Source organism: Pinus tabuliformis, chromosome Q (assembly GCF_031772625.1).
Source record: "Pinus tabuliformis cultivar Carrire ecotype Pingquan chromosome Q, CPIR1, whole genome shotgun sequence".
Classification (NCBI taxonomy): domain Eukaryota; kingdom Viridiplantae; phylum Streptophyta; class Pinopsida; order Pinales; family Pinaceae; genus Pinus; species Pinus tabuliformis.
Window position 1 is genome coordinate 1058555867 of NC_142296.1, and position 72089 is coordinate 1058627955.

Below are 72089 nucleotides of genomic sequence, written 5' to 3' on the forward strand. Positions count from 1 at the left end.
AAGTTTAGGAACCAAAAACTGCCAAGAATAGAAAATTGTTGAAACAGAACTGTGGTGAAAATTAGGAAATTGAGTAAAAAAAATGTAGGGGGTCCAACTTGAATAGGTGGGTGGCAACCAATATCGACCTAGATCAATCCTCTGCCCTTAGAAGGTAATGGTCCATATTGTATTGAGTGCTTCCATGAGGTAAGGAAACTTATGCTGAACTTGGTCCCTAGTGAGCCACTTACCTTGGTGCAGGAGATGGCCAACGCTGACAACCTCATACATTTGAATCCTTTATTGGTGAGTGTTTTTAATTTGTGTTTCCATGATCTGATCATTTTTTTCTTGTTGAATGCAATCTGGGTTGAGATTTGTTGGTGTCAGCTGCTCAACAATGTTTGATTTGTCCAACAATGGTGGAAAGTATGGCTGAAGGTGGTCCACATTGAATATTGGGTGTAGCCCAGGCAGTGCGGGAATACTTAACTCAAAATCAATGTCACCCATATCCTTGGTGATGGTGTAAGGCTCGTATCAGAGTGATCAAAGATTCCAATGGGCTTCGGCAAGGCGTTCCTTCTACAAATGCAACCAAACCTTGTCACCCACTTGAAACTTATATGGGACCCGATGGTGATCATGACATTGCTTGTATTTAGTATTAGACTTATCTAGGGTATCATGAACCTCTTGGAAGATGTGTTGAATGCATTCAAAAAACTTGATGGCCTTATCATCTTCAGATCGAACATGTGAAAATTTTGTTTATGTATTTGCAAGAGGCATTGGGACATAATGGTTGAAATATCATGCCCACCTGAAAAGGGTTGTGGCATGTTAAGCTATGGAGAGCTCTACTGTAGTTGTTTTGTGCATGAGGGATACTCTCATCCCATGTTCGTGGATTCTTAGAGTTATAGATGCATAATATGTGCACTATCATCTTATTGACAACCTCTATCTGGACATTATTTTGAGGGTGGAATGTAGTTGACTCAGTGAGCTTGGTGTCCAACAATGACAAGAGGCTTGACCAAAATACACATAGGAAATTTCTATCTTAATATGATATAATGGTCTGCGAGATCCCAAAATGTACCTATACTCATTTGAAGAGCTTGGCAATGGCTTCTGTTGTGATACTCTTCTTGCATGCAGCCAATATGGCCATCTTAGAAAATCTATCAATGACCACAAACACATAGTCATTACCATGCTTGGTAGAGGGAAGGTCAGACATATAGTCCATGGAGATGGGTTCCCAAGGCTGGCTAGGAGTAGGCAGAGGAGTGTGTATGCCTTTCTTCTTAATGGTTGGCTTGGCAATGGCACAGATAGTGCAAGATATGATATATTTTCTAACATCTTTTCAGTGTTTTGGCCAATAAAAATATTTTTGCAGTGCTTCCATTATCTTCTCCACACCAAAGTCTCCTATGACCCAGCTGTAATGTGCTTCCCAAATCAGCTTGGCACACTCTCTTAACGGAACACAAATATTACCTAGATAGCACAATAATCCATCCTAAAGGTGGAAGTCTTTTATTGGCTTTCCTGCCATCAAAATCATGTAGGTGGTAGTGAATCCCAAGTCATTTTCATATAGTTGTGTCCATCCAGAAGTCTTGTGCCCAAAAGTGTTGAGAATTGTGCTCAATGCCACAATCGGTGGCTGAATGGGTATTCTGCGATGTAATTGGTGCTACCTTTCTTGTATTTAATGTTAAATGGAATTGTTACAGGTATGTGGATCATTTCTGAAGGAAATCATTCTACAACTTCCATTGTGTCTGCATAAATTGAAGAGGTTGGTGGTCCATTTGGGTAATCATCGCCTTCCCCAAAATATAATGTTTACATTGTCGATAGGCCTGCATGATAGAACACATTTCCTTATTATAGGTGAGGTATCTTCAAATAGTATCATAGAGCATATCACTATGATAGTCCAATGGATGCCTTTGTTAAGTAAGGACTGCACCAATAACATACTCAGAGGCATCTGTCTCAATCTCAAATGGTTGTTGTGTGTTTGGAAAGGTGAGGACTGGTGCAGAGAAAGGGTAGTGTTTTAGTTCAATGAATTCCTTTTGTTGTGACTTGGACAAATTTTTTTTCTTTTGCTCCATCCTTGGTAACTTGAATCAAGGGCCAACTGATATGAGAGAATCGCACCACAAATCTATGATAGAAATTAGCAAGCCCCAAGAAGCTGTGAAGCTCTGTTAAAGTCGTGGGGGTTGGGCAATCCTAAATGACTTGGATCTTATTTAGATCCACATGCACACCTTGCTTATCAATTATTTAGCCAATATTTTGGATATGGTCCATTCCAAATGAACATTTCTCTAGGTCGGCACATAGCTTTTGTTGTCACAGGGTTTGAAGGACCCACCGAATATGTTCCAAGTGCTCTGCCCAACTCTTGATAAAGATGAGGATATCATCTTAATATACAACCATGAACAATTTGTTGAAAGGTCACAAGATGTGATCCATTAGCATCATAAACATTGCAGGGGAATTTTTCAACCCGAAGGGCATGACCAACCACTAAAAGAGACCCTCCTTGGACTTGAAGGTAGTCTTCCATACATCTTTGGTTTCTATTGGAACTTGGTGATAATTGGACTTCAAATTGATCTTGTTGAAGTAATTAGCACACTAGAGCTAGTCAAGAAGTTCATCAATCTATGGGATCATTTATTTGTTCATGATTGTGATTTTGTTCAATGCCCAATAATCAATGCAGAGTCTCTAGGTCCCATCTTTGTTCTGCACGAGTAAAATTGGGATCCCACAAGGTGATGAACTTGGTCAGATGTTTCGTTTTGTATCAAATCCTAGATATATCTCATGATTTCTTCATTCTCTAGAAGAGATCAGTGGTAGATTGGCCCATTGGGTAGAGGTGCACCTAGGGTCACATCGATCTAATGCTTGACCTGACATTGAAAAGGTACCCCCATGGGTAAGGAGAATATGTCCATGTACTCTTCCACAAACTTATCCACTTGCTTATGCTATGTGGCAGAGTTGTTTATGGAGGCCATGGATGTGGCCATGATCTTCCCCTTACTTTGAGAGTGAATCATGAAGAAAAGAAATTTCCTAGTTTGGGAGATGATCTTGTGGCATTTCATAGTAGAGATCAAAGAAATGTAGGTAGGTGGGGCTACCTCTAGAATCCTATATGGTTGGCCTAATAAAACATCAAAAAATTCAAGGGGAGAAACATCACACAATACCTTATCCATGAAAATCTTGATGTTGTAAGGTAGGAGACACTACTGGGTGATGCAGCGATCTCACTCTTAGTGGAGCCATTCGATGGTGTATGGATGTAGGTGTGGTGTTGTCAGCAAGCCTAACCGATTAATGACATTTCTTAATATGTTTTTCTTTTGACTCCCACTATTGACAATGAACTATAATGGAGCACCCTTCACCCACATTTGTGAGTGGAAGAGATGCTCACCCTCATTCGGATCTTCGGGCTCACTTTTCTTAACCTTGGTGGTGGAAATAGTGGAATTGGGTTTAGATCAATGATTTTTTCCCATTTTAGGTTTATGGATCATAATCAAAACATGCATCTAACTCTGAAGCTTTCATCTCAACCACTAGTGACTTCTTTGCATGACATTCACTTATGTTGTGAGTGGGGTTCTTGTGGAATTCATACCACTTTCCCGTGTCTTTCTTTGTTTACCCATTGTTATTCTTTGCTTGTAGCTTTGATCTTTCCTTTGTTCTATGGTTTAGGGGTTCCCTTGCCCTGCTTTCTGTTCATAGATGCAAAGTCCCACTTCTTCTATTTAAATTTTAGCTCGATCTTGATAGTATATTGGTATGCTACACCAAGCAAGAAGATGTCCAAGAACTCCATTTCTACCTGGATGCATTTGTGCAAATACCCATGGTACTTGATCACTAATAGTCACTCAGAGTCCTTGATACCCAACTTTGTGTGTAGGGTATGAAATATATTTATGAACTCTCACACTTCTTGGTCCCTTTCATATCATAGTGTGGTCCATTTTATGTACTTGTCTTCATGGTTTCTAGCAAGGTAATACTATTCCTTAATAACATCTCAGAAATAGTCCCAAGATGGTGCAGCTAAAAATAATGAGGATTCCTCCTCAACCCTTTTCTCACAGTAAGTTACCCACTAGTTCTTGACATGGGGGGAAACCTTAAGGAGTGCAAAAGTAATATTTTCTCTATTGGAAAAATTATGAACTGAAAGATATCCTTTCAGCAGATTTAGCCATTTATCTAGAGCATATGCATCTATCTGGCCTTCAAATATGGGAATGTAAAAATTAAATTGTACCCTAAAGCGGGTGATGCCTCTGAAGTGATTGATGGATGAAGTTTCTTTGTCCATTGGTATTCTCCGAAGGATCTGGGAAAAATATCCATCATCTTGTTCCTCTATTGGTTGAGGGCTTCTTTGAGGAACAATTTGAAAGAATATCCTACTCCCTCATTTTTTTTTTCTTCCACCATGGGAGGCCATCAAGGTCGACGAGGATGGTCTTACATGGGTTCAAGCAGTTTAAGTCCAAACTCCTTATACCCTGACCTTACTGGGGACATGCACAAAAAAATAGAGAAAGAGAAAATCGCTCTGATACCACTGACCCAAATTTATGAAGGAATGAAATGAAATACAAATTTAAAATAGAAACATAGAGATATAGTAAAAATAAACTTCAATTAATAAATAGTGAATGCTAAATATTGTTTACACGAAGAATGAAAACAAACTAGCTACAACAATGGTAACTTATCACTAAGAAGATATGTGATGGCTACATGCCTTCTGAACTATGTTATAATGAGGCTCTAAGGCCCTTTTATCACTAAGAAACAATGAGAAACCCTAAACATCCAAAAACCTAACCCTAGGAGATGAAGTGCCAAAAAGTATGGGCCCTGATGGGGTTATTTTGTCACTGAATTTTAAATAAAAAATCATTCGCTAATGTTGTAAAGAGAGAAGGTAATTATTTTTTTTGTGAGTTTTTTATTTTATTGATATGAATATTGACATCATGGATGATGATGAGGATAAATTGCATCAAAATACAAATCTTCATGAAGGTAATAAAATGTTTCTAAAACATTTAATTTAGACACTAATATTAATTATAAATATATAATAAATACAAATAAAAGTTTGTTCGAACAATTAAAAGTAATATCAACAAATTAATTAAACTTCAAAATAGTTCACAAAATCAATTCATTAAGCTAAAATATATGTTTATAAGCGATAGGTGATTTTTTTTTAGAATCATGTCCTTCCTTTTTCTATAAAAACGTAAAAAGGAATGAATATGATTTTTAGACAATTAAAAATATTGACATTATGAATGGATAATAAAATATACAGAACTTAGATTTGTCATTCACATAATATGGTGTTACAAAAAGTGTCTATTTTTTAATTTGACACTAATTACAAATAGATATAAATGCTAATAGAAGCTTATCTCAACTACTATAAGTTGAAAAGAAGTTGTCATTATACAAACAATGGAAAATCTATTGAAATCTTCGAGTATTGCAATTTTCACAAACTAAAATGTAGAAGATCCATGGGCATTTGATGCAAGCATATCATTCCATGTTTCATTTGCATTGCTAAGCAAATTGAACATGCTTTGTCTCATCCTCCTAGAAGTGAATGCATTTCCCCCCAAATCATTTTTGAGGCTTTCCAATACCATTACCACATCTCTCATAGTTGGTCATTCATTAGGTGAATCTTTTGAACAAATCAAACCAACTTGTAGCAAAGAAAGTAGGAATTTGTATGCGCTATTTTTCTCAAATTCATCTCCATCCACCTCGTTTAAAAGTTGGTGATCAATTACCTCCTTCACACTGTTTGGAAAGGCTAGGTTCACCCACTTCTGAATGTTAAGGTCTCCAGAAAACATGTCATTGGTTGGTCGTTTCCTTGTAAGTATTTCTAATAACAAAATGCCATAGCTGTAAATATCTCCTTTGGTAGACATTGACTCACCTAATCCACACTCTGCATTAAAGATAACCTTCATCAAATTTTACTCAACCAATCCATATAAAATTGTTGATGATACAAATTCACCATTTTTATCATCTTTATTAGGATACAAATGCTCCTCCAAGCTTCCATTAGACATAAATTCGAACACCAATGCTTTGAAATCAGGGTTGGAACACGAGGTTATGATCCTCACCAGATTTCGATGTCAAACCTTTTGCAAGACACTACATTCTACTGTAAAACCATTTTCAACCATGTCATTTTGCAAATGGAAAACTTTCACAGCAACAACGGTGCCATCTCTCAGAGTCCCTTTATAGACTGAACCAAAATTCCCTGCTCCCAACAAGTTTTCCTCGGCAAATCCATTAGTTTCTATTTGAAGCTCTTGATATGCGATCATTTCATTCTCTAGCTTTTGCAAAATGAAATTTGAGGAATAAAAGTTTTGCATAGACATATTCCCTTTCCGAAGGAATCTCAAAAGTAGACAACATAGCTAAAAGCAATTGCTCCACTCACTGGCAATAATATTATTTTGACAAATGCAAAATAACCTCTTGGAGTTTTACATGCAAGTAAGTGAAATGATTGTGGTCCACAAAGGCTAGGATTTCCGATTAAAGACACAACAATCTTTCTATTTGCAAAAATCCCTCTTTCTCGAACTTCCCCTATGAGATAGTTAAAAGACAAATTCAAACTTTGAAACATTTTTAAGTTTTGGACATCACCAATCATCCGTCATGGAAAATTATTATTATTTCATTAGATGGGATGAATCCAACGAGTTTCCACGAAGTGTTTTTTTTAATGATAAAAGTTACGTCACCATCTCAGAAGTTATTTTTACTACTGAATCCGTTATGAACCATTAATTATTTGAAATTAGTTTAAGTAAATGAGCTTAAGGTTTTTAAAATTTATGTATTCGATGATTTTTGATAATTTAATCATTTCCGATCATTTCAATCATTCCATCGATTGTTTGTCCTTTTTCACAAGCGAAAATGTTCAGCAAATTCAAAACCTCAATATTTCTTATAAAAAAATCTCAAAATCTCAATATTTCTTACAAAAATATCAATATCCCACCTAAATATTTCTTACAAAAATCCTCATAAGCTAAGAAAAAAATATCAATATCTCACATAAATATTTCTTACAAAAATCCTCATAAACTGAGAAAAAAATGAAAAAATTATATATATTTTAATTAATTATAAATGTTAGACCAACCTAGATCCATCTTAACTCCGAATCTATCAAGCGCCGAGAGGGATCAAATCTCTTGAGGTGCAAACTAGCCTAGATCCATCTTAACTCCGGATCTATCAAGCGTCGAGAGGGATCAAATCTCTCGAGGTGAAAACCTTGTTATTGAGTGAAAAACTTGAGGAAATGTTTTCACCTCGAGAGATTTGATCCCTCTTGGCACTTGATAGATTTGAAGTTAAGATGGATCTAAGCTGGTTTCAGTCGTGTGCGGCCAAAGAAAATCTAACGAACATATGATTAATTTTATCAATAATATGTAAATTCATTTAATATTAATATAATCATTTTAAATATGTTAAATATGCCTCAGATTAATCTTGTCATTTTAATTTTAAATTTTCTTAGTTGCCTTAGTTTATTGAGATGACAAATATTGTTAATAGCTTTAATGGTAAATATTGTTAATAAATTTAATGATGAAAAATGATAAAATAAAATTTTGAATGTAAAGTGATAATGTAATAGTGTTGAATGATAGAAAATGTGAATAATAAGAATATATAGTCTTCATTGTGATTAATCTGAAACTATTTTCTTCTACTATTCATATTGTAACCCTTGTTACTTTTGTCATCTTTTCATATCGATTATATTGAAAGGATAAGTTAAATCGTAAACCATTTAAATATTTAGCTCGAGCTATTGCCGTAAACATCATATCTTGTCTCTCTTTCTCTCCAATATTAATAGGGTGAATTACTATAACACAAAAATCAATGTACATTGTCAATAATTTTTGTGCTTACATTGAAATCAATGCACAATATTAATCCAATCACTTTAAAATTAATGTACCATCATACATCCAATTACATCAAATCAGAAATCAACATCTAAACCGAAATCAATGCATATAATCCAAGCAATCAAATAAGATTAGAAAACAACATTTACAGTGAAAACAATGCATCTAATGTAAGAAATCAAACAAGATTAGAAATCAACATTTACACTCAAATCAATGCATCTAGTGCAAGTAAGAAAATAGGATTATAAAAAGATAAATCCTATACTGAAATCAATGCATCTAGTGCAAGTAAGAAAATAGGATTATAAACCAAAATCTACACTGAAATCAATGCATCTAGTGCAAGCAATCAAATATCATTATAAATCGACATCTACACTAAAATCGATGCATCTAGTATAAGCAATCAAATAGGATTAGAAATCACCATCTACATTGAATCAATGCATCTAGTGCAAGAAATATTCTTCCCTCTCTCCCCCCTTCATCTATATCTATATCTCCCTCCATCTCTCCTTCTTTGTCTCTCTATCTCAAACCCCTAAACACACACACTCTCTCACTCCATATCTATCAATCTCTCTATCCCTCCCTCCCACTCTCCATCTCTCTCTTCTTCCCTCTCTTCACTTTCCATCTATATCTCTATCTCCCTTTGTCTCTCTATATCACCCCAGAAACATACACTCTCTTTCTCCAATCCGTCTATCTATCCCTCCCTCCTCCTCTTCTCTCTCTCTCTCTCTCTCTCTCTCTCTCTCTCTCTCTCTCTCTCGATCTTCCCCTTCTCTCCCTCTCCCTTGCCTCTATCTCTCTTCCCTCCTAATGTATTCTCTCCCTCTCTCTCCATCTTCCTTATCACTCCCTCTCTCTCTCCACCTTTCTCTCTCTATTTCTTTCTTCTTACCTCCCTCTCTATCCCCCTCCAAATCCATTTCCCATTCCCTCCATCTCTCCACTCTCTCACATCCTCTCTCTCTTCCTTCCACTCTCTCCCTCTCTCTCTCTCTCTCTCTCTCTCTCTCTCTCTCTCTCTCTCCAAATCTGTTACTATATCCCTGAATCTCTCCTCTCTCCTTGTCTCCCCATTCTCTCCATCTCTCTCTCTTTGTCTCTTTATCTCACCCCAAAGATACACACTCTCCTTCCATCTCTCCCTTGTCACTCCCTCTCTCTCTCCACTTCTCACTCTCTACTACTCAAAGTAAAAATTATATATATTTTTAATTAATTATAAATGTTAGAGTATTCAAAACCAATTACTCAAATGTCCTGTCAAATTTGAGAAGAACAAATTACATAAATTTTACAATTTAATCAATTATTTACCCTTAACAATTGATGGAGTGTCCACACAAAAACCACCTATCCAATGTATTTCTAGAAGGTCTTTTGACAATACACTCTTTAATTCAATAATAATAAATTTTCACTTCAAAAGTGAATTAAAAGAAAAAATTAAAAATGAGCTAATTTATTTTATTGCACAAAGTTATATTTAATTTGCACAAAGTAAGTAATGGTAAAAGTTAAGTCACCATCCGAGAAGTTATTGAATCCGTTAAATGATAAAAGTTACGTCACCATCTCATAAGTTATTTTTTCTGAATCAGTTATGAACCATGAACCATTACATATTGGAAATTACTTCAAGTAAATGAGCTTAAGGTTTTTAAAATTTACGTATTCTATGATTTTCGATAATTTAATCATTTCTGATCATTTCGATCATTCCATCGATTGTTTGTCCTTTTTCACAAGTGAAAATGTTCAGCAAATTCAAAACCTCAATATTTCTTATAAAAAAATCTCAAAAACTCAACATTTCTTATAAAATCCTCATAAGCTGAGAAAAAAAATATCAATATCTGACATAAATATTTCTTGCAAAACTCCTCATAAACTGAGAAAAAAAAGAAAAAATTATATATATTTTAATTAATTATAAATGTTAGACCAGCCTAGATCGATCTTAACTCTAGATCTATCAAGCGCCGAGAGGGATCAAATCTCTTGAGGTGCAAACTAGCCTAGATCCATCTTAACTCCGGATCTATCAAGCATTGAGAGGGATCAAATCGCTCAATGTGCAAACCTTGTTATTGAGTGCAAAAATTGAGGAGAGGTTTTCACGTCGAGAGATTTGATCCCTCTTGGCGCTTGATAGATTTGAAGTTAAGATGGATCTAAGCTGGTTTTAGTCGTGTGCGGCCAAAGAAAATCTAATGAACATATGATTAATTTTATCAATAATATGTAAATTCATTTAATATTAATATAATCATTTTAAATATGTTAAATATGCCTCAGATTAATCTTGTCATTTTAATTTTAAATTTTCTTAGTTGCCTTAGTTTATTGAGATGATAAATATTGTTAATAAATTTAATGATGAAAAATGATAAAATAAAATTTTGAATGTAAAGTGATAATGTAATAGTGTTGAATGATAGAAAATGTGAATAATAAGAATATAGTCAATTACAAATAGTCTTCATTGTGATTAATCTGAAACTATTTTCTTCTACTATTCATATTGTCACCCTTGTTACTTTTGTCATCTTTTCATATCGATTATATGAAAATGATAGGTTAAATCGTAAACCATTTAAATATTTAGCTCAAGCTATTGCCATAAACATCATATCTTGTCTCTCTTTCTCTCCAATATTAATAGGGTGAATTACTATAACACAAAAATCAATGTACATTGTCAATAATTTTTGTGCTTACATTGAAATCAATGCACAATATTAATCCAATCACTTTAAAATTAATGTACCATCATACATCCAATTACATCAAATCAGAAATCAACATATACACTGAAATCAATGCATCTAATGCAAGAAATCAAATAATATTAGAAAACAACATTTACACTAAAAACAATGCATCTAATGTAAGAAATCAAACAAGATTAGAAATCAACATTTACACTCAAATCAATGCATCTAGTGCAAGTAAGAAAATAGGATTATAAAAAGAAATCCTATACTGAAATCAATGCATCTAGTGCAAGTAAGAAAATAGGATTATAAACCAAAATCTACACTGAAATCAATGCATCTAGTGCAAGTAAGAAAATAGGATTATAAACCAAAATCTACACTGAAATCAATGCATCTAGTGCAAGAAATCACCATCTACATTGAAATCAATGCATCTAGTGTAAGCAATCAAATAGGATTAGAAATCAATGCATTTAGTGCAAGCAATTAAATAGAATTAGAAATCATCTACATTGAAATCAATGCATCTAGTGCAAACAATCAAATATCATTATAAATCGACATCTACACTAAAATCAATGCATCTAGTACAAGCAATCAAATAGGATTAGAAATCACCATCTACATTGAATCAATGCATCTAGTGCAAAAAATATTCTTCCCTCTCCCCCTTCATCTATATCTATATCTCCCTCCATCTCTCCTTCTTTGTCTCTCTATCTCAAACCCCTAAACACACACACTCTCTCACTCCATATCTATCAATCTCTCTATCCCTCCCTCCCACTCTCCATCTCTCTCTTCTTCCCTCTCTTCACTTTCCATCTATATCTCTATCTCCCTTTGTCTCTCTATATCACCCCCAAAACATACACTCTTTTTCTCCAATCTATCTATCTATCCCTCCCTCCTCCTCTCCCTCTCTCTCTCTCTGTCTCTCTCTCTTCCCCTTCTCTCCCTCTCCCTTGCCTCTATCTCTCTTCCCTCCTAATGTCCTCTCTCCCTCTCTCTATATCTTCCTTATCACTCCCTCTCTCTCTCTCCACCTTTCTCTCTCTATTTCTTTCTTCTTACCTCCCTCTCTCTCCCCCTCCAAATCCATCTCTCATTCCCTCCGTCTCTCGACTCTCTCACATCCTCTCTCTCTTCCTTCCTCTCTCTCCCTTTCTCTCTGCCTCTCTCTCTCTCTCTCTTCACCCTCCAACTCTGTTACTATATCCCTGCCTCTCTCCTCTCTCCTTGTCTCCCCCATTCTCTCCATCTCTCTCTCTTTGTCTCTTTATCTCACCCCCAAAGATACACACTCTCTCTCCATCTCTCCCTTGTCACTCCCTCTCTCTCTCCACTTCTCACTCTCTACTACTCAAAAGCCAACTACTCAAAGTAAAAATTATATATATTTTTAATTAATTATAAATGTTAGAGTATTCAAAACCAACTACTCAAATGTCCTGTCAAATTTGAGAAGAACAAATTACATAAATTTTACAATTTAATCAATTATTTACCCTTAACAATTGATGGAGTGTCCACACAAAACCCACCTATCCAATGTATTTCTAGAAGGTCTTTTGACAATACACTCTTTAATTCAATAATAATAAATTTTCATTTCAAAAGTGAATTAAAAGCAAAAATTAAAAATGAACTATTTTATTTTATTTTATTGCACAAAGTAAGTTATATTTAATTTTCCTATTTGTTTTAAAATTTTGAATATTTATTATTTTTTTCAAACGAGTCAAAAAATTTAAATTCAAAATTAACCATTTTCTTGAAACAATCAAATCTTCATAAAACAATAATTAAAATGGATAACCTATTTTTTAGGTGAAGGTATATCTAATTTATTTAACCTTTTTAAAAAGTGGATAACTTATTTTTTAGGTGAAGATATATGTAATTTATTTAACCTTTTTGAAATTCTAATGATTTGATTTTTTTCAAATGAGTCAAAAATTTTAAAAGCAATATTTCCATCAATTATCAACTACATTGTAAAATAATTATTTACAAATATCCTCTCAAAGTTGAGAAGAAAATTATGGACATTTCTATCAAAGTTGAGAAGAAAAATTATATGAATTTTATATTTTAATTAATTATTTTTACTTTATGATAAAAGGAATGCCAACTAAAAATGTTAGACTTTTCAAAACCATTTGCCCAAAATTTATATGAATTCTATTTTTTACTTAATTATTTGTCCTTGATAATAGGAAGTGTAAGTTACAAAATCATTACTCAACTATTAAATTTAGTAAGGGTGAAAACTAAGAGATATATACTTGTCATATCATTAAATTAAAATAATTCTACAAATATGAGTTGTGGAAATTTTAAAGAAAATTACAATTTATAGATAAACTCGAATCTTAAAACATTATTAAGTATCACTCATTTTATATTATTATGAAGAGCACATTATATTAAATAATTATAGAAATATAAAATATTTACAATATTTATTAAATTCCATAGATGTATATATTCTTTAATGAATACTTGAGATTACTTTCAACTCTTTTTTTCCAATTTCAATAATAAAAACAACAAATTTTAAATAAATTTAAATATAATTAAAATTCTTAAAGTTTATGATTAGTACAATATTTAATAAATAATAAATTTAAGTGCCCATAGCATATAAGAACCATTACAATGGGAAGCCAATTATCGATGAGAATCCTTTACTATGAGAAGTTGAATATCTACACGGGAAGACAAGAAGCCTTGAAAGGGCGTGACATTTCTTAAAAACTTGTGCAATAATGTATGGGAATAAAAAAATTGCAAATAACATTCCTATAATATAATTGAAAAGGGAGAAATTATTCAAATATATAATAAATCATAGCTTCATAATATTATTTTGCATATTTTTCAACATAATTTATAGATAAGAATTGTATAATAAAGTTTAACCTTAATTCTAATGGTGATTAGTAATTTGATTTATTTAAAAACAAAAATATCATATTTAAAATGAGAATTCAATGTTTAAATTATTATTTATTATAGTTAAATATTTTAAATCAAATAAATTACATATTTAAAGAGTAATATTGTCATTTATCATTCATCACTTTCAATTATATATAAAATTAAAATAAAAATTACATTCAAATGGGATTTCAACATTTAAATTTTGGTTGAAAATATAAATAAATTATTTATAATTGAATTTTAAATAAAAAATCATTAGCTAATATTGTAAAGAGAGAATGTTTTTTTTTTTTTGTGATTTATTTTATTTTATTGATATGAATACTGACATCATGGATGATGATGAGGATGAATTGCATCAAAATACAAATCTTCATGAAGGTAATAAAATATTTCTAAGACATTTAACTTAGACACTAATATTAATTACAAATATATAATAAATACAAATAAAAGTGTGTTCAAACAATTAAAAGTAATATCAACAAATTAATTAAACTTCAACATAGTTCACAAAATCAATTCATTAAGCTAAAATATATGTTTATAAGCAATAGGTGATTCTTTTAAGAATCATGTCCTTTCTTTTAAACAATTAAAAATATTGACATTATGAATGGCTAATAAAATATACAGAACTTAGATTTGTCATTCACATAATATGGTGTTACAAAAAGTGTCTATTTTTTAATTTGACACTAATTACAAATAGATATAAATGCTAATAGAAGCTTATCTCAACCGCTAGAAGTTCAAAAGAAGTTGTCATTATACAAACAATGGAAAGTCTACTGAAATCTTCTAGTATTGCAATTTTCACAAACTAAAATGTAGAAGAACCTTGGGCATTTGATGCAAGCATATCATTCCATGTGTCATTTGCATTGCTAAGCAAGTTGACCATGCTTTGTCTCATCCTCCTAGAAGTGAATGCATTTCCCCCCAAATCATTTTTGAGGCTTTCCAATACCATTACCACATCTCTCATAGTTGGTCGTTCATTAGGTGAATCTTTTGAACAAATCAAACCAACTTGTAGCAAAGAAAGTAGGCATTTGTATGCGCTATTTTCTCAAATTCATCTCCATCCACCTCATTTAAAAGTTGGTGGTCAATTACCTCCTTCACTCTATTTGGAAAGGCTAGGTTCACCCACTTGTGAATGTTAAGGTCTCCAGAAAACATGTCACTGGTTGGTCGTTTCCTTGTAAGTATTTCCAATAACAAAATGCCATAGCTGTAAATATCTCCTTTGGTAGACATTGACTCACCTAATCCAGACTCTGCATTAAAGATAACCTTCATCAAATTTTACTCAACCAATCCATACAAAATTGTTGATGAGAATAGACTAGTACAAATCTAGCATTCTAAAATGACATACCTGGTGCAACATAGCCCACGGTGCCTTTTAAAGCAAGTGTTGAAGTAAGTGGCTCGGTAGCGGCTTCATTGATCAATCTTGCAATACCAAAATCAGCTACATGCCCTGACATGTTTTGATCTAGAAGCACATTGTTGGGGTTTAAATCACAATGCACTACTTGCACAATAGAATCATGATGAAGATATTCGAATGCATGGGCCACATCTATTGCAATGTTCAATCGTGTTGTTAGTCCCATCTGACACTCATAATCACCATTTTTATCATCTTTATTAAGATACAAATGCTCCTCCAAGCTTCCATTAGGCATAAATTCGAACACCAAAGCTTTGAAATCAGGGTTGGAACACGAGGTTATGATCCTCACCAGATTTCGATGTCGAACCTTTTGCAAGACACTGCATTCTACTGTAAAACCATTTTCAGCCATGTCATTTTGCAAATGGAAAACTTTCACAGCAACAACGGTGCCATCTCTCAGAGTCCCTTTATAGACTGAACCAGAATTCCCTGCTCCCAACAAGTTTGCCTCGGCAAATCCATTAGTTTCTATTTGAAGCTCTTGATACGAGATCCTTTTGTGCTCTAGCTTTTGCAAAATGGAATTTGAGGAATCAAAGTTTTGCATAGACATATTCCCTTTCCGAAGGAATCTCAGAAGTAGACAACATAGCATAAAAGTAATTGCTCCACTCAATGGCAATAATATTATTTTGACAAGTGCAGAATGACTGCTTGGAGTTTTACATGCAAGTAAGTGGAATTCTTTTGGTCCGCAAAGGCTAGGATTTCCGATTAAAGACACAACAATCTTTCTGTTTGCAAAAATCCCTCCTTCTGGAACTTCCCCTGTGAGGTAGTTGAAAGACAAATTCAAACTTTGAAGCATTTTTAAGTTTTGGAGAGGAACAACTGGTATTGGACCTGATAAGGAGTTGGAAGAGAGATCTAGGTTTGCAAGACTCTGTAAATTTCCGAGTGAGTCTGGAATAGGCCCTTGGATGGCATTTTGAGATAAGTTCAATAATTGTAGTTCACTACAACCTCCAATTGCAAGGGGAATTGTCCCGGTTAGTTGATTGACAGAAATGTCTATAGCTTGAGCCATTGTAATTTTACCAATCTCCATGGGTAAGGAACCTTCTAATAAATTCCATGACAAATTCAAATAGAATTGGAGATGAGAAAGTTTTGCAATTTCATGTGGTATACTTCCTCTGAGCCTATTGTGAGACAAATCGAGCAATTCCAAATTTGTACAATCTAGTAAGTTGGAAGGTATGGTTCCCGATAAATTGTTATGATGAAGATGTAGTCTTCTTAGTTGTTTAAGGGGTGCAAGGGAATTTGGAATATTTCCAGAGAGAATATTTCCACTAATGTCCAAGAGACCAAGGTTTTGTAAACTTTCAAAGTCATTAGGGATGTTTCCTTCTAATCTGTTGTTACTTAAAGACAATCTTTCTATTTTTTCAAGCGTTCCTATATGTGGAATGGTACCATTTAAAAGATTTTCACTTAAATTTAGAAAGGATAGGCTACTAAGATTGCCTATATGTGGAGGGATGTTTCCTTGTATGCCATTGTTTGATAATGACAAGTGAGACAAATTGGTAGAAAGTCTTCCTATGTCAGGGGGCAAAACACCACCTAGTTTATTGTTATGCAATTTTAGTGACTGTAGGTGAGAGCAATTGGTAAGAAATACAAGAAAGAGTATGTTTGTAGTGTTTCCACTATCAAGTTGATTAGAGTGCAAGTATAATTTTTCCAAGAGGGATAACTTACCGAACTCTATAGGGACACTCCCACTCAAATTGTTATAACTTAAATCTAGTTCTATGAGTTTGGAACAATTTCCAACAGAATCTGGAATATTTCCACTAAATTGATTTCCCCACAAATAAAGCATACTCAAATTATGCAATTTTGAAAAAGATGCAGGAATGGATCCTACCAAATTATTTTCATATAGCATAAGCATTTGTAAGTTGATGAGCAGCCCTAATTCTTGTGGAATGCTACCCTTGAGATCGTTGGTTGCCATATCTAAGTAAGTCAAAGTGGATAGATTGGAAAACACGAAGGTCGAGCGATTGCAAACGGGAGAGTAAACCCAACTGTGGTGGAATGGGATCGACGAGATAGTTCATTTCAATACCCAAGTCAGTCAAGGTAGAAAGATTACCGAAGGAAGAGGGAATGGTACCTATGAGGTTGTTCCCTCCCAAGTAAAGTTGTTGCACATGTGGGAGCGAACCCAACTCCTCGGGGATATTTCCAGTCAGAGCATTGTAGTAGAGCCCCAAGTGAACCAAATTTCTGCAGCCGCTGAGTTGACTTGGAATGGCACCAGTGAAACTATTCTGATCAAAACGCAAAAGAATCAAGGAGGAAAGGTTTCCCAAGAAAGAGGGAATGGTACCTGTGAGCTCGTTGTCTTCCACGTGGAGTTGTTGCAGATTTGTGAGGGAACGCAACTCTTGGGGGATACTGCCCGTGAGATTGTTGTTGGAGAGCATCAGGATACTCAAATTGGAGTAGTCTACCTAGGTGGAGGAATGGCCCGGTTTCCGTCACCGCCTGGAAAATCGTCCAGCTCCAGCCGCGAGCAATCCCTCCAGCCTCCGCCACCCTCCCCGAGCTCCACCACCCTCCCCTGGCAATCCTGACATTCCCTGACAAAAAATATGAACGGAGCTGGCAATCCTAACATCCCCTGACAGATCAGATCGGAGCTGAAATTGCAGCCGTGGAGAGTTATTGCCATTTCCAATTCCAAATGAGGAATTGCGATCCCGCGGGCTGCTCATTCACCTTCCTCCTCGACTCGGTGCCTCCCACTCTGCAATTCCTCCGCTCTGCAGCTCGCCACCCAGGTAAAATTTTGTGACACCTCCAACTCTGTTAACGACTGATTGAGACATGCACCATTTCTGTCCTATGGCATGCACCATTTTTGTGAAAGTCGAGATCAAAAAATTAAAATTAAAACACCTGCCCCGAATAACCATCTCTATCTCTGTGGATTGAAATTCCCTTCAATGCGAAATCAAAAAATTAGTAAAATCCTTCTGATCAATGGTAAATCCTTTGGATTTGCGACAGGTTCCATCCGAAATCGAGATAAGAAATCAAAAGTCTTAAGCTCTCCCAGGGTCATCGAATTCGTGAAAATTTTAAGACCAGACATATTCGGGGTTAGTGGCATTACCAAATCAAGAATGACCACGAGTTGGTATCAACCAGGCGAATTTCATTCCGCGTTCAGACGGGTCGGTATTATATTATGCCCTGTTGAACCCATACAAGAAGATAAAATGGCCTGAGCGAATAATGTAGACACACGGCAAAAAAATTAACATAAACTAAAAGTTAACAGTGTGAAATCAGAATGACCACGAGTTGGTATCAACCAGGAAAATTTCGTTCTGCATTCAGATGGGTCGGTATTATATTATGCCCTGTTGAACCCATACAAGAAGATAAAATGGCCTGAGCAAATAATGCAAACACACGGCAAAAAAATTAACAGAAACTAAAAGTTAACAATGTGAAATCAAGCATCTCACAACTAGGTTAATCACCTATACCACATCAAAAGAAGAAACCTCCATATAACTTCTGGGTAACGAAAGGCACATCATGACCCAAAACCCACCCATGATGGTACTCTGAGCAAAAAAGTACAAGCTAGAAAAGCCAGCCATTATGGTGTTTTGACTAGAAAGCACAAAGCCATTGTTTCAATCTATTGTTGATGAACTACAACACCTAATCCAAACCATTGGTTCATTAACTACTCCTTTGGATTTGCGACATTACTAATTTGAGTCTGTGGCTGTAAGGTTAATGCATTTCTCTATTTTCTGCCTATGGCCTATTTATGAGATACAATTCTATGTGTATTCAAGTAATAATACCTCAACATGGTGTAGTAATAATTCAGGTCTAAACATGTCGTAGTAGTCAAGTTCATACTTAGTACTCCCATTTACAATCATATGTAGGTACTGAGCATCGACAGTCATGGAAGAGGAAGTGATATGTCATCACTTCCTTGGCTTGTGTTGTGTGAGGAAATAGATTTTTATGAGATAAATTTACTGAAAGAGCTCATGGAGCTTTGGAGTATACCATGACCGCTAATTCATGTAGAAAATTCACTCGAGAACAATATGAAGAGTCAAAGTGACATACACTATTTTGTGCAGAGTAGAGCTGAGCTTTATAGTTTTGGCTATAACTAAGTTCTTTGTTCTTGATAATAGTGCTGGGAAATAGCTTCAAACAATGTCTCAATCTTCTTGTATTTGATATGTCATCAGCATAATCTTTTCTTTGTGATAAAGGTTTTTCTCTATATATAGGAGCTTCAGTTCTATAATTTTAGATTTAGATACAAAGCACCATTCTCCATAGATGCAATGTTCACGAGACATAAGTTGATTTCCAGAGGAAAGGCAAATCACTAGGGTGTGGTCTGAAGGATATTTTATAAGGAGTTACCACATTTGATGGCGTAGTTGTTGCTAGGTACAAATATTATTTTTGGTGAGGTGTTTTTCATTATATAGTTGAAAATGAATGTGCTAATGGTATTTGAAAATCATCCTAACAATCCTCAAAAGTATTCTCATTGATGTTCTTTTATAGAAACACCCACAGGGGAAAGAGACGATCATCAAGAAAGAAATCAGATGGGTCAAATACCATTTATTGACCTATACTTGGACATAGCAGAAGGTAACAATCAGCTTCCCTTACAAACAAATCAAACCCTTGCATGCCTTAATTTGGTACTCCCAATGCTTAATTTATTAATTAGAGTTTGTCAAACAAGATGCCCAGTGAACAAACAATTTCGATCAGTAAAGATCAATATTCATGACTCTTACTAATTATTTATTGTTCATTAACTACTCCTTTGGATTTGCGACATTACTAATTTGAGTCTGTGGCTGTAAGGTTAATGCATTTCTCTATTTTCTGCCTATGGCCTATTTATGAGATACAATTCTATGTGTATTCAAGTAATAATACCTCAACATGTCGTAGTAATAATTCAGGTCCAAACATGTCGTAGTAGTCAAGGTCATACTTAGTACTCCCATTTACAATCATATGTAGGTACTGAGCATCGGCAGTCATGGAAGAGGAAGTGATATGTCATCACTTCCTTGGCTTGTGTTGTGTGAGGAAATAGATTTCTATGAGATAAATTTGCTGAAAGAGCTCATGGAGCTCTGGAGTATATCATGACTGCTGATTGATGTAGAAACTTCACTGGAGAACAATATGAAGAGTCAAAGTGACATACACTGTTTTGTGCAGAGTAGAGCTGAGCTTTATAGTTTTGGCTATAACTAAGTTCTCTGTTCTTGATAATAGTGTTGGGAAATAGCCTCAAACAATGTCTCAATCTTCTTGTATTTGATACGTCATCAGCATAATATTTTCTTTGTGATAAAGGTTTTTCTCTATATATAGGAGCTTCAGTTCTATAATTTTAGTTTTAGATAGAAAGCACCATTCTCCATAGATGCAATGTTCACGAGACATAAGTTGATTTCTAGAGGAAAGGAAAATCACTACAGTGTGGTCTGAAGGATATTTTATAAGGAGTTACCACATTTGATGGCGTAGTTGTTGCTAGGTACAAATATTATTTTTGTTGAGGTGTTTTTTATTATGTAGTTGAAAATGAATGTGATAATGGTATTTGAAAATCATCCCAACCATCCTAATTGTTCACAGAGAAGAAAAAGTTCTAGAAATGAAGGTAATTATATTTGAATCTCCGTGACAGATAAGAATATTGTAGTACTATGATTGTGAAGGTAAGGGAAATTGGTGATCCAAAGAGTTAAAGGGGGCATCTTCCATTGATAAACATTTAAATACTCCTATATGTAAATACTATATTATTTTGTAAACATTTCCTTTACATGAGGCCAGAGTGGAGATTAGTCCAAGGAAAATTTTAAGGATGGAAAATTTTCTTGAAGTTTAAAAACATTGGCGAATCTCACTATTCCCTAATATGCAAACTATAAAATGTGTATTGATATATTTGTAAAATTATTCAAATCTATAATGATTTTATATATAGTCTCTATATAATGTTGGCGATTTTTGAGGTAAAATAATTTTATATTCTAAAATTTGGGCGAATCGTCTTTTATAAAAATTGGTAATTGGCGAATCTTTTTTTGGAGAAATCAAGGAAAATTAGCCCACTGGGCGAACATTAGCCCCTAAAATTTTCCATGGATTAGTCCATTATGAGCTTCTAAATAAAGAGGCTGAGAACTTTGTTGGGTTTAAACTTCAAATTTGAAGAAATACATATCTTTTCAGGATAGCGGCAGAAAAAAATCATGAAACAAACTAGGTGATGCAAACACTACACATTCATTGACAACTGGGATCATGGTATTCCCTTTAAACATCACTGTATTTATTTAGATTAACATATTTTGCAATACTTGGAACACCACAACTTCAATGTAAGCATGAAAAGTTGCGTGTTTATAGTCAAGATACAGTTGGATTTGATATCATCTGTCAGTGAGAAGTGGCACTTAGACACCAAATTTGCAACACAAGGGTATTTCCTAACAAATCCCCTGTGCAATTGGGGAAAAGAATAGCTCCCTGCTGCATTGGCAAGTCTCTAAAACCTACTTCGTGCACACGTGTTTCTGTCCTTCAACCCACGTTCGGATTATCATTATATTCAAGATATGCAAAGGGATAAACAACAGCAATACACCTGCACCCATAGCATGGGAATTCTGTGCTGATATCACATGATATTATAGCTGCGATGAAAAGCAGAGGAGTTGAAGGCTGTAACAAAAGTGACCTCGAAAATCATCGAGGTCACAGCTACTGCCCCAGAGTACTAATGCTGTTGACATTGAGGTCTGCTTTACAGATGCAACTGATAAAACTAGGCAAGAATTGACATCTTGATCCATGGAGAACAAAATCACTTCTAATCATAAATAGTCAATACCTGGATTGGAGGACTGGCTTGAAGGCAAATCATGCATGACATATTGTGGATCCATGGGGCCTTTCCCTCCTCCAGCTTTCATACCTACTTCTCTGTAAAAATCTCCATTATGTTTAATCCCATCATTAAACATCATCATAAACTCAGAAGAATTAGCATTTGCCATTTTAGTACTGGAAAAAATGGAACTTGGTACTTTTGCACTTGCCAACGAAGTGCAACGCGCAGTTCCTATAAAGGTATTTGTAATTTTCACCCTTCTATACCTAATCTCTTTATTTCTCAAATTTTGAAAATTGGCATTAGACGCTTTCTGGGATTCACCAATAGTTCAATGAGGAATTGCTATCTCCGAGGGAGCCAAACCAATTGTTTGCATCCCTTAACGTATATCTGCTAGGGATTAACCCTCCAGCCTATTTACTAGTAGTCTCTTGTTATCAATTGTGCAGCTCTGAACCTCCTATATCTCGATCCGGGTCTCCAGATCCCGCGGTTTTGCAGCTAGAACATACCAGTTTTGATCAATCTATGACCCAGGGTTTGGGTAATGGGGTTTGCCTCATTTTAGATTTTAAATAACTCAGAATGTAGTTATTGAGTGCCAAATATAAATCAAATTTGAAAGGGTGAATTGAGAATTAATTTGAAATGGAGAATATAAAGAGAGGCTCCCAAGGTGAAAAGGAAAATGATGTGTCCCAGACTCTAGTTCCCTACATTCTCATGCAATGGGGATGAAAGGTATTGATAACTATTTGGGAAAGGTGGGCAAGAATAGCATTCTTACAACAATGTGGGTGGCATGCTCTGATCACAATATATTACTCTCTATTTCTCTCACACACAGAATCAGTCTCTCCCTGTCAGAAACTCACCGATAGAGATGGAACTTATTTTATCTGGCTGATGAGTTTTTTCTTTTTCAGAAGTAGGAGGTAGTACCTGAGACATTAGAAGATTCAGAACCGGAATCCTCATTGGAGGGTAAATGATTTTGGTGAGAATGCTTTAGCAGTATTAAAGCTTCCACATCCAATGAAATTTATGTTGGACCCTAAAACTACAGAGAGGAATCATGTGAAGAAAAAATCAGAGAGTTTCTGCACCAAATCCTTAATGATTGAAACTGTGCATTCTACATGTAGGGGACCTTAAACATCCTTATTGATCAAGTCTTTGTCTAAATTAGTTTTTCAACTTTGATTCTAAGAGAAGAGGTCCTATAGACCAAGGGGGTCTCAACAGACCTCAAAGAACCAACCAATCAACCAAATAAACCAATAAACAAACATATTGTCAAATGCATATCAAATCCTTGGACAAATACCTCTGCAATCTAGAAATCAACAGTAATAAGAGAGATAAGACAGAAGGAAGCATAAACTATTCCAACAACACTTCTCTAAAAAGAGAAATTGAAGGCTTCCAAGATGCTTACACAGGTGTAGGTTGAGACCGTGGTGTGAAAACATCCCAGTTGAAGAAGCCTTATACTCTGCACTAGGCCTCTCAGACCCCACATTGTCAAGTAGAGGGTTGCAGGAGCTCACTTGTGCAAATCAGCATATCAAAACATCCATGAAACTTGCTCAAAACACTTGAAAACAAGGTCTGAAAATCAGATCATAATAACAGAATTTAGGACAGTAATGATGCAAGTCCTTTTTATCACAATATGAAGATAGTGTACAATACGGTAGCATTGCAAAAGATGGTGCACCAAGTCTTCTTGCTTTATCTCAAGCAAGAACTTCTCCAAAGCTTCCCAAGCACTGCCCAGAGCAATCACACTCTCTACAAACTCTAACAAGCAACAATGCTTGCCAAGGAATCCCACCAAGCTAAACTGACCTTTCCATAACCTCGACAACAAGCTAGAATCACATGAACTATCCAACCCTTGGCTTAGATCCTCACTTTCATCTCACAAGCTTTATTCTTCACTTGCGGCACACAAGCCTAGGATCTCCAGTACATGCCTCTCACAAGCACTTCCCTGTTACATGAGTAAATAATTGTTCTTCCGAGATCCTCCAATAGCCAGCATCACGCCATCACATCTCTAAGATGCAATACAAGTGATAACAAAGGCAATCTCCTCCCTTTATATATACTGAGTTGAGAGAGGCTAACAATAAAACATGGACTAAGTCCACAAGCAACACTATTGCTAAGTCAACAACAATGCCTCCAGTGGAGATCTGCTTTAAGCATGAATGCCATAGGGCACAATAGGGTTTCTACCATAGATGAAGATATTCATCTAATCTTGATACAGTTAATGAAACAATTATTTTGAAATCATCTTTATTATTTTGTGGAACAGTACAGGTGTGTGCCAAGATTGGTCAATTTTCCCTAATTATTTCCCAATTATTGCTGATTTAATCTTTTCAGGACTTTTTGTCCATTAATTTGTCCACTATCTCGGAGTTGATGGATTACCCGCACTAACGTTCAAAGAAATTCGAAAAATCAAGTTTTGTTCTGGCTTTGGGTAGTTGATGAAATAATGATGATTCAAACACTAAATCCACCTGTGAATGAGACTTCTTTGTGTGTGAACTAAAGATTAGTATAATAATTTGAATCATATAATCATATAACAATTTGATTAAATAATGTTAAATAATGGTATTTAATAACTATAACTAGGTACATTATTTGAATCATATAATCATATAACAATTAGGTCCAACCATTCTTCTCCAGTTCACCCATCCAGTTCAAGAAGCCTTATACTCTGCACTAGGCCTCTCAGACCCCACATTGTCAAGTAGAGGGTTGCAGGAGCTCACTTGTGCAAACAAACAAACCAACACCACAAACACAAGTGAAGTTCACTCCAAAATTGCACTGAAATGACTTATGATTACATAATTATATACATGAAAAAATCTCATTGGATGAAGTTTTGACTAAGCTAACCTGTGATATAAAGGACTTATTTTCATGTTCTCTCTGTAGCTAGAGAGGTGGGGGTTGTGTCCTTATTTCCTCGTGATAATGCAATTTTTACAAAGGAAAGCATTGAAGAAGAGGAAATTCATATTGTGGTATGTGGAGAAGATGAAGCATGTAGCATTACTCATGCTATCCCTAAAGAATAGCTGTATGGAGGATATTCTAGGAAGAATTCTGAAGTAATTCAAGAAGATTTTTCAGATTTGGAAGGACAGGTTTTCGTTTCAAATTCAAGCAATTTGCTTTCTTGCTTCCAGGAGTTGGTAACTTTTCTTCCCCCCCTTGAATTTGCCTGAGAAGGTCTTGGTTTCTTGGAATTCAATCATTGCAGGATATGCAAACACTGGGTATGGGGAGAAGGCACTTGGTTATTTTGTCTGAATGTTGAGGGCAGGGATGAGGCCGGACCGGAGCAACTTTCACTAGTGCTCTTGGTGTTTGTGTTGGTATTGAATATTTCATTGCCTTTTCTTTGTTCTAACACATATCTTTTGCCACGGGTAGTGGAATGTGAGTGTAATGATTGTCTTCTATAAATTTCACATATATTATGGCAGCACCGAGAATCTTTGAGGACAGACTACTAGTAGAGTTGTGATGTAAATGTACATTGTAGAAAGCTCTTTCATTCAAGTCTAGTCCTGCTTAGCAAATGGTCACCCTAAAAAAACATGGCCAACATTCATTGGATTGCATCTGTTCATGTTGTCAAACGTATCTTTCCTCTAAGGAATGCCTTGTTGAAAGTGAATGAGGCAAGAAGCAACATCTTAACGGAAATGCTTGCATCCCAAATTTTTTGCATCCTTTTGTGCTATTTATTTTTGTCATTATTGAGTGATTAATATTTTAGACCTCAAAAAAAGCATAAAAGAGGTTTTATATTTATATATATGTTGGATAACTTGCTAAGATTGAAATTTTGGTTTTGATGTCCTTGCATATTGTTTGACTAGATCAGTTCAAAATGGGCAAGCGAAAGAAATGGCAATATATCATGGATCTTGAGGTGCAAGACCTCAAAGGCAAAATGACGTTCTCTAGTAAAGACTTGGTTTGGACGGAAATAAATAGAAAAAACAATGGTATTGATCGAGTTGTTGTAATCCCGTTACAACGAGTTGCTGACTTTATCAAAGGAGAGGAAGAAAATCCTATTGCTCCATGTAAATTCATACGAAAAACAAAAAAAAAAACCAAAAGAAAGATCTACTGCTGCATTGCAATATGATATGTGAGTATTTAAAATATATATTGTTTATATCTTTTGAAACCATGGTTATCTTTCTTTGTATGTACTAACAATTTAAATTTTTGGTTTAGTTATCATTGTTCATTTGGCCCAGAGGACAAAAGAGGAAATCTTTCAGCTAAACGAGGGACCTCATTTGTGCAGAAGAGGGGTTTCCAATGCCACTTTATTGTGAAAGTTATGCATTAAATTCCTAATAGAGCAATATTAACTTTCAATATGTATGAACATGAAGATGGGGAAGGTTGGGCTTGTCATGGTCAATGTGACACTTCAGGTGAGACCGAGGCCTTGCATAGGCCAAAGCTTTTGAGGGACATTGTTGCATATGTAGAGAGTTGTTTCTTTTTGGGAGTGTCTATTGATGTAGTGTATAGAACCCACATTAAGAGACATGTTGACATCGATGTGGCAGCTCGAGATAGAGATCTCTTCTTATGTAGGAAAGATATTGTAAACATCTATAATAGGTTGGCGAAGGGAAATTATCAACTTCACAAAAAGGATGAAATGAGTGTAAACCTTTGGTATCAAAAGCATCGGGAAGATTTTTTCTTTTACCAAAAGCCCAATGGTGTGGAGGTCCCTTTTATAATAGGGATTCAAACAAAGTGGATGTTGGAGAAAATGGAAAAGCTATCACACAATACTTAATAGCCATGGATTTAACATTTAACACAAACAAATATGGGGTAAGTCAGATGCCAATGATTTATTGAATATATTTATTTAAGTTGTATACATTCAGAATGATTAATAACTTGTATTTGAATTTATGTAATGTTGAAAATGACAGTATCAGTTGTATACACTCGTGGCATTTGATGAACAACAAAGCGGGGTGCCTATTGCATGGGTCGTGGCATCATGAAACACATCATATGATATTGCAATATGGCTAGAGCAGCTCATGCGCAAGTGTTTCCAAACCCGTCCTGATTGGAAAGTCAATGCTTTCATGGTTGATGATGCAACTGCTGAGATCAGTGCCTTGAGGTAACTTTAACATTGTCATGATATAACCAAACTTGCATTTTTTCTAAAAATACCACACTAAAATGCATTGAATATGGCAGGAGGGTCACAGGTTGTGATGTGATCTTATTCGTTTCGCATGTATGGAGGGCTTGGTTGAAAAATGTCAATCGGTTGGCCACTAGTTCCATAAAAGCCAAAGAGATGTTCAGTGAGTTAGGTTTCATCATGAAACACACTGTCAATTATGAAGTGGAAGATGCAATCAATCAATTTTTTATCAAGTTTGTAGATGAAGAGAAGTTATTAGACTATTTCAACAAGAATTGGGTTACTGGAGATAAGATTCGTAAGTAAACATTTTTTTCGTATTATATGCATTTTTTTCTTTTATGAAGGTGATATAGTGAGACTGACATCGTTTTATTTGCAATTAGGTATGTGGGTGAAAGTTTGTCGGGAGTTTCCTCATGCAAATCAGGAGACCAATAATGCTATTGAGTCATACCATTGTTACCTAAAAACAACATTTCTATCTGATAGAAGGAAAAAATGTGCCCGGAGGATGGACTGGTTATTGCATATGCTACTAACAATAGTTGAACCTTGTTATTGGTTCAAGGAAATCTTAAAAGAAGAAGGATTTATAAACAACTACAAGAGAGAAAAGCAGCTAGAATCATCAGTGGAACGAGCAAGAAAAATTATGGATACTGATTGTTGTCCTCATGAGAGCATAACCCGTGATTATTGGGTGAGAAGTCGGACAGGTCGAGGTAAAAAATACCTTGTCAGCTAGTATCGTAAGGATTTTATAACGTGTGAATGTCCATGGTCTATCCATGGAAACATTTGCAAGCATGCCATAAAGGTTAATTGGTTGTATTTCCACTCGGATAATTCAAATCCATTGCTTCATCAGCATGCAGAGGATAACATATGCAATGACCCACCTGATATCAATATAGAGCCTCAAAACCATGATGCAGATGTCGATGCTACTCTTATGGCCACAAATGTTGTTGATGCAGATGCCGAGGCACTTCATTTGGCAAGGGAGGAGTTGTTTAGCTATACACATCTCATTTTAGATAACCCTTCTACTACTTTGGCGAAGACAATCTAGTTGACTGGTATGCTTAAAAAGATGTTGGATGAAGCCAATAATTTGCACGTTACTGATTTTGGCTTCACACCTAGATTGGGTTCTCTTGATCCATCTTTGAAGAGGAAGAAGAGTTTCCTTAGCCCCACAAAGAAAAGAAGAAGCAACAGAAAAAACAATGGTTTGGAAATTGATTTAAATGCTGATTCATCAGAATATGAACCATTTGAGTTTCGATACCTTAATAAGCGAGGACGTCATCGATCAAATAATGTCGTCTCTATGGTTCCAGGTTAGTTTCATGTGTTGAATAGATTCATGGTTTTATATTTAAGTATTTAATCATCACTATTCTTTAACATGTGGTATGTTTATTTTTACAGCAATGCAACAATCCCCAACCATGGTGATAACCCAAGACCAAAGGGAAATGCAAGACCATCCAACCTTACCTGCCATGCCAGGTACATTTGACACTCTTTCTTTGTGTGTGCACATATACCTTGATGCTCTAGAAAATTTCTTTGCGATAATGTTTGACATTTTTCTAGGTAACTATAGAATAAGTGGAGAAGCATCAACTTCTACCATGACTGATCATCTATGGAAGGACTTCAACTCTAGTGGGAATCAATGAGGTATGCACAAAGAATAGATAATATAGGTTATCATGGTGTCGTCAAGTGGACCTTTATCATATGATAAGTATATTTATGCTTTCCCATTGTTATGTTGCTATAAAAATACCTTTTTCATAATCTATTCATGGTCACGGAAAAATTTGCTCGCTATCAAATAGAATCTCTTTACTTATTTATGTTCATGCAACATGTTTGATTTGTATAATTAAACATGTAGTTACTATGTTCTCATACCTATGTTCATGGTTCGATGTTTATTAGAATTATAGATCTTTATATTTTACATCTTTATAAAGTTATGGTTAGATGGTCAAAGGCCAATGAGGTTTGAACCTTATCATTGCGTTTTTTGTTGTTGGAACTTTTATTCCTTGCCTCTAGTCAAAGATCTCGTTGGATTTTCATGAGTTCATCAAGCTGATTTTTCCTTCATGGAATAGTATATGATAGCGTAGTAGATTGTTATGTTATTTTAAACATGGTCTCTTCATGATTTGTTGATGTTGACTGAACGATGTTCTATCCTTTTATGCTTGTGATAAAGTGTTAACTGTCTTGTAGACTACTCCTTATTTGTGATCCTGAATTTTGCAGGCATAGGAACTCCTTCCAGAAAGGGCAAAGACAAATGGAAACATGCATTCTGCAAGAGAGCTAAGAGATGACTAAATAGAAAAAGCCTTGAAAGTGCTTGAATGCTCTTTGAAGAGACAAATGGCAGGGACACAAAATTTTGTTGATTGAAGTGGATAGATTTGAGCCAAGGAAACTTTTAAGGCTGTTGACTTATGCACTGTATTGGATTCGCTACTCCTTTGTTTGAGCTATTATGTTCTCTAGCCTCTAGTGTGCCTCTTTTACTGTCGCAGTGGTTAATTCTATTCACTAAAAAAGTTATGATTTGTAAAAATTTGAACTCAGATCAAGAAGCAACTATATATATATATATATATATATATATATATATATATATATATATATATATATATATATATATATATATAGATATATATGGCAATAGTAAAGTTTTTCTGTTTATGAATTTTTTTTGTAAATTCCCATAAAAAAATTTATTTTGTAATTGTTCCTAACGGAGTAGTAAAAGATGTGATCTTAAATTGCCACGATATGACTATGTATCAATTAAAATACATGAAATAGATATCGTTAGTAACCTAAATGATAAGCATGTTCCATGTTTCCAGTAAAATTAAAATGATATTGAAGGGTAGCTTGAAAGAGACCTTAGATGAAGGAAATCAAAGCAACAACATTTTGTGGCAAAGGATTACTCTATTGGAGTACACATAGCTGGTAATATTGATTACAGAGTCTGAGTTCGTTAGAGCATTGCATCAGCCTCTGAAATAGCAATGGCCAAAACCTGCACACAAGTAAAATATATATAAATCCAATCTTCACTTCACTACTTTGTGAATTGTGACAAAGCAAAATCTTACATCATCTAGAGTTGAACATTGTTTAGATACTGTAAAGTTGAGCTTCTCAAAACTTGACAGGGACGTTTCATCAAGTGCATGGGCTAGATTATGCCTATCTTTGATGCCAGAACTGTATGTTGTCTTCAATTTCCCCACTCTCTCTGTTAGTCCTTCTATAACCTTCAGCGATATGTTATAAAATGACATTGTAAATGAGGACTACTTATATTAACAAGGAAATGGAGCCAAAACCGAAAGTCAAATTCTTGTTTATAGTCTTGTGTTAACTGCTTTTTAGTAGAAACAAAAAGCTGCAATTGTTCTTCCATACTTCTTAGCTGTTGTTGATGTTGTGAAACTGAATCCGAAACCGATCTATGTAGCATATGTATTTTCAAAGCCTAGAGTATCCTCAAAAGGGAATGGCCATAATGATAAAAAATAACAAAGTCCCATTAGATGGCCATGCATTTATGAAATAGATAGAGGGAGTTATTAATTTTCAGTTATCGATTTGCACCATGCATTTATAAAGCATATGGATTTTAACCATGAATTTATGAAGCATATAGGTGGATTTATTATTTTTGAAGCTATGGGTTTGGCATTATGGATAGATTCATTACCTTACATCAAATAGCTTTGAGAGGTTTTATTCTTTTAAATTTATGAAAAGTTGACATTACCTTATCTTAAAGATTTTGCCCTGGATGTGGTCACTTTTTTCCTTTCATGGTATTAGCATAATGTAAGGGTAACACAGGAAATCTCTCAACCAAAAAGAAACGGCGTCAAATTTTTTTTTGGGTAAGAATTTGGCGATTATTTTTTTCAGAAAAATTGATCATATAGGTGTTTGAATGGTTTTTTTTATGGTGGAAATGGATTCAGAACCATCAAAAACCACCTGGATACCCAAAATCCTAAAGTTTGACAGCTATAACCCAGCTTTCCCAAAATTTCTACCAGATTTTGACAAAAATCATGACTACTCTAAAAGAAACAGGTTGATTATGGAAAACCAGTGAAAAGACTTTTTACAAACAAATATATTTATAAAGAAAAGGCAAGTGCACACACAACCACAAACCTGAAACAAGAAGGTATGTAGTAGATGGCCAAGAACCAAGCACATCAACAACCATTCAAAAAACTCATATTCAGTAGTCATATAAACATCTCTTAAAACTTTCATCGTATAAGTCTCCAAAATCTAAATATTTCTTCTAAACCACATTTGAGAATGTTCTTGAAAAAAAAAAATTGTTGGTCAAGAAACTTTACATACCAGAGTGAACCATGAAAGCAATAACACTCACCTCAACTATTCCAATTGTTACATTTATTTTTTTAAGGTTAGCAGAACATTACATATTACATATGTTCACATTGTTCAACCAAAAAAGATTTAGAAACAAAATCCTCCTTCACAACCATTGACTGAACAAAAAAGGTTTAGAAACATTGGTGGGAAATTTCCCATTCCAAAATATTGTATGAGATAATTTAATTAGGCCAAAATTACATAAATGCAAAAACATTTATATTAATAAATTTCCATACTATGCATGAAATATTTTAACTCTTATGAATTGTAACCTTTTAGTTGGGTTAACATACATGTTCAAGGAAATATTCTAGCAAGATTGTGCAATCACATTCCTCAATCTATTCACTAAAAAAAGTGGAGGGTAAAACCTAAACATAGATTTACTGATAAGGAGTAAAACCTAAACAACAAAAGTCATGACCTTGCTGATAATGGTATGATGGTTGTGTGTGAGAATACCTAATCCAGATTCCAGACATAAAATATGTATTGTTTAGCAAAAGTGGGCACATATCAATTAAGCTAGTCCAACTCAAATATATATGTTTGATAAGATAGAAATTTTATATCAATTACACAAACGATCAAATCAGGTCAATGGGACCCAAAGGTAAATCAAGCTACGATGACCATGTGGGAGTGATTAGGCATCTCCTAGAAGGGTAAATTACAGAGGTGAGTTGGACACCCCGAATTTCTATGTCGTCCATCTCCTTTATGACTGATTAAATACTATACAAAACAAAATCCTGTCGAATAACAAAGATATTTTCATTTATTTTCATTCTTGTCTGCCAAAGAATATCTGTACAAGTAAAAGCCAGGCCCCTGCATGAATTGGTGGAAAACTGGCAGCTGCTTCACTAGTGTGCTGAAGTGACTGAATTGCCAGTCTCAGGCAAGAGAATTGTTTGAGCAGTTCTTGAAGAGTCCCAACTGTGAAGGATTCTAAGAAGAGAACGAGCTTTCTTTTTTTCTTTACAGAGAAGGCATTAATGATGGAAATCTCAACAAACTATTTACAATTTTGTCACTTCCACTACAACACAATGATAGCAAAACAGAAATAAATTGTCCTTGCATTTAGCTAAAGATGAACCCAATCTTAAATGGTTGACTATTAGAGGGATTGTAGCGGTTTCACTAACTGCAAGTAATCCTCTTAGCTCTCTTACAAGAAAAGCTAGAACACCAACTGCATATTTTCTAGTTTTTATCTAAGAATCCCTTTGTAGAGGAAAAACTAGTGCAAGATTTGGAGGAAGTGGAGTGGTCACATGGGAGATTTAGCATAGTAGACCATCATGATGGATGTGATTTCTTGGAGAAATATTGACATTTCCTTACTTATGACACACTGAGCATGAGCAAGATTTGCTTTGATTTAAAAAGACTAGGTCCTTACTATCATGATAAATCCACAAGCACAAGATCTGAAATACAGAGAAGTCAAGCCAAAATACAGTTGTGATCTGGGAAAACTATTGGGATGAAATCCAAGGTGGAGACGGGAAGAGTGACTGGGTGATTGAGAAATATGTGTTATTAAGAATAAATTTCTTATAAACATAGTAAAGAAACCTTTCATCATTGATCAACAACCAACGAACAAATCACATAGCATATCAATATCTCTCCAGAAACAAAGATCTGAGAAGGTGTTTGGAAGGATCAGACAACATCATAATGTATTGATGATAATCACAAAACCATGAACCAGTTACTTTTCTCAAAATACATTTGTCCATGTACATGGAATATATTACATTTGTCCATAAATTTGTCTCCCATACAAAAAACCGTAATCATTGCATGTTGGGGAAAAATAAAACATTAATATGTTCTTCTTTAGTGAAAGAACCATGCTATGATAGACCCCAGAAAAATGATAACAACAACCCATTCGCACAATGGTGATTTATATTGATGGTGATCCTATGTCATATATGGCATCTACGTATGTGCTTAAAAATGCTCTGGACATTATATCAGTGGACATATTTACAATCTCTGCAGAGTGATTGATGGTAAAATGTTGAAATTGACAACTCTAATTTATTGCTTCTTTATGAAGAGGTTTTAAATTGTCCTTCCGAGCTCGATAGATGCCTTTCATATGATTACATATCAACTCCGAGTTGGTGAAGACTTCAATATCGTTGACATCATGTTGTTTTGCCTCTTTTAACCCTTCAACAAGGGAAATGTAATATGCCTCATTGTTTGTCGTCATTCCAGGCACTTCTCTCTTTCCATGAAATAAATGATTTGTTGCCATATTGTAAAGGACGAATTTAATAACTACTTGACCTGGATTTGGAAAGCAAGACACTTCAATGCATAAACGCCACTTTTGCACCATTTTTTACACTTCAAAAACCTGAAAAATAAATAACAATAAATTCATGTTAAACAAGTAGACAATTATCTATTTCCTAATACTCAACATGTTTTTCAATCATATATAATTAAAAAAAGTAGATAATTTTTGTTCATTTACACTGCAACACTTTCAATACTGGCAACTATTCTGCAAAAAACACATTTAGCAATCACCACTTTATATAGATGAAATGCTCATTATAGGACCCAAATACATCTATGAGTTTTAAAATAAATGATACTGAATTAGGCTTCTCTGTTTTTTGAATGCCATATGCAAACTAATATGTAAGTTATATGATCCATACTAATATGCTGACAAAACTATTACTATATTATTTTATCTGATTTGGGAAACTGTCAAGGATTAAAAAGAAATGTTGGGAAGGAGTTATATTATGGGTGGTGTCTAGCAAGTAGTATGTATGGATGCACGCCTGTTATGTGGTGCTGTGTACAATTTGGGATTCTTGATAACTGAAGCCATGACAGTTCTAAAATGGCTTTTGAATTTGTGAGTGCTGATTTTTAATATTTGTTGGTAAATTGAACAGTGGGTGCTTCACAAGGAGTCCATCCACCAATAGGTGAGCAAAGTTCATTCTATCCACCACAGGATAATGTCAAGCCACAAGGACATACGGTTAGGATCCATTGTGAAGCCAACCCAGAGTTTTTCTTGGCTGCTCGTGGTGATGTTGCAGTGCTTGCACTGGAAAACCCACATGATCCTCATCAGGTATGTTCATCAGTTTGAGCTACTTTATTTGAAGCTCACTGAAAGAATTTGTTCATCTAATAATTGATGATGGATCACTATCCTTATTCCTTTGTTTGATGGAACCGTTTGTGAGCAATGGATCAAAGTAGATTCATGGGGCCTTCGAGTCAAGGATGAAGCTGGCTTCCCAGCGTTTGCCTTGGTGAACAAGGCCACCAGACATGCTCTGAAACACAAGGATAAAGAATCGGACCAGGTAAAACTTTCTATTTCCCTTTTCCTTTTAGTTTCATTGTTTAATATAACCTCTCCTCTGGATATGTAGAGAAGTCTTATTAACTGCAATGCTATAAACCACCTTAACTTAGGGTTTCAAAATGCCAGGGTCTTGGGCATTATGCGCTGCAACAGAGCTGTTTACAACGGTGGTCCCCTAATCCATAGTTTTTGTTGAATGTTGTTGAATAGATATACTTGGCAGATTATAATCATGACAAGGCAGAGCAGTCTGTTTTGTGGACCTTAAGTACATATGTTGGAAATGGGTATCAATGTATGAGGCCTATGAACAACGTTAATCTGAATATGGATGTGAAAGCTGCAAATGGCCATGTTGGAGGAATATGTGATGGAAATGAACTCATCCTCTTTGAGTGGAAGAAACAGAGCAACCAGAAATGGAAGCTCCAACCCATGCATTGTAAGCAATCTAACAATAACAACTTGTCTTTCAAGCTCTTTATTGAAAGTAGCATCATTTCTGTAAGTTTATCAATAGAAAGGACAAAGGGTTCATGCTACTTGAAAGTTTATCATTTCTGACATTTTTTGTAAGTTTTTTTGGCATCATTTTTTGCATTCTTTTGTTTGCAAGTTTGGGTGTTCATCGTAAGTTTGCTTGGCCTTGCACCTCTTGCTGAATGTATAGGCTTTGTCACCGAGTAAGTGAAAAATTGCATGGTATATGTACACAGGTTACGTGTAATCTATACCACAATACTGCAATTGTTTATACACTTGGAATGGTCACTGCAGTGCAGTGACTTCATAAAATATTATGTTTGTTGGTTCTACAATCTGACGTTTTTTTGCAAATTACTGTTGTTTATCCCTTCGCATATGTTGAATATAATGATAATCCAAACGTGGGTTGAAGGACAAAAACACATGTGCACGAAGTAGGTTTTAGAGACTTGCCAATGTAGCAGGGAGCTATTCTTTGCCCCAATTGCACAGGGGATTTGTTAGGAAATACCCTTGTGTTGCAAATTTGGTGTCTAAGTGCCACTTCTCACTGACAGATGATATCAAATCCAACTGTATCTTGACTGTAAACACACACCTTTTCATGCTTACATTGAAGTTGTGGTGTTCCAGGTATTGCAAAAGATGTTAATCTAAATAAATACAGTGATGTTTAAAGGGAATACCATGATCCTAGTTGTCAATGAATGTGTAGTGTTTGCATCACCTAGTTTGTTTCATGATTTTTTTCTCCCGCTATCTCGAAAAGATATGTATTTCTTCAAATTTGAAGTTTAAACTCAACAAAGTTCTCAGTCCCTTTATTTAAAAGCTCATAATGGACTAATCTCCACTCTGGCCTCAGGCAAAGGAAATGTTTACAAAATAATATAGTATTTACATATAGGAGTATTTAAATGTTTATCAATGGCAGATGCCCCCTTTAACTCTTTGGATCACCAGTTTCCCTTACCTTCACAATCATAGTACTACAGTACTGTTATCTGTCAGGGAGATTCAAATATAATTGCCTTCATTTCCAGAACTTTTTCTTCTCTGTGAACAATTAGGATTGTTAGGATGATTTTCAAATACCATTAGCACATTCATTTTCAACTATATAATGAAAAACACCTCACCAAAAATAATATTTGTACCTAGCAACAACTACGCCATCAAATGTGGTAACTCCTTATAAAATATCCTTCAGACCACACCCTAGTGATTTGCCTTTCCTCTGGAAATCAACTTATGTCTCGTGAACATTGCATCTATGGAGAATGGTGCTTTGTATCTAAATCTAAAATTATAGAACTGAAGCTCCTATATATAGAGAAAAACCTTTATCACAAAGAAAAGATTATGCTGATGACGTATCAAATACAAGAAGATTGAGACATTGTTTGAGGCTATTTCCCAGCACTATTATCAAGAACAGAGAACTTAGTTATAGCCAAAACTATAAAGCTCAGCTCTACTCTGCACAAAACAGTGTATGTCACTTTGACTCTTCATATTGTTCTCCAGTGAAGTTTCTACATCAATCAACAGTCATGATATACTCCAGAGCTCCATGAGCTCTTTCAGCAAATTTATCTCATAGAAATCTATTTCCTCACACAACACAAGCCAAGGAAGTGATGACATATCACTTCCTCTTCCATGACTGCCGATGCTCAGTACCTACATATGATTGTAAATGGGAGTACTAAGTATGACCTTGACTACTACAACATGTTTGGACCTGAATTATTACTACGACATGTTGAGGTATTATTACTTGAATACACATAGAATTGTATCTCATAAATAGGCCATAGATAGAAAATAGAGAAATTCATTAACCTTAAAGCCACAGACTCAAATTAGTAATGTCGCAAATCCGAAGGAGTAGTTAATGAACAATAAATAATTAGTAAGAGTCATGAATATTGATCTTTACTGATCGAAATTGTTTATTCACTGGGCATCTTTTTTGACAAACTCTAATTAATAAATTGAGCATTGGGAGTACCAAATTAAGGCATGCAAGGGTTTGATTTGTTTGTAAGGGAAGCTGATTGTTACCTTCTGCTATGTCCAAGTATAGGTCAATAAATGGTATTTGACCCATTTGATTTCTTTCTTTATGATCTTCTCTTTCCCCTGTGGGTGTTTCTATAAAAGAAAATCAATGAGAATACTTTTGAGGATTGTTAGGATGATTTTCAAATACCATTAGCACGTTCATTTTCAAGTATATAATGAAAAACACCTCACCAAAATAATATTTGTACCTAGCAACAACTACGCCATCAAATGTGGTAACTCATAAAATATCCTTCAGACCACACCCTAGTGATTTACCTTTCCTCTGGAAATCAACTTATGTCTCGTGAACAGTGCATCTATGGAGAATGGTGCTTTGTATCTAAATCTAAAATTATAGAACTGAAGCTCCTATATATAGAGAAAAACCTTTATCACAAAGAAAAGATTATGCTGATCACGTATCAAATACAAGAAGATTGAGAAATTGTTTGAAGCTATTTCCTAGCACTATCATCAAGAACAGAGAACTTGGTTATAGCCAAAACTATAAAGCTCAGCTCTACTCTGCACAAAACAGTGTATGTCACTTTAACTCTTCATATTTTTCTCCAGTGAAGTTTCTACATCAATCAGCAGTCATGATATACTCCAGAGTATCTCATAGAAATCTATTTCCTCACACAACACAAGCCAAGGAAGTGATAACATATCACTCCCTCTTCCATGGCTGCCGATGCTCAGTACCTACATATGATTGTAAATGTTAGTACTAAGTATGACCTTGACTACTACAACATGTTTGGACCTAAATTATTACTACGACATGTTGAGGTATTATTACTTGAATACACATAGAATTGTATCTCATAAATAGGCCATAGGCAGAAAATACAGAAATGCATTAACCTTACAGCGACAAACTCAAATTAGTAATGTCACAAATCCAAAGGAGTAGTTAATAAACCAATGGTTTGGATTAGCTGTTGTAGTTCATCAACAATAGATTGAAACAATGGCTTTGTGCTTTCTAGTCAAAACACCATAATGGCTGGTTTTTCTAGCTTGTACTTTTTTGCTCAAAGTACCATCATGGGTGGTTTTTGTGTCATGATGTGCCTTTCATTACCCAGAAGTTATATGGAGGTTTCTTCTTCTGGTGTGGTATAGGTGATTAACCTAGTTGTGAGATGCCTGATTTCGCACTGTTAACTTTTAGTTTCTGTTAATTTTTTTGCCGTGTGTCTGCATTATTCGCTTAGGCCATTTTATCTTTTTGTATGGGTTCAAGAGGGCATAAATAATACCGACCCGTCTGAACGCGGAACGAAATTCGCCTGGTTGATACCAACTCGTGGTCATTCTAATTTCGCACTCTTAACTTTTAGTTTCTGTTAATTTTTTTGCCGTGTGTCTGCATTATTCGCTCAGGCCATTTTATCTTCTTGTATGGGTTCAACAGGGCATAATATAATACCGACCCGTCTGAACGCGGAACGAAATTCCCCTGGTTGATACCAACTCGTGGTGATTCTTGGTTTGGTAACGCCATTAATCCCGAATATGTCTGGTCTTAAAATTTTCACGAATTCGATGACCCTAGGAGAGATTAAGACTTTTGATTTCTTATCTCGATTTCAGACGGAACCTGTCGCAAATCCAAAGGATTTACCATTGATCGGAAGGATTTTACTAATTTTTCGATTTCGCATTGAAGGGAATTTCAATCCACAGAGATAGAGATGGTTATTCGGGGCAGGTATTTTAATTTTAATTTTTTGATCTCGACTTTCACAGAAATGGTGCATGCCACAGGACAGAAATGGTGCATGTCTCAATCAGTTGTTAACAGAGTTGGAGGTGTCACCAAATTGTACCGGGGTGGCGAGCTACAAAGCAGAGGAATTGCAGAGCGGGAGGGAATTGCAGAGCGGGAGGCACCGAGTCGAGGAGGAAGGTGAGTGAGCAGCCTGCGGGATCACAATTCCTCATTTCGAATTGGAAATGGCAATAACTCTCTGCGGATGCAATTCCAGGGAATGTCAAGATTGCGAGGGGAGGGAGGCGGAGGGGGAGGGATTGCCCGCGGCCAAAGCCCGACGATTTTCCGAGAGGTGACGGAAACCGAGCCATTCCTCCGCCTAAGTAGACTACTCCCTCAAATTTCTGCAACTGCCTAGCTGACTTGGGATATTTCCCTCCAATTCATTATCTGCCAACTGGAGCTCCCTCAAACGAACGAGCCGTCCCAATTGAGGCGGTATATGACCGTGGAACGCATTGTGTGGCAGGAGGAGTGAGCGGAGAAAGGAGAGATTGCCGATCGAAGGAGAAATGGAACCGCGCAGATCCATGTGAGCGAGGTCGAGGGACGCCACTCTGTTTGGATGATGGCGGCTGCATGTAACACCAGTCCAGTTGCACAAGGGGTTGGCCGGACTCCAATCTGCCATGGAATGATGTGGATCGCTGGTAATCAGATTCTTGAATGCTACCAGGGATTGTCGATCATCCCGAAATGAGAGGGTGGGGGTGAAGCAAAAAATGAGGAGCAGCAACAACTTCGGAAAAGCAAAATCAAAAGCAAGAGATGACATGGTCGCAGAGATGGAAAGTGGAACGCAGCCTTCCCACAGCATTGGAAAAACCGAAAGAGTGTTTCCGCAAGAGGGAGCAGAAATGCAGTGCGTATGGTTTTTGTGAGAAGCAAGGCAGCTCTTTATAAATGGAAAAAGGGGATCTGTGTGAGAAGAAGACGGAGTTGTGACATCACCAATCATCCGTCATTGGAAAATTATTATTATTTCATCCAACGAGTTTCCACGAAGTGTTTTTTTAATGATAAAAGTTAAGTCACCATCCCAGAAGTTACTGAATCCGTTAAATGATAAAAGTTACGTCACCATCTCATAAGTTATTTTTTCTGAATCAGTTGTGAACCATGAACGATTACATATTGGAAATTACTTCAAGTAAATGAACGTAAGGTTTTTAAAATTGACGTATTAGATCATTTCGATCATTCCATCGATTGTTTGTCTTTTCTCACAAGTGAAAATGTTCAACAAATTCAAAACCTCAATATTTCTTATAAAAAATCTCAAAACCTCAATATTTCTTTACAAAATATCAATATCTCACCTAAATATCAACATCCCAAGAAGAAAGAATTATATATATTTTAATTACTTATAAATGTTACACTATTCAAAACCAACTACTCAAAAGTAAAAATTATATCTATTTTAATTAGTTATAAATGTTAGACTATTCAAAACCAATTAGTCAAAAGTCCTCAAATTTGAGAAGACCAAGTTACATAAATTTTACAATTTAATCAATTATTTACCTTTAACAATTGATGGAGTGTCCACACAAAAACCACCTATCCAATGTATTTCTAGAAGGTCTTTTGACAATACACTGTTTAATTCAATAATAATAAATTTTCACTTCAAAAGTGAATTAAAAGCAAAAATTAAAAATGAACTATTTTATTTTATTGCATTGCATTGCATTGCATAAAGTAAGTAAGTTATAATTAATTAGCCTATTTGTTTTAAAATTTTGAATATTTATTATTTTTTCAAACAAGTCAAAAAATTTAAATTCAAAATTAACCATTTTCTTGAAACAATCAAATCTTCATAAAACAATAATTAAAATGGATAACCTAATTTTTAGGTGAAGGTATATCTAATTTATTTAAACTTTTTAAAAAGTGGATAACCTATTTTTTAGGTGAGTATATATGTAATTTATTTAACCTTTGAAAATTTAATATTTTTTGAAAGCGAATTAAACATTTTAAAATAAAAACATCAATTTCCATGAACAATAATTTTCAACAATTTTTTTGTAAAAGAATAATTTATATAATTTTTTTATGAAACAATGTTTCCTATAAAATATAAAATTTCTATAAAATATTATTTTCTATAATTTTTCTAGAGAATTTCTATATATAACAATAACTTTTAACAAATTTCATAGAATAATAATTTCTATAAAATCTCTCTATGAAACAACATTTTCTACAAAATTTCTATAGAATAATAATTTGTTTAATTTTTTCTAGAATTTTTATTAAAAAAAAAATTATCACAAAAATTTTATTAGAAAAGAAAAATAATATTTATAAAAAGATAAATTTTATAAATTTTCAATAAATAATATATAAAAACATTAATTATTAAAATTTTTGAAATAATGATGATTTGTTTTTTTTAAATAAATTAAAATTTTTAAAAAGCAAAATTTCCATCTATTATATAGTACAATAATTTCTCACAAAATTAGATAATTTACTTATTTGATAATTCAAAAATTCTTAGCTAACTCCTCAAACTGAGACTTTTGTTTATGCATTAAGGATGATCTTAGATATAGACATGGAGGGAGAGACACTTGGGCTTCATCTCCTAGTGTCTCTTCATATGTACACTATTTACACATATTCGCCCAATCCCAATGATTAGGTACCAACATTCACCCCCTTAATTTGAAGGGATGTTGGTGAGTCCAGACATCATTTTGAATCTTTCAAACTTTTCTTTTAAAAGAACTTTTGTGAAGATGTCTGCAATATGCTCATTTGTTGAACAATAGTGTAGATGGATTGTCTTGGCTTGAACATGATGTCGAATGAGATGATATTTTGTATTTATGTGCTTCGTTCGATCACAGAACTTTGGGTTCTTGGCCAACTTTATTGAAAAAGTGTTCTCAATCACGAGTGGAGTTTAATGCACTTGTTTCACCTACAAATCTTCCAGAATTTTCCTAAGCTACACAATTTCCTTTGTTGCTTCAGTTGCTGCCACATATTCTGCCTTGGTTGTGGAATCTGCTGGAACTGATTATTTGCATGACCTCCAGGAGAGAGTTCATGATCCAAGACTCATAGTATCACCTAAAGTAGATACCTCATTTTATTTATCTCCATAGAAGTTTGAATCAGAGTATCCAATGAAGCTAAAGTCACCCACATGTGTATACTTAAGTCCAAAGTCTTGATTTCCCTTCAAGTACTTTAGAACACTTTTCACAGTAGACCAATGTCTCTCGCAAGGCTTTTGCATAAATCTGGAGAGGATTCCAACAAAAAATGAAATGTTTGGTCTAGTAGTAGTCATGTAGTTGGGACTTCCTACAAGCTGTCTATACTTTGTTGCATCCTCAAATTATTTTCCTTCAGTGGATGTGAGCTTTAAGTTTTGTTCCACTGGAGTAGTCAAAGGATTACACTCATCCATGCCAAACTTGTCCAACAGATCTCCAATGTACTTCTTCTGAGAGGGAAATATAAACTTCGGAAGTTGAGTTACATCAATATCGAGATAGTATTGAACATACCCCAAGTCTTTCACTTCAAAACCTTTCCTCAATTCCTTCTTTATGGATGCAACATAGCTCTCACTATTCCTGGTCATCAAAAGATCAACTACATACACTATAAGGTATACAATTGTTTTGCCAAATTTCTTGACAAACAAAGTTGCATCATCAAGATCATAATTTTTGAATTTGAGTTTCAGAAGATGCTCAATTAACTTCTCATACTGGGCTTATGGTGCTTGCTTGAGGCCATACAAGGATTTTACAAGCTTGCATACTTTATATTCATGACCCTTCACAACAAATCCTTCTGGCTAGGACATAAAAACATTCTCTTTCAGATCTCCATTCAAGAAAGTAGTTTTAACATCCATTTGATGGACTTTCCAACCGTTCTGAGTTGTTAAGGCAAAGAGTATATGGATGGTAGCCCATTTTGTTGTGGGTGAAAACGTCTCCTCTTAGTCAACCCCTTTATTTTATACAAAACCTTTTGCCAAAATCCTGGCTTTGTGCTTGTCAAGTGAGTCATGAACTTTATACTTGTTCTTATAGGCCCACTTGCAGCCTATTGCTCTTGTTCCCAATGGAGGATCAACCAGCTCCCAAGTGTCATTCTTTATCAAGGCATCATACTCATTTTGCATCACTTCTTTCCATTCATCATGAGAAGAAACTTCTTTAAAGGAAGTTGGTTCAAAATCTGAAGACAAATTTACTTCACAGTCATAAGAAATGTCCATATCAATAGGAGAATTAGAATATTCTACATCACCTCCATTTTGCATGGTTGAATTTCTTGTTCTTGTCTTTCCAACCTCATCAGGATGAGCACTTTCAAGTGTCTTTGTCAGCCATTTTGGAGGACCTTTCTGAGATGGCCCAAGCTGCTCAGTTGACTAAGTTGGGGATGAATCAAGATTGAGTCTCCCAATTATGACAATCACATCACTCAAAGTGTTATTAGTGGATGGAGCTTCATGTGAGGGATAGAGTTCTTCACAAGAAGATTCCACAAATTGATCTAGTATAGGAATCCCCCCTTCAAGATGTGGAATCTCATTATCAAATTCTTGAAAAGACTTTCCATGTCTAAATCTATCCAAGGGATCAAACTGCTGCTCAACAACATTGTCAGCCTTGGAAGATTCAAGAAGAATCACATCTATAGACACTAAAAACTTCTTATTAAATTCATCATAGAGATGGTATGCTTTGGAGGTATTTGAATACCCCAATAAGATACACACACGACTCCTTGAACCAAGTTTGTTTCTTTGTTCCTTAGGTATCAAGGCATAATAGGTGGAACCAAAGACCCTGAGATGCTTTACTAAAGGAATGTGGTCATACCACATTTCGTAAGGATTCTTGTTTCTAATAAAATTATATGGACACCTATTCTTTATATACATATCACATAGAACTGCATCAGCTTAAAACATCATTTTACATTCTTGAGAAACATCGTGGAACATACCATACTTAAGATTGTCCTGTTCATTCTTTCAGCTACTCCATTCTGTTGGGGATTATAAGGCACAGTTGTTTGATGTTTGATCCCATGCTGGTGAAGATAGTTTTCAAATTCATTTGAAGTGTAGTGCGAATAGATCCAATATGAGATTGTGCATCATTTTCAATCTATGCATGAAAGTTCTTGAATGTTTGAAAAGCATCATATTTGTTCTTGAATAAATAAACCCGACACATTCTGGTGTAGTCATCAATAAATGTCATCATATATTTATTTCCATTTGCAAAAGGAACAAGCATTGTGGCAAATAAGTATGAATGAATAAGTTCAAGTTTCCTATGTGTTTAGGAATGTGAATCATGAAAATAATGTTTGTTGTGCTTTCCTAAGATACAAGCATCACATTGCTTAAGTTTCCTAGGAATTTTAGGCAAACCGGTAACACCCTTTTCTTCAACATACAGAGGTTTTCATAATTCAAGTGTCCAAATATAGTATTCCATAAAAGACTTGATGGAAATGTACCTTCATCATAATGAGAACTATATGAGAATTTTTGTGCATGAGCAGAGGTACCTTGCATTTTTAGAAGTCTTTCTTTTTCTATCCCCGTCATGACAAGTGAGTGATCTTATGTTTTTCTGACCTCAACCTTTCCATCAAACATATGAATGGAGTGTCCTTGTTGGTTGATGTGGACCAAAGACAACAAGTTTCTCCTCAACTCCGAGAGATATAAAACATCATGCAGAAGAAAGTCTGGAAGGCCAGGCAGTTTGAGCTTGATTGTGCCAAGCCCTGATGGCTTGAGTTTTGACTTATCTGCAAAGTATACTACTCCATCAACATTGTCAGTAAATTCTTCAAAAAAACTCTTCTAAAATTCATGTGGCAAGTTGCTCTTGAATCAAGCAACCAATCATTTTTCCAAGAAGGAAGTGAAGCATTAAACAAGTCTTTAGTTACTCCAATATTACAATGTTCCACAACATAATGAGCGGTTTTGGGTGCTTTATGTTGGATTTCCATGACTTTGGGTCTAGGTTAGAGTCTTAAAATCACTGACGCTACCAAACCAAGAATCTCAACCATAAACTACTTTGCACAGCGAAAATATAAAGTAGTAAATCACATATGCACAAATATACACGGTTTTTAACAAAATTGTACAATCACCAATCTTAGTTATATTAAACCAAATATGAATGATAGAACATTCTATGGTATACACAATACAATGAAAAACTTCCTTGGGCAAATTTTATGTCGTGTCTTTTTGTATTGGTCCTTCGCTCCCGTACTACTCACTAGTAGTGCCTTAGTTCATCAAGGCCACTACACATCGAGACTCCAAGAGGGATTCCACCTAATAATGTTGCAAGTCACTTCTGCTGCATGTACACGGGCTCATCAAACTGCTCTCTAGGCTAGCCAATACCCAAGATTCAATCTACCTTCTAGTAGCCTCTTTCGTCCATCAAAGAACTACTCATAAGGCTCCAATATTCAACCAATCACGCACCAACAATGTCCTTCTTGTTTGCTGCTCTAGGGCTACTTTGGGTAGCCAACACACTGCCCTCCAATCAAATATAAGGTACCTAATCACGTCACTACAAGATTTTCTCTGATCAAGACAAATTGATCACCCAATCTCATCTTCAAATTGGCTCCCACAAGCTGCAAGGTAAACTGATCCAATCTAGTCTATGAAAATCTGGAGACCCAAATCCCTACTGCAGCAAACTGATATTACTTCTCCTACTTGTTAATTCATGCAAGTTATTTATTGTGTTACAGTGTAAATAGAAAAGTAAATATGAATGCAGTCTTCACTAATTAAATTATATCCAGAAACAAGAAATGAGCAAGAAGAAATAACCACACACACAATTGACACCGTTGTTTTTGGAAAAATGTCCTCGGAAAAACCAAATGCAGGAAAACCGGTGCAGTAGTTAAGGGTTTGTATTATTATGTAGTAGTTTCTGAATACAATATTTGGATGCCTTACTGGCTATCCGATACAAAGAATCTGACTGGTAGAGAAATTAGTGAGAAATACCTCACACTATCACTGGAGATTCAATACTGATCCAGGCTCTAGATGGAAAGCCGCACACTGCCTCTACACTGCCTGATTGTCAGCCTACACAGTTCATCATCATAGCTACTAGGCTCAGCATCACCATTCTTGTTGGTCGATTTTCCTCTGGAACTTCGACTCTCTGTCCTTCTGGTCTCACACCCCGGCTTCTCTCTCTAGAACTCAACTCTCCAACAAATTTTGGATCTCCTCATAGGATTTACACTGCCTCAACGTGGCTCTACTCTGCCTAGCATGGCTCTACGTTGCCTCTTCTGGATCTCTCTCTACCTCCTCTGTAATGTTTCTCGAATCAGGAAACTCTCCAACCGGAAAACTATCCCTGCCCCTCACTGCAAGAAATCTCCTCGATGAACTCTCTGACAACTACTACACTGCTCTCTTGAGACAATTGATCTCTAATCTCTCACTCGATGTGTGTTCCAAATTCCCATCGAATTTCTTCTTATAATCTTCTCATTGAGTAATAAACAACCCAGATAAAATTCTAATCAATGGCTCATATCCTATTGACTCGATCTTCATCTTCTTCTAGGAGATTCACACCTAGTTTTACTAATACCCTTTAATTATTTTAATTTCCTAAGTTTAGACTTAGGCATTCATTAAAGATAATTAATTATTTTAATAAAAATATCTCCAAGTGGAATTTCCCAACATTATGTATGGGTATTTTGGAATACATGTGTCCTAGCCTCTGAGTCTTAGAGCACATCCGATGCTACGAGAAATAAACACTCTCTCTTAGCGAGGAATGTGCTCTAGTAATGCAACCTGCTGAAGCATCACCTTGACTCTGTAACATCTCCCTCTATGTTGCTGATGTATAACATCACTACCCACCAACCACTGTGCAAATGTTACATTTGTGCTACTTCTAACTCTGCATGTTGCTGCCAACTGCATCTGCACTGCAACTCTGCTATTGTTGCAACAGAAAAACATCCAAAATAATGAACTGAAGGTGTTTAGTGTGATGCATCTATTGTTGGAGTTCTGACTGTTGCTAGTCTCTGTGTTGACCCTCTGAAGTCTTTGTGTTTCTACTAATTCTGCAATGTGCCAACTGCACTGCTAACAACTTTGCTCTGCGATGCTCAAACTCTGGTGATCCTAGCCACTGAAACTGTCACTCTAGCATTTCGCTGCACCAAATGACACTGGTCCATCCTGCTACTTCTGATATGGGCTCCCGTAGCAAGGTATTTATCCATGAGGTGGACTCCTCAATGGAACCTACCCATCTGCAGTTCTTTTGAACTACAGTACTATATCACCCCACCTCTCCCCTGGAGGTATCTGGGAAATCATGGAAAACTCCTCCTCCTTGATCCTTGCGGTTGCAACCTCTGGATCATGTTTCTCATCCTTGTCCTTCTTCTTGAGAGGACACTACGTAGTGTAGTGACCTATTGTAGCGGCTACAACCACCCTCCAAAATTTTTCCTTAGCCTGTTTTGGAGCCTCCCTACCAACCTTGCACAACACTTTGTCTTGCTTCATCAAGTACTCAAGATTTAGTCTTTTCCTCACACAAAGGCAGCCTGTCAATCACAGTTGATCCATTCTCCTCACAAGCTGCTCACCCGAACTTGGTCCAGCTACAGGCTGAGCAACTTCCCCTTGAAAATTGCACATTTCTGGAGGGAAACCAGCCTTCCCTCCAGGAATTGCGCAATCCTCTCTGACAGCCTGTTGAGCTCCAGGATTGTGCAATCCTGCTAGCCAACCCTACCAGCAGGATTTGCACAGATTTTCCCAATAGCAGGTTGTTCAGCCTAGGATTTGCACAAATATGGGTAGCAGTCATCTGCTCTACCTAGAAATTGTGCAAATCTCCTGGGCAGCCAGCCCAACTCCCAGCCAGAAATGCACATTTTTCTCCAACAATCAAGCAGTCTCTTGCATGTGCAACTGAGTTGAGTGGTTCCCTCTAGGACTAAGGAAAATATACTTGCATGCATGGGCTTCTTCTCACAAGGCAACATGCAAAGGCATCCCTTGTTTCAGGGATCTATGTTTAGCAGTTGGAGGTTACATGCAAGGAGCAATTCAGAAACCTCCCACTAAGTGTCACTTCCCTTAGATTTGTGGCATGCGCATCACAACCTCGATGTTCTCAAAACTCATCAACCGGACGCTGCAGAGCTCATTCCTCACATCAACCTTTCAGCTCTGACATCTCACATCACATATAGGAGTAGTTGGCACATTCAGCTCAGTTGTTTTGCGGTAAGCCCACTTCCCATGCCTTATGCTGCATTTTTGTCTCTTTTTGTGTTTTCTCTTGTGGGGGCACTGTTTGCTTGATTTCTTTGAACACTTGCTGTCGTTTACATGTATAATAGCTTTTCCTAACTCTGTTTCAATTTTCGTTGCTATCTCACTGTTGTCGCATGCATGAAACTGTTTTGCACGGATGTTCACCCAACTGACGAACTGCCTCACATACATGCATGTTGATCTGTTCGTTGAATCTTTCATTCATGTTTTTCATGCATTGTTAATCACTTTTTCTATCACTTAGTGTCACCATGCATTCACTGACTTACTTGCTTTCAGTTGCCCGTTGGCAAGTCGGGCCAACCTTGGCCCGGGATCTGCCTTCACCAAGGCTACATTACGCAATCTGGAAAAGGAAGGCTCACCTTCCTATCCAGATTTGCACATTCCTGGCCATCACTAGCCTCCAGGTCTATTTTGCGCATTTTTGGAGGACAGTGGCTGCTTGGCCCAAGAAATAGCACAAATATGTCCCTGGGCTAGCAGTCCTTCCTAGCTGGAATTGCACATAGCGCAATCCCAGTAGTCAACAGCTAGACTGGACTGTGCATTACGCAGTTCCAATAGTCAGCTAGTCTCCCAACAGCCCAGACTATGCCTTGTGTAGTCTTGGCAGTCGGTCTCCCGACCTCCCGGCCGAAATTGCGCAACCTTCATGATCATTCACCCAGGTATGATACAAGTCAGTTCTCATGTTCATTTTGGTTTTCAACTGACAGATTTCTTGCCATGAGTGTTGCCATGTCTCCAGGTATTGCAGGTGTTCATCTGCCTCTCAGTAATACAAGTAAATTGGTTTTCAGTAGAGCAGAGACAAAGACATCATTCAGAGTACACTTGGGGATGCAGTCGATCAAGTGTCCATGGACTTTCCTACCCACGAAGACATCAAGTTGTTCGTAGACAAGGACATCAAGATATGACAATAGTAGCATCACATCGAGCAACATCATGAACAACAGCTGAAGAAAGCATACCAAATGCAATGAATGCAAGAGGAGGGTTTTTGACAACACGAAGGTGGAACAAGGTTGCAAGCTCAAGCAGGTCTATTAATGATGAAAGCAACTTTGGAGACTCTATCTATGAAGTGACGGCGCGACATGAAGATCATGCAAAGGCAGAAGAGGGAACAAAGAAGGAGTTGCATGTGATGAAGCAGCAACTCAGGAAGAACATGAAGCTGCACAGATAGACGAATGAGTTGCAACAGGAACAGGAACAACAGTGGGTGCATTGTGCACTCACGGATGAAACTGTGCCCGTACAAGTTAAATATCCATCCCAGCAGCTAACACGGAGCTGACATGGTTATCAATGTTGGTGATCGCATGCAAGGGATTCAACAGTGTGCATGTCATTATGCGCACGCATGCAATCCAACCCATTCAACACACTCACCAAGGAAAAGACAAGAAGCAAGTCCAACTGGAGCTGAACATGTACTTCGACAAGATGATGCACATGACCACCAGCACACACTTGAAGATTAGTACGGATATTATGCATCAGTGTGTTGCCAGTTCAGCTGCACCCAAGAAAGCCATGTGCATGTTAGGAGATGAGTTGGATGAAGGGGTCGAATCAATGCACTGGTTGCAACGGAGGTAAGAGTTCGCTTCAACAATATGTCACCATGAGGTGCATGCACACCATCACGGATGACCAAGCTTGGTATCAACTCATCACCTTCACCATCACAAGCATGTCAAAGAGTTGGTCTCATCTTAGCAGACTGAGTGTCAGTGATGTCTTGCAAGGCTTGCTCAAGCCATGTTGTCTCACATGAGTACATGTGCATTGTAATGTTGAGTTGTGTCAAGTGTAAGTCAAGTGTCAATGGTTGGATGTAACATTCATAGAGTAGGTGAAGAGTCATTGTATAGGCTTTTCGTCAGCCAAGCTTCTACTAAGACTATCTTGAAGAAGGCTTGGATAGTATTGTAATGCGCCTTGGCTTCTCCACTGCATGGAGCTAGTACATCTCTTTGGAGGAGCTGGTAGATGTGGAAGTAAAATTCCATTGTTGGGGCTAGCAGGTTTACATGGTGTATTGTATGATTGTGACTTACACTTTTTTAATAATAAGAGCCAACACATTTTCATGCATATGTTGTTATTGTAGTTGGACTGTTTCGGTTGCCTTAACGATATATGTTGTTTAACTTACATACTTGTATATGAACTGATTTGTATGCAATTATATGAATCTTGTTGTTAATGTGTTGCATATGTGGTTAATGTTGTCACCGTCTGTGTCGACTTCTCTGCCAGACATCAGACAATCCTTTCTCATGAACCTTGCTATATCAACTGTCACACTCGTCTCAGACTGATCTGTGAGTGTTGTCATGTTATCTTACCTTGTTGTTGTGACTATCGTATCTGAGTGGACTGCTTCGGCGGAAGCTGTGCATGTACTTTGTGTGGTGTGTTCCTAGATGAGGTGGGATAGATCCCTTTTAACCTAGAACTCACTTTCAGCTTCCTCTCCTTTCAATGTGTTGGAACCTCTCGTACACATTCCTTAACTCTCTACATCAGACACACCCTTGCTACTGACTGAGTTATCTTACTTTCCTCTGTGCGACATCGCGGTCAAGGGATTACCTTACGACCCACTGCTGGGGCTCCTACACCAAATGGTTTGAGGTCCAATTGGGACTTCTTATTGGGGAGATCCCCTTGACATGTTTGCAAGTCCATCATTTTCAACATGACCAAATTCACCACACCGGAAATGTTTGATCTTAGAAATGTCCTTCTTCTTCCTCCTTTGCTCCTATTGGCAATCTGATGCGAGGGCTACATTCTCCTCCTCGTCCTTGGGATTCATCCCATTGGCGTTGTTGCCATCAAGTTTTCACTTAACTAAGTCCCATCTCATCTCTTCCTATTGAAGAGAGGCCCACATTCCTTCCCAATCAGGAAATTTATCTCTTCCCATGATACTCTTGAGAAATACTTTCCATTTCTCTGAGACTGAATTGAGGGCCAAACTCACCATCTTTGTAGGCTGAGGTGATGATCCTACAACTACCAACTGATCTCGGACTTACTGAAGCTTTGATAGGAACAGATCAATGTGTTCCCCTTTCTGCATCCTCGCAGATCTCATTTTCTCCTCCAAGTACATCTTCTATTGCTTGGAAGATCCTCAATACAACATATCCAAGGCATTTGACATCTCTTGGCCATCCCTTTTCCACCAATGTGACATACAACGTGATCCCTCACTCCATCAAGAATCAACTTCTTTGCCTTCACCATCTCAGCCTTGTACTTCTTGAGTGAATTTGCATCGACATGGGCTTTGAGATCATGCTTATCTAGAAAGCAGGAGACCCTATCCTTCCAGATCACATAGTTGTATTCTTTGTCCGATCGATCTTGATCTCTAAACCCATTAGCTTCCATCTCTACCAACAGAAAAGTTGAACTACTCCCTCTCTCCTCTGCGCAATTGCTAGGCTGGCATACACAGTCCCTGTTGGATTTAATAGATCTGCTCCTTGCTACTATTGCTCATAAAATAAGAAATAGAATTCCTTGGCTCAGAATTCACTGAGGAAGAAATTCCCTCAAAAAGGTGTCTTCTTCCTTCTTCTCACATTTTTTTTTGCCTCAGTAACTACTGTGAAAAACTGCATCTCACTTGAACACTGCTTAGCGTTGGATCTATTGCTGTGCTACTCCCTCTGCCACTGAAAAATCATGAATTGGAAATCTTACCTCTCTGTCAACTCACTCAAAGAAAGATTTTCCTTGAGAATCTTGCACTCCTGGCTTGGACTACACAATCCCTTTTGGGGATTCGATTTGCTGCCTACATAGCACTTCGATCTCCCTCCTTATCTTCAACGCTGGGCTCTTTTGATCTACTCTCTTGCTTCACCTGTGCTATGATACCATGTGAAAATCTAGAGACCCAAATCCCTACTGCAGCAAACTGATATTACTTCTCCTACTTGTTAATTCATTCAAGCTATTTATTGTGTTACACTGCAAATATTGAAGTAAATACGAATGCAACTTTCACTAATTAAGTTATATGCAGAAAAAAGAAATGGGCAAGCATAAATAACCAACACATAATTGACATCATTGTTTTTGGACAAATGTCTCTGGAAAAACCCAATGCAGGAAAACTCATGCAACAACTGAGAGCTTGTATCATTATGCAGTAGTTTCTGAATACAATCTTTGGATGCCTTACTGGCTATCCAATACAAAGAATTTGACTGGCAGAGAAATTACTGATAAATACCTCACACTATCACTAGAGATTCAATACTAATCCTGGCTCTTGATCGAAAGCCCCACACTACCTCCGCGCTGCCTCTACGTCATCCTACATAGTTCAGTGTCATAACTACTAGGCTCTGCGTCACCCTTATTGCTAGTCCATTTTCCTCTAGAACTTCAACTCTTTGTCCTTCTGGTCTCACACCCCAGCTTCTGGCTCTGTAACTTGACTCTGGCAAATGTTGAATATCCTCACAGGATTTGTGTTGCCTCAGCATGGCTACAACGCTGCATAGCAAGGCTCTACACTGCCTCTTCTGGATCTCTCCCTGTCTTCTCTGCAATGTATCCCCAGATCAGGAAACTCTCCAACCAGAAAATTATCCCTTCCCCTCAATGCAAGAAGTATCCTCGATCACCTCTCCGACAACTGTTGCTCTGCTCTCTTGAGAAAATCGATCTCTCATCTCTCACTCAATGTGTGTTCCAAATGCACATCGAAGTCCTTCTTATAATATTCTTGTTGAGTAATCAACGACTCAGATTAAATTCTAATCAATGGCTCAAATCATATTGACTTGATCTCCATCTTCTTCTAGAAGATTTTGTTGATGGCACTAGACCCACCAACATGGCAAGGGGATCTCCCCGGTAAGAAGTCCCAACTAGACCTCAGACCGTTTGGAGTAGGAGTCCCAACGGTGGGTATTAATATAGTTCCTTGACCGCAGTAACACGCAGAGGTAAGTATGATAACTTTGTCGGAATCAAGTGTGTGACCTTGCACTAAGTCAGGTGAGATGCATGGGGGTTCTAACACATGGAGGGGAAAAGTAAGTGTGTCCCTTATAAGCCTATAATAGTATGCAGCTTGAAAGGAACACACGAGCGAAATGACATCACAAGCTGGAAGCGGAATAGTCCACAATCCAAAGTGACGGGTTAATCCAACAACACACCTTCAACAAGTTTCATAAAATTGCATACAAAATAGTTGATACACAAATGCATAAGTTAAATAACATACATTTCTAAAGCAACCAGAATAGTCCAACTACAATAACAACATATGCACGAAAACATGTTGGCTTAGTTATATTATTATTAAGTGAAAGTTCCATCCATACATACACAATTGAAATCCACTAGCCCCAATAGTGGAACATTACAGTCAATAACGCTTGCTCCTCCAAAGATGTTTACTTGCTCTACATTGTGGAGAACCCAAGGCTCGTCACAATACTCTCCAAGCCTTCTCTAAGCAATGCCTAGCCAAAAGCTTGGCTCCCAAAATCCTGTTCTATGAGTTATGAGGTTCTATTTATAACAAAGGGTGGCGTGACCCTTGACAATCCCCTTTGTGACTCTTCGACTACCCTCATGACTCTTCAACTTCATTACAAATAACTCTTTAAATTACATAGTGATTGTTCACATTCCACTAATGACACTTGGAATTTTACTTACAACATATTTACAAATAATATACATTTTCCACATGTACCCATGTGAGACAAAATAGACTACAGACAGCTTAACAAGACACAATGCTATGAAACTAAAGTTTTGGGCAAGACCATCTTGGAAACATCCACTTGATGATTCTTGGTCACATACTGATTCCAAGCTTGGTACTATTATATGATGTCCCCAAACTACTTGATGGTGTCTTCCTCATAGCGAACTCTTGCCTCCATAGCTTCTGGGTATATGGTTTTGGAACCTATGTCCATCTTGTCCTGAAGCATGTGCAACATGGTGTAGACCATGAAAAGACCACCGATGTGCTTCTGGATGTTTGGTGCACTCAACTCCAACTCATCCCTAGTGGCCTCTCGCCTTAGCTGCTCCATGTACCTATCGACCTCTAACCAGACTTGGTTCTTGTGCTTAGATTTGGTGAGGGAACCTGCATCTGTTCACTCCCTTCCTCAGCTACTAGATTTTCTAGCTCATCAAACTATATTGGCACTATTTCCTATGTCATCATGCCTTGCCTTTATTCTTCTTCTTGTTTTTGCTTCTTTTCCTGTTCTTTCCTTCTCGGCTCCCATTCTTCCTTCGGTTCTTGTTATGCTTGCTACAATCTCAATTCTGCTACCTGCAAGCTCTACACTTCTCTTTGTTAGCCTCCTGTTGCAACAGGTGTTCATATTTCATGATTGATAGTTTTACATGCCAAATATGTCATACTTTTCATGCTGCAATGCTCCATATTTCCTAAAGAAGCCAAAGAAGAGGCCATGAGAGTGTGCCAGTCCAAATGCCACTGCTGTATTCCAATTTTGATTACTTAACCATTTTTGAAGAATGTTCTGTAAAAGGGAAGGCCAAACAGCTTAATCTTGGCTTCCCTAGGTTTCAATTTCTTGCTCTAGAAATAGAGAATGAATATCTGTCCAAACAACGTAATCTTGGCAGATTTATAGATAAGTAGAGAATCAAAGGAGCCCAACTGCTTAATCTGGGCCCTTGGCAGAAATAAGTGTAGATTTAGATAGGAGGGCAGTCAAAAGAAAAATTGTAAATCAAGGTCTGCAAGTCTAAGTGCACCCAAGGAGAAAAAATGCTAGGTAAGTAGGCAGGGTAGGTAGTTTTTTAGGTTGCAGAATGTTGATATGTGATCAATTTTGTGTTTCAAAGTGATATTTTACTTCAGATCACAATGTAAGGCAGTTTTCATTTGGAGCAGGTCAAGCGAGGCATGTCTAACTCCCCTTCTTCTAATTCCCTAAATCACTCACTAATTTCCCTAAAGAGGTCAAGATCTACTTGGTTCCTCTTAGTTTCATCATTTTCCATATCATTTGCCTGGTGAAGATCTGCTTCACTCAAGGATTTCCATTATTCCCCTATGAGTCACTTTTCCCCCTTTGATAGACTAAGATTCACATACTTAGCACTTTCTTCACACTTTCATATTAATTACTGACTCTATTATGTAAATCCCTATCTGTGTTCCCCTTCCCCTACTAAAATTATGTTAATAGCTCCCCTATATACTTATCCCCTCCCCTTGGTTGAAACATAACCATAAGTTCATTGGGAATTGCTAAGTTTATCTGAAACTCAGCAAGAGCCCTCATCTCCACCCTCAAACTATCTCTTCATGCATTTTACTCCACCACACAGCATAAAATTCCTTTCATGTGTATAAAAACCATCTTATTTGACTTATTTTCACCCTCCCAAGGCATAAACCCCTTGTTTTGCCTTAAAAACCCTTCCCAAACTGCATAAATCCATCTTTCTAGGCTTTCGAACCCCTTCCGATGCCTTTAAAAATCTGTTATAACCCATAAACCCACATTCCTAATGTTTAAAACCCCCCTCCGTTTAATAAATCATTCAAATCGCGCCGCAGGCCCCGTCCCTAATCCTCCGCCGCCTCATCTTTGCCGCCAACTGTTAGATATGGCGCGCTGCAAATCAACGGTGGGCGAGTCCTTTCCCCAGCGAAGCCTCCGAGGGTTAACGCCCGGGAGATCGGCGGTTTTCCCATTGTACTCCCGCTACGCATCACTCTCTTGACTATGGCGAAGCCCCCTCTGCTGAAACCACCTGCGGGGAAAGGCGGTGCGCCCGAAACCGTAAACCGCCTTTCCCCCCTCCTGCGTCAGCACCACGTCACCGCTGACGTCACCATCCCGCGTCGGCCCCCTGCCACCGTGTCCTTGCCACGTAGCTGCCACCGTACTGCCACGTCACCTCCTCTGCCGTATCGCCACGTCACCCGGCCGTACTGCTGACATCACCCCGCTGATGTCACCCTGCCACATCACCGCTGTACTGGGACCTGCCTGCTGACATCATGCTGACATCACCGTCAAAAAGTGCGAAAGGCGCAAATCGTAGCCTAGGAAGCCCAGAATCAGAATCTGAGGCAGTTTTTCATGCGCGATTAGCGCCTACAGGAAATAGGCCAAAATGGAAAGCCCCTTCGTGACTCGGCCTCCAGCATGCCTGAAAGGCGCAAAATGACCAGATTTTCTTCGCGAAGCATTCAGAAAGGGGCGAACTCAGTTTTTAAAGAAACAGAGGGCCGAATAGCTGCCATAAAGGTCGTTGGGACAGTCTAAAGCACTCAGAAGACATTAAAGAGGCTAGGTTCAACGCCAAAGAGTATCAGGAAGCGGAAAAGAGTATTAGTTCAGCAACATCAAAGCAGGTGAAAACTAAAAACCTTCATCGAAGTCAGCAAAGCAATTAAGGCCATTTAAAGACTTATCTGGTCGGGATTAGTGCACATTAATGCCACCAAACAGTAGCAAAACCAAGTTAGAGGTAGAGGTAAAAGACAAATCACAATTATTACAGAAGGACTGCACCAAGCCACTAGGACAGACATTAACTCAGTTTGATACAGCTGCCCTCAGCACAGCTCAAAGATATTTTCATGCATTTATTTCTGGATAAGATTAGGTTAAAGTAATCATTTTCTTTTAGACCTGTTTAGGTCAGCTGTAATAGATTAATTCTGGATAATTTTCCCTATTTATACGACCCTCTGCATTGTTAAGGGGGTTGGTTGGTTGATAATCTTCATTAGAGACTCGCACTGTATCTGAGATGTTTCACTTAATCAAAGATTGCTAAAAAGCTTTGGAGGACAGACTGTCTGCTCTGTGTCTAATGGTTCGAAGAAGTGAATGTGGAATTCTTGTGCTGCAGTATGAATCAATAAGTTTCCCTTACCTCTGTTATTTCAATTTCACATATGCTCAAGTCACTGAACAAAGGATTGGTTTAGAATTTGCTTAGTTGCACTCTATGCTCAGTTTCTATGGCTTCTTAATGTTTTCCTCCTGATTTGGGCATAAATATGAATTCTGTTATGGCTCATGTTTGATCTATTTCACATATAAATGACTATTATCTAGGAATTCTTAAATGCTCCTAGATAGGGCTCATTTATCCTCTTTCTGCTAACCTGAATGAGAGATTCTTAATTGCCCGTCATTCCTTAGCCTTTAATCCATCTCTTTTACCTTGAATGATTGTTTCATATGCAACTGTCTTGCTCCATAATCCCCTCTTGTGACCAAGAAAATCACCAGCAGTCCTACTCCTTGACTCCACGCCCAATGGTTCTAAAACTTTCATGCTATCCCTGCCTCTTTACTTGAAAGCATCATCCTTCCCACCAAAATCAAAACAAAACCCCTTGAGTTCAATAACTAGCCTAAAACCATATCAACAAAGCTAAATCAGAAAGATAGAGCCCCCTCTGATTGCAGGTGGGCTAGAACCTGCAGTCCAAAGATTGGTCCGTGGTTACCTCGGCCGTATCCTTTTGAGCTGACCAGAAGGACAACCTGAGTGATAACATAATGGCGACTCCATTGGGGACCATCCTCAGTTAATTTAACAAATCAAGTTGGAAAACTCCATAAGAACAAAAATTAGTGTTGTCTATTCCTTAAAACTACAGATGAAGTCTGAATGTCGGCTAGGAAGCCTTTGAAACTATACTTGCTTTGCATTTACAGAAGTAAATCAATGCTGCTTCAGTCAATCTTCATGCTAGTTTTAAACTAGAGATAGTTGTTCCAAAAATTTGATCAGTTCCTTGCTAATTCTAAAAACATTCACAGAAAATACCAAAACAAATTCAGAATCTGGCTCCCAAAAAGAATTCTCGTTATAATAGGTCAAATCCAGACCTAGATCCCCCAGCTGCTTTTGAAAATTGGAACTTAATCCCAAAGATCCTTAGGAAGCAAGAACAAAGAGAAGATTTTGCTGATATTAGTCCTGAAGTAGTTCACCCAAGCAGTGTTCCAACCCCTGTCAAAGTTTTATTTCGTTCAACCCCTGCTTCCACTTGTTCATCGTCCACCTCTCAAAGCACTCCTTCCACACCTCCATTCACTACACATACTCCCATTACCACTATTGTTGTTCCAGTCGTCCCTGTTGTTCTTGTTGTTCCACTTATTCCTGTGAATATGGCTAATAGATATGCACCCCTGCAATTACCTGCAAACCCCGGGGCTATGCCTCAGGATTATCAAACTAAAATCACATATTTTGATGGGATTGGTACTTGCACAGCCCTTTAGCATACCAAGAAGATGCAAGACTACTTTGAGAACTACGAAATAGATGATGATAGCGTGAGAATGAAAATTTTTGTCCAAAGTTTAACAGGTGATGTAAGAACTTGGTTCAGATCACTTGCTGCAAATTCTATAACCACTCCCGATGAGCTTTACCAATCCTTTACCAACAGATTGGAGAAAATGAAAGACCCCTTGCACATACTAGCTGAATATGATACAATAAAAAGAGGCCCTCAAGAGTCTGTCCTAGATTACTGTGCAAGATTCAACAATGTCTATAATGCAATACCGCAGAACCTGATACCTCCACCTGACCTTGCCTTGTATAAATTCCCTGATGGATTTGATCCATATATGGCCTACCAGTTAAAAGAAAGAGCCCCTCAAACCCTTGCAGACATGCAAAATGTTGTTGTTAGCGTAGAGGCCAACCTAATTTCCAAAAGAAACAAAGCTAGAATGGAGAGAAGAACCATCTTTAAGGAAGAAACCTCAGCCTTAGATCAAAAACTTGATGCTATTATCAGTGGCATGCAAAGGCTCGGAGACAGAGTAGAAAGTGTTGAGAGGAAGCCTTCATGGGAAGCACAACAACCCAATACCATAAGGAACCCAAATTTTAGGAAAACGCAGAACGCAAATGTTGGTAGGTCTAGCCCAGACCATGACATAAGGCCCCCTTTTCATGAAAATTATGCGGAAGCCTCTACATCTAGTGAAACCCCAGAGGACACTCACATAAACTTGGTAGATTCAAGGGCTGAGCAACAAATTTTCCTAACTCAACAAGACCAAGATGAGCATGACTTTAATCAATTTCAGACTAAGTTTGGTGAGTCTTTTGATTTTAAACAAGGCTATGATACTGCTGTGTATGAGGTCCACAAACAGTATAAACTGAGAACTAGGACCATTGATATTCCGAAACTTAGCAAACCAAAGAATGGCAAACAGCCCAACAAGGCTAAAGGCAAGGCCGTCATAACAGAACCAGCTGATATACCTGTCCCAAACCTGCATTAAGTGAGTGTAGAGGACATAACAGAAATCCAACCTTCTGTTGACTAGCCACTGACACCTCTTTCCTCGGAAAAGAACTCGAGCAGTGTTCCAAAAAGCCCTCCTAAAGCTGAAAAACTGCAAGCAGTCACTTCCCATAACACTGATAAACAAGACCAAATTACTGATACTCCAATGGAAAAAGGGAAACCTACCTCTCACAATACTAAAACCCAATCTGAAAAATCATTTGACTTAGAGGCAGAAATAGGTAAATTGAAGATATCCATCCCCTTGTCCGAACTTGCTAAACATAATGTATATAGGCAACAAATTCAAAGATCACTTCAAATGCCAGAAGTCAAGGATGATGTCAATGTTCTTGATGATCAACCTGAGCTGTTGTTCGATCCAGAAGTTAATGGAAAATCAACATATGGATCTGTCTTACCCTTTTATGTCAGTTTACATATACATGACAAAGTCCTGCACAATGCCATGTTTGACTCAGGTGCCTCACACAACCTTATGCCCAAAGCTGTAATGGAAAAGTTGAACCTTGATGTTACAATACCCTACAAAGATCTATTCCCCTTGACTCAAGTCAAGTCAAGTGTTTAGGCCTCATCAAAGACCTGTGCGTCTCCTTAGTCCAATTTCCCAACAAGACAATCCTCATGGATGTGGTGGTTGCTGACATTCCACCAAATTACGGCATGTTGTTGTCAAGATCTTGGGGAGAAAAACTCCAAGGGTCCCTTCAACTAGACCTCTCTTATGCAACTATATCTGTCTTTGGGAAGCCTGAAAATTTTCCCATTTACTTAATCCATTCTGATATGGATTCTTTTATTTTATTTAATGATGAAACAAATCCTCTCATGGATGATAAGCTGTTGGCTTTAGAACTGAACACACACACCAATGAAGAATTGGTTGCTTATACTGATGAAACTGTCAAAACCACAGACGCAACCAACATACAAGAAGAACTTCCCCAAACAGTAAGTTCAAATCTGTCCACTGCAATAATGACTGAAACTCTTGATATTGACCACAAGCAAGAAATCACATGGTATTTAGAGTTTGATGGCTCTGTCAACAAGTTAGGAGCAGGGGCAGGTGTTTGGATTCACAATACACATAACAATCATGCACAAGGCCATGCCTACAGACTAAACTTTAAATGCACCAATAACATGGCAGAGTATGAGGCTCTCCTCTTAGGCCTTAAACTGCTCAAAGCTCTAGAAGCTGCAAAAGTGTCCATTTTAGGTGACTCCAATTTAATCATACAACAGATTAAAGGTAATTTTGTTACCAATGACAATAGAATGAGGGCCTATAGGACTGCTGCCACTAGTATACTCAATACATTCACTGAATCCAAGCTTGCCAAGATTTCAAGAGAGCATAACATTAATGCACACAGCCTAGCCACGTTTACTAGTACATGCAAGCTTCCCTTTGAGCGAAATCACCACTTTACTGCTGAGATAAAACATAGGCCTTCTGTCCCAAATAATGTTAAAGATTGGCAAGTGTTCGAAAATGATGCCCATATTAACAACTTCCTCACTCTTGAGAATGAGTTTTCAAATATTAACATTGACATGGTTGCTATGACGGATAAACAACAACAAACAAATGAAAATCAGCAGGTTGTAACACCTGTAACAGCTAAACGAATGCTGAACCCAACTGTTTTTGACAATACAAACATAGAAGAGCTGAAACATATGCATTTGGAGGGAATAGCAGAAACAGAGTCCGAGATCGTTAATCTGAAAGATAACTTTCTCCCTTTCGGCCTCACTCCATTGGAGGACATGTTTGATGCCAATGATGTTCCCAAAAAACCAAAAATGCAACCACTGAATGCTACTATAGAAGAACACAACATTGGAACATCAGAGCAGCCCAAAATGATCAAATTATCCAAAAATTTGCGACCTGATCAGAAGCCCAAATATGTTGATTTGTTTAAAGAATTCCAAGATGTATTTGCTTGGAGTTATGAGGACTTGAAGTCCTATGACACCTCAGTGATCCAACACACCATTCCCTTAAAACCAAACCAAAAGCCCTTCAAGCAGAAACTGAGGAGAATCAATCCTATGCTTCTCCCTCTGATTGAAAAGGAAGTGAAAAGGATGTTTGAAGCAGGCATAATAGCTCCCATCAGATTTTCTGAATGGGTGTCCAATCTTGTTCCCACAAGAAAAAAGACAGGTGAGATTAGGCTATGTGTAGACCTAAGAAATTTAAACCAATTCTCCCTAAAAGACCACTACCCATTGCCCAAAATGGATCATATTTTGCAGAGAGTAGTGGGGTCATCTAGAATCTCTTTGCTAGATGGCTTTTCAGGTTTCAATCAAATACTGGTTCACCCAGATGACCAAGACAAGACAGCCTTTACCACACCGTGGGGAACATTTAAGTATGTGAAGATGCCTTTCGGACTTAAAAACGCTGGTGCTACCTTTCAAAGAACAGTGGACATTGCGTTTGCCAAAGAAATACATGATTTCCTAGTTTTCTACCTTGATGACCTAACCCCCTTCTTCAAATCTGATCAAGAGCACCTAAAACATTTGAGGCAAATATTCATGACATGTAGGAAATATGGCATTTCCTTGAACCCCAAGAAGTCCCTCTTCAGCCTTGAAGAAGGCAAACTTCTTGGCCATATCATATCAAAAGATGGGATTAGAATTGATCCTGAAAGAATCCAAGCTATCCTCCAAATCCCATATCCAAGGAACATAAAAGAGTTGCAAGCATTCCTTGGGAAGATCAAATTCCTAAGGAGATTTATCGTGAATCTAGCTGAGCTAATAATGCTGTTAAGCAACATGTTAAAAAAGGATGCCAAGGTAAAATTGTCTCTCGAGACCAAGCAAGCCTTTGAGAGCATCAAATCTGCCTTAACCCAAGCCCCTGTCCTCACAAGTCCACAATTTGACAAAGATTTTATCATATTTTCTTTTGCATCTGATCGCACCATAGCTGTTGTCCTTTTGCAAAAGGATGAACAGGGAAATGAGAAGCCAATTTCATTTTTCAGCCGAGCCTTAAGAGATGCCCCTTTGAAGTACCCAATCATGGAGAAGCAGGCCTATGCACTTGTTAAGGCCATCAAGGATTTCCGAATTTATATTTTATATTCACATGTGATTGCCTATGTCCCAAATGCTATTGTAAAAGACATATTAACCCAAGAGGGATTAGAGGGCAAAAGAGGCAAGTGGATTGCCAATATCCTTGAGTATGACATAGAAATAAAACCAACTAAGCTAATAAAGGGACAAGGTTTAGCCAAACTGATGTCCGAAACAAACTTCCAAGCCTTAGACATTAACCAATTGGACAATGAACAGGAGCTGGCGACTCCACAGATCAGTGAAACCTTTTCGCAATCCCCATGGTATGCTGATATATGTTTTGTATTGTTAAACCTGTTTGCTCCCCCAGGATTGTCCAGAACCAAGAAAAGATTTTTGAAAATGAAGGCTTTAAATTTTTGTGTCGTAGATGGCTCATTATTTTGGAGAAATCACGAAGGCATATTGCTTAATTGTTTAACCGTGAATGAAAATAACAATGTCATGAAAGAATTCCATGTAGGTGACTGTGGAGGACATCTATATTGGAAGTCCACTGCGAATAAAATTTTAAGGGCTAGTTTTTACTGGCCCTCTCTTTTTGCAGATGTAAAGAAATTTGCCACTTCATGTCACAAATGCAAAATATTTGAGGGCAAAAGAAAGTTGTTGCCCCTGCCCCTTAAGCCCATCTCAACTGAAAAGCCTTTTCAACAATGGGGTCTTGACTTCAATGGAGAAATCCATCCCTCCTCCTCAGGCCAGCACAAGTGGATTCTAACACCCACCGACTATTTCACTAAGTGGGTTGAAGCCATCCCATGTAGGCAAGCCAATGAAACCATCATTATCCAATTCCTTGAGTGCAATATCCTTTCTAGATTTGGCTGCCCTCAAAAGATCATTACTGACAACGCTGCTACTTTCAAATCCAAAAAGATGATCAACTTTTGCCATAAATTTCATATTACCTTGGGCCACTCTACGGCCTATTACCCTCAAGGTAATGGCTTGGCCGAATCCTCAAATAAAAGTCTCATTAATATTATCAAGAAGATCTTAGAAGAAAACAAGAAGAACTAGCATAAAAAGCTCACAAATGCCCTATGGGCAGACAGACTTTCAACCAAGAAATCCATTGGGATGAGCCCTTATGAGCTAGTATATGGCATGGAGGCCAGATTTCCTTCATCTTTGGGCATCCCTACTATCAAACTGTTACAGGAGATTCAGGCTGAACCAAATGACATTCAACGAAGAATCAATCAGACCATCCATCTTCAGCAAACCAGAGAGCAAGTCTATGACAGAGCTCAAATATTGCAAGAAAAGCTCAAAAAGATGTTTGATAAGAGAGCTAAGGCTAAGGATTTCTACATTGGCGACAAAGTTCTAAGGTGGGATTCACAGAGAGAAGACAAGGGAAAACATGCAAAGTTTGATTTTTTAAGGAAAGGGCCATTCGTTATTTCTGTTGTTCAAGGGAATAACACATATTTTCTCAAATCTGTAGAGGGCAGCACTGCTGAAGAAGGCCCTGTTAATGGCCGAATGTTAAAACATTACCATGATCCCTTTTAAAGGGATACAATGTAGCTCTGTACATATTTCTTTGTAGATTGATATGTGTATATGTCAGCACTTTGTTTTTATTTCTTTTGTATAAGCAGTCTAAGGGTTAGAGAAGCAACAACAAAGTTTGCGAAGATGTAGTTAATGCAAGAATTCCTTTTTTTTTAAGACTCTATCTCTGCATTAATCTCAGCAAAATAGCAAGAGTAGGACTGTCATATCACAAAAAGTCATGGTAAAAGCAAAACAGTGTGCAACTTACAGTCTTTAGTCAAACAATATCAATAGGAGAGGAGCAATCATTTAGCAATTGTTTCTAGACCAGAGCCAAAAGAGACACATCAGTTTTGATCTACAATTTTCAAAGGCACAATGCTCAAGGAATACGAGGAGAGAGCTGTTCATATTGCAAAGTTTCACACTCTTAACAGGCGATGCTATACAGTTCACAGTAATTCAGTTGAGGAGAGAGCTGTTCATATCGCAAAGTTTCACACTCTTAACAGCCAACACAAAGAAGTTTTTCAGTCTACAGCAACCATAGAAGATCAAGGCAGTATGACCTACTATTCTTGGCTTTTCACAAGCAAAAGCCATCCCCAAGTGGAGCCACTGTTAGCCTCCTGTTGCAACAGGTGTTCATATTTCATGATTGACAGTTTTACATGCCAAATATGTCATACTTTGCATGCTGCAATGCTCCATATTTCCTAAAGAAGCCAAAGAAGAGGCCATGAGAGTGTGCCAGTCCAAATGCCACTCCTATATTCCAATTTTTATGACTTAACCATTTTTGAAGAATGTTCTGTAAAAGGGAAGGCCAAACAACTTAATCTTGGCTTCCCTAGGTTTCAATTTCTTTCTTTAGAAATAGAGAATGAATATCTGTCCAAACAGCTTAATCTTGGCAGATTTATAGATAGGTAGAGAATCAAAGGAGCCCAACTGGTTAATCTGGGCCCTTGGCAGAAATCAGTGTAGATTTATATAGGAGGGCAGTTGAAAGAAAAATTGTAAATCAGGGTCTGCAAGTCTAAGTGCACCCAAGGAGAAAAAATGCTAGGTAAGTAGGCTGGGTAGGTAGTGTTTTAGGTTGCAGAATGTTGATATGTGATCAATTTTGTGTTTCAAATTGATATTTTACTTCATATCACAATGTAGGGAAATTTTCATTTGGAGCAGGTCAAGCGAGGCATGTCTAACTCCCCTTCTTCTAATTCCCTAAATCACTCACTAATTTCCCTAAAGAGGTCAAGATCTGCTTGGTTCCTCTTAGTTTCATCATTTTCCATATCATTTGCCTGGTGAAGATCTGCTTCACTCAAGGATTTCCATTCTTCCCCTATGAGTCACTTTTCCCCCTTTGATAGCCTAAGATTCACATACTTAGCACTTTCTTCACACTTTCATATTAACTACTGACTCTATTATGTAAATCCCTATCTGTGTTCCCCTTCCCCTACTAAAATTATGTTAATAGCTCCCCTATATACTTATCCCCTCCCCCTGGTTGAAACATAACCATAAGTTCATTGGGAATTGCTAAGTCTATCTGAAACTCAGCAAGAGCCCTCATCTCCACCCTCAAACTATCTCTTCATGCATTTTACTACATCACACATCATAAAATTCCTTGCATGTGTATAAAAACCATCTTATTTGACTTATTTTCACCCTCCCAAGGCATAAACCCCTTGTTTTGCCTTAAAAACCCTTCCCAAACCGCATAAATCCATCTTTTTAGGCTTTCGGACCCCTTCCGATGCCTTTAAAAATCTGTTATAACCCATAAACCCACATTCCTAATGTTTAAAACCCCCCTTCATTTAAATAAATGATTCAAATCGCGCCGCGGGCCCCGTCCCTAATCCTCTGCCGCCTCATCTTTGCCGCCAACCATTAGATCTGGCGCGTCGCAGATCAACGGTGGGTGGGTCCTTTCGCCAGCGAAGCCGCCAAGGGTTAACGCCCGGGACATTGGCAGTTTTCCTGTCATACTCCCGCCACGCATCACCCTATTGACTGTGGCGGAGCACCCTCTGCCGAAACCACCTGCGGGGAAAGGCGGTGCGCCCGAAACCATAAACCGCCTTTACCCCCTCCTGCATCAGCACCACGTCACCGCTGACGTCACCATCACGCGTCGGCCCCCTGCCATCGTGTCCTTGCCACGTAGCTGCCACCGTACTGCCATGTCACCTCATCCGCCATATCGCCACGTCACCCGGCCGTACTGCTGACATCACCCTGCCATGTCACCACCTTACTGGGACCCGCCTGCTAACGTCATGCTGACATCACCGTCAAAAAGTGCGAAAGGCGCAAATCGCAGCTTAGGAAGCCTGGAATCAGAATCTGAGCCAGTTTTTCATGCGCGATTAGTGCCTATGGGAAATAGGCCGAAATGGAAAGCCCCTTCGTGACTCGGCCTCCAGCATGCTCAAAAGGCGCAAAATGACCAGATTTTCTTCGCGAAGCATTTAGAAAGGGGCAAACACAGTTTTTAAAGAAACAGAGGGCCGAACAGCTAGCATAAAGGTCAATGGGATAGTCTAAAGCACTCAGAAGACATTAAAGAGGCCAGGTTCAGCAACAAAGAGTATCAGTTCAGCAACATCAAAGCAGGTGAAAACTAAAAACCTTCATCGAAGTTAGCAAAGAAATTAAGGCCATTTAAAAACTTATCTGGTCAGGATTAGTGCACATTAATGCCACCAAACAGCAGCAAAACCAAGTTAGAGGTAGAGGTGAAAGGAAAATCACAGTTATTACAGAAGGACTGCACCAAGCCACCAAGACAGACATTAACTCAGTTTGATAGATCTGCCCTCAGCACAACACAAAGATATTTTCATGCATTTATTTCTAGATAAGATTAGGTTAAAGTAATCATTTTCTTTTAGACCTATTTAGGTCGGCTGTAATAGATTAATTCTGGATAATTTTCCCTATTTATACGACCCTCTGCATTGTTAAGGGGGTTGGTTGGTTGATAATATTCATTAGAGACTCGCACTGTATCTGAGATGTTTTACTTAATCAAAGATTGCTAAAAAGCTTTGGAGGACAGACTGTCTACTCTGTGTCTAATGGTTCGAAGAAGTGAATGTGGAATTCTTGTGCTGCAATATGAATCAATAAGTGTCCCTTACCTCTGTTATTTCAATTTCACATATTCTCAAGTCACTGAACAAAGGATTGGTTTAGAATTTGCTTAGCTGCACTCTATGCTCAGTTTCTGTGGCTTCTTAATGTTTTCCTCCTGATTTAGGCATAAATATGAATTCTGTTATAGCTCATTTTTGATCTATTTCACATATAAATGACTATTATCTAGGAATTCTTAAATGCTCCTAGATAGGGCTCATTTATCCTCTTTCTGCTAACCTGAATGAGAGATTCTTAATTTCCCCTCATTCCTTAGCCTTTTATCCATCTCTTTTACCTTGAATGATTGTTTCATATGCAGCTGTCTTGCTCCATAATTCCCTATTGTGACCAAGAAAACGCACCAGCAGTCCTACTCCTTGACTGCACGCCCAATGGTTCTAAAACTTTCATGCTATCCCTGCCTCTTTACTTGAAATCATCATCCTTCCCACCAAAATCAAAACAAAACCCCTGGAGCTCAATAACTAGCCTAAAACCATATCAACAAAGATAAATCAGAAAGAGAGAGCCCTCTCTGATTGCAGGTGGGCTAGAACCTGCAGTCCAAAGATTGGTCTGTGGTTACCTCGGCCATATCCTTTTGAGCTGACCAGAAGGACAACCTGAGTGATAACACTCTCTTACTCTTCTTTGATGTCTATGTCCTCTTCTTCATTTTGCTTCTATTGTCAAAGCTTCTTACATGAATATTGAATGCACTTTCGCTCTGCAACTTTGTTCTCCCTTTATTATGTCAGCAATTTCCTCTTTCCCTGATCTTGTACTGGATTGTTGCCTTCTTCCATTGTTGTTGGTATTGCTTCCATGTTACTGTTGATTCCTTTTATGTAAATAGTTGTGCATCTACATATATTGGCAAGTAAATTAGCGCTTTCTCAACTACTTCCCCAGTACATCTTTCAATGATCTCTCTTGAAGCAGCTCTCTTTGGTTCCATGGTATAATGACTGATGGAGAGAAGTTCTTCATGAGTGTGGTACCTGTGGGACAAAAGGTACACTCATGGCAAGAAAACATTAGCTCTTACAAATCTAACTTCACAGCATGATTAAGTAGTAGCCAGGGCATCTGATGAGGGGAATTGCATAATTTTGATAGATAGGGGTGATTGACTAACTATGGGAACTGTGCAGTGTGCATCCCAGTAGTCAGTGTGGATGCTCAATGACGAGAACTACGCAATGCACAATTCAATCTGGGTTAGGGCCTAAGAGATATTATGCATTGTGTAGTCTCGACGACCATGCTAGGAGACTGACTCCTAGAACTATGCAGTGCACAATTGGAGCCAACCCAGGACAGGCTCTATGCAATTCCAGAAGCCAAGGCAGTGGCAGTGAAGTGGGAGATCTGGGTAGGGGGAGCCTAGATCTATCCATGGGGAGTGTGAAAACAAGAAGATCTCAAGGATGATGTAAGGATGAGTGCAGATCTGACTAAGTGTAGATGTATGCATGTAAAACAAGTGCAACAATGGATCAAACTAAAGGAACATGGAGCATGTGAAGGGAGTCACCGCAATGGCGACTATTGGTGGAAAAATGGGAAAACTCATGCAACTCTTAAGAAAGGTAATCTATAGCTTGAAACAAAACTTCTACAAGTTAAAATACCAGTAGTCGTTCATATAAACAAGTGAAACAACACTCTCACAAGATAAACAAACAAAAGCGACAGAAAAAGGAGAAAAAGGCGATAAAAGCAAAACTCACTCTGGAAAGTGATGACAATGCTTTGAAGGCTCCTTGATCTCCTAGGGAAGCTAGAGCTTGATGATCAAATGTATAATTGAGCTCTAGAAGCATCCATTACATATATTTGAGAAAAATGGAGTTCATGACACGTATGCTTGAGATCAAGGACAACAATGACACTTGGCAGACACTTCTAAAGATGGAAATCTGTCACCTTCGAAAAATTATGTTGGGTCCCTATAATACTAGTGATTACCCCATTACTATTATAGTTATACCCCTTATTTATATTTTTCTGCCCCTATTACCCCCTTATTGTTATTTTTGTGCCCCATCGAATCCCTCTATTGTTATTTTTGTGGCTTTATATTATTATTGTTAGGTCGGCTGGATTATATTGTGACTCCTTAGACTCCTATATATAGAAAGGAGGTTTTGTCATTTGAATCATCCAATAATTGTTCATTTATGTAATGTAAAGGAGGTTTCCCCCTCGAAGAAGCTGAATTCTAAGGCGTTGATCTATCTTTTCTATCTCTTCTTGAGCTGGTTTCATAACATTTGGTATCAGAGCTTTGGATTCTAGGGTTTCGCTGCTCCAAACAGGTCATCGTGGCATTTTCACTATAACTTTTTTTTCTGTGATGTTTCAGAAGTCGCAAAAAAAACCCATTTGTGAAGAAATCGCGCTGAACCTTGGGTCCAAATTTCAGATCTTTTTGCACGATAGTTTCGGAGATATGATCTGAGGAAGTTGGTCTTTTTGCAGACTCCTGAATTACATTCAAAACAGGTGACCTGGGGAAAATTGTCATAACTTTCTCTCTGGGAATCAGATTGAAATTTTGTAAGAAGGTAAATAAAGAGGACGAACAATAGTTTCTTGTATATCATTTTTAGAGTCAAATATCGAAAATTGTACACGTGGCACTTCATACAACTTCGCTCTTCTGGAAAGGTCTATAATCAGGTCATCTTGGGAGATTGTGAATAACTCTTTCTTGGAGAATCCAATTTGGATCAGATTGGTGGCACTGAAAAGGGACACAGAGAGCTACTACAGATCACAAATTTAGAACTAGATGATTGGAAAGTACAAAGATACATCAGAGGCAATATCGAGCTCCTACAAAGTGAAAAAAGGTGTGTAGATTTTTTTAAATTTTTGCTTGAGCTTGGTTTGAAAATTTATTTTGAAGGAATTCAAAGGGCATAGTAGAGCATTATTATCGGTAATTGATGCCCTGAGGAAAGAAAATGCAAACACCTAGTAAGGAACCTGAAAGCTCTAGCATGACTCATGAAGAAGAGGAAGAAATGCTACATGATATATCAAAATTACAAGAGCAAGTGCAAGAAATGTCACACTCACAAAAGTTAACAAATGCTAAGATAAATGTCGTGGAAGCTAAGATGGACAATTTGAAGATAGATTTGAACACAAATTTGAAGATAGGCATGGCAGATTTGAAGACAGATTTGACAAATTTTCTACAAGAAATACTTACTAATGGTGAAAAGGTAGTAAAGGAAACTCATGATGAGAACAAAAGAAATGTTAATCATGATTCCATAGACGCTAATGTTGGATCGAAGAATTAACATATTCCAAAAATCGATATGAGGAAGTTTGATGGCAAGGATCCCGCCACATGGATATTACAGATGGAGCAATTCTTCGATCTCAATAATGTGCAAAACGCACAAAAGGTACGTATGGCAACTGTATATTTGGAACCAAATCAGTTTGTATGGTATCAATGGCTTTGTTCTCGTAAACAATTTATCACTTGGGCAATTTTTACGAAAGAATTGATAGCACATTATGAGGATACAAAAAGCAACACTTTTTTTAGCCAATTGATAAGTCTCAAACAAAAGGGTTCAATAATGGAGCACATTGAGGAGTCCAAAAATTGAACATAAGGGTAAAAGATATTCCAGAGGAGCATAGGATTGATGTGTTCATAGGGTCTTTAAAGGATAATATCCAACATGATGTTCGCCTTTGGGAACCTGATTCATTAGAGAAGGCATTCAGGTTAGCAAGAAAAATGGAAAGCAAAATTATGGCAACTAGGAAGCATACCACTCACAACTATAAAGACGGAAGTGTTGTTGCCCCTAGTCTTCCACAACCTACAAGGTTGACACCACAACAATTGGAAGAAAAAAGAGCAAAAGGGCTTTGTTACAATTGTGATAGCAAATACACAAAAGGTCATAAGTGTGCTGAGAAGAAATTATTCTACATAGATTGTGAAGAGGAAGAAGAAAAGGAGCAAGAAAGGTCAAAAGAAGAGGA

At 37.3% G+C, this 72089-nt stretch overlaps 1 protein-coding gene and 1 pseudogene across 1 annotated transcript; one reads left to right on the forward strand and one right to left on the reverse strand.

Moving 5' to 3' along the window:
• Positions 1 to 14758: 14758 nt before the first annotated feature.
• LOC149223156 (receptor kinase-like protein Xa21 pseudogene) lies at positions 14759 to 15756 on the reverse strand (annotated as a pseudogene).
• Positions 15757 to 17904: 2148 nt separating this feature from the next.
• LOC149223157 (ricin B-like lectin EULS3) lies at positions 17905 to 39879 on the forward strand. The gene is made up of 6 exons (XM_089387802.1): positions 17905 to 18001; positions 34792 to 34976; positions 35092 to 35214; positions 35427 to 35720; positions 39528 to 39687; positions 39767 to 39879. The coding sequence occupies exons 1-6, from the start codon at positions 17905 to 17907 to the stop codon at positions 39877 to 39879; spliced, it is 972 nt and encodes a 323-aa protein (XP_089243928.1).
• The last annotated feature ends 32210 nt before the right edge of the window (positions 39880 to 72089 follow it).

Coding starts and splice junctions, on each gene's coding strand:
- LOC149223157 (XM_089387802.1), top strand. CDS start 17,905: ATGAGGAATTGCGATCCCGCGGGCTGCTCATTCACCTTCCTCCTCGAC. Junction 34,977..35,091: donor ACCCACATGATCCTCATCAG/GTATGTTCATCA, acceptor ACCGTTTGTGAG/CAATGGATCAAAGTAGATTC. Junction 35,721..39,527: donor TTGAAAGTAGCATCATTTCT/GTAAGTTTATCA, acceptor CGACTTTCACAG/AAATGGTGCATGCCACAGGA.